The sequence below is a fragment of the Xenopus tropicalis genome, chromosome 1 (assembly GCF_000004195.4).
Source record: "Xenopus tropicalis strain Nigerian chromosome 1, UCB_Xtro_10.0, whole genome shotgun sequence".
In the NCBI taxonomy this organism is placed as follows: domain Eukaryota; kingdom Metazoa; phylum Chordata; class Amphibia; order Anura; family Pipidae; genus Xenopus; species Xenopus tropicalis.
Genome location: NC_030677.2, coordinates 214,306,396 through 214,366,339, shown reverse-complemented (window position 1 = coordinate 214,366,339; position 59,944 = coordinate 214,306,396). Strand labels below are relative to the sequence as shown.

At 43.9% G+C, this 59,944-nt stretch overlaps 2 protein-coding genes across 2 annotated transcripts; both read left to right on the top strand.

Annotated features, from left to right (window-relative positions):
- The first annotated feature begins 16,943 nt into the window (after nucleotides 1–16,943).
- LOC101734683 (E3 ubiquitin/ISG15 ligase TRIM25) lies at nucleotides 16,944–19,994 on the top strand. The gene has a single exon (XM_018090035.2). The coding sequence runs from the start codon at nucleotides 17,362–17,364 to the stop codon at nucleotides 19,006–19,008; it is 1,647 nt and encodes a 548-aa protein (XP_017945524.2). The 5' UTR covers nucleotides 16,944–17,361; the 3' UTR covers nucleotides 19,009–19,994.
- A 20,622-nt stretch (nucleotides 19,995–40,616) lies between these two features.
- Nucleotides 40,617–42,503, top strand: LOC100494780 (E3 ubiquitin/ISG15 ligase TRIM25-like). The gene is made up of 2 exons (XM_012966678.3): nucleotides 40,617–41,625; nucleotides 41,719–42,503. The coding sequence occupies exons 1-2, from the start codon at nucleotides 40,643–40,645 to the stop codon at nucleotides 42,401–42,403; spliced, it is 1,668 nt and encodes a 555-aa protein (XP_012822132.1). The 5' UTR covers nucleotides 40,617–40,642; the 3' UTR covers nucleotides 42,404–42,503.
- The last annotated feature ends 17,441 nt before the right edge of the window (nucleotides 42,504–59,944 follow it).

Sequence of the window (59,944 nt, the reverse complement as noted above, 5' to 3'; positions counted from 1 at the left end):
GGGGGCTACTGTGTATAGGGGGCTACTGTGTATAGGGGGCACTGTGTATGGGGGCACTGTGTATGGGGGGTACTGTGTATAGGGGGAACTGTGTATGGGGGACACTGTGTATAGGGGGCACTGTGTATGGGGGCACTGTGTATGGGGGGTACTGTGTATGGGAGACTACTGTGTATTGGGGGCTACTGTGTATAGGGGGACACTGTGTATAGGGGGCTACTGTGTATAGGGGGCTACTGTGTATAGGGGCACTGTGTATGGGGGACACTGTGTATAGGGGGCACTGTGTATGGGGGCACTGTGTATGGGGGGTACTGTGTATGGGAGACTACTGTGTATTGGGGGCTACTGTGTATTGGATGGAACTGTGTATGGGGGTACTGTGTATTGGGGGCTACTGTGTATGGGGGGGGCTACTGTGTATGGGGCGGGCTACTGTGTATGGGGCGGGCTACTGTGTATGGGGCGGGCTACTGTGTATGGGGCGGGCTACTGTGTATGGGGCGGGCTACTGTGTATGGGGCGGGCTACTGTGTATGTGGGGGCTACTGTGTATTGGGGCACTGTGTATTGGGGGAAAAACTGGTAGTTAGAACTCACTTATAACTGACTGCCTTCTCTCTATATTTGTATTTATATGTAGGAGTTGCTGTATTGTTTTCCTTAGGTCGTTCAGTATGAGGGTATAGCACATTTTCGTCTGCTCCCGCCATTTCATCTATATAAAAGGGGTATTTTTTTTTAAATGGGGTGTGGTAATTGGGGCGTGACCACAAAAGGGGGCGTGGTCAAAAAAAATTTGGAAAATCTCTCCCCACCGCTGCATTGCTTCCAGCCAAACAGTGTCATTTCCAGTTATTTTTAAGCTCAAAACAAGGAGCCATTTTTTGTTTAACCCTTTTACTGCCAGCTGTTTTGGTCAAAGTGGAACTTGTACTGCCAGACAGTTTTTGAACATTTTGCACTGTTTCACTTTAGGGGCCTTTCCTCGGGGGGACTAGTTTACACAGGAAAACAATATATCGTTTATATATATATATATATATATATGGTAGAATTTTTGTGTAATTCCAATTCTGTAACAATATATAGGCTTCTATTTTCTAAAAATGCAAAAAAAATCTAATTTTCCATAATATAAACACACATACTAGAAACAAAAATTATTTTATGCAGGAATATACAACTGATTTAGAAAGTCCCATGTCTTCTGAACGTGCCAATACCAAATATATATAGTTTTATGGAGATTTCTCACTTGTATAGGCCACAAACTCACAGCAGTACACTACCAAATTCCCAAAGCACTGCTCCAGAAAGCTGCATACTTTAGATTTCAAGGCCAAAAATTTCACTAACAGAAGGTTTATCCCAGAAAATTGTACATTTTTGGAAAGAACAGATTCTGGGGAATACAGAATAGGCACAACTGTCTGTCTGCTCCAAACTATCAAGTCACAATGCTTTCCTAAAGTTATTGGTTTTTATCAAAATTTGTGATTTTTTTTTAAAAATCGCTTCAAAGCTTCCAGTCTATAGTATCTTATCTCCTACAGGTCATAAAGTAACCAAATAAAACACCCTAAATATGAACACCAGGGGTCCCCTGAACAGTTTGATGCCCAATATGTATAGGTTTACCTAAGTATGTGGCATGTAGGGGCCCCAATGTGAACATGTGGGATAAAGCTAGTAAAAAGTACACTCACCCCAGAAAGTCATATATCTTTGGAAAGTACACATTCCCCCGAATCTAAAATGGGTACCCATGTCTTTCTACTCCAAAGTACCAAGCCGCACAGCTTTTCTAAATTTAGCAATTTTGATGACAATTCCAAAAATCCCCTCAAAGCTTCCACTTTGCAGCATCTTATCTTCTACATAGTGTTAGGTACCAAGATAAAACACCCTAAATTTGAACACCTGAACAGTTTGATGCCCAATATGTATAGGTTTAGCTAAGTATGTGGCATGTAGGGGCCCCAATGGGAACATACCCCCATATGATCTATCATTTCAGCTCCTGCAAAATCAACACATTTACATCCTTTATGTGGGATAAAGCTACAAAAATGTACACTCACCCCAGAAAGCCATATATTTTTGGAAAGTACACATCCCCTGAATCTATAATGGGTAAACATTTCTTTTTGCTCCAAAGTACCAAGCTGTAAAGCTTTCCTAAGTTTGCAGATTTATATGACATTTAGAAAATCGCATAAAAATGTTGCAATTTGCTGCATTTATCTCTCACAATTTCTTGATAAAGATCAGATAAAGACAAATCACCCCAAATAGGAACACCTATGGTCTACTGAACAGTTTGATGCCCAATGTGCATAGATATACCAAAGTCTGCGGTATGTACTGACCCCAAAATGAAAATAGCGCATAAGGATTTCTCGCCTGATAACTCAGCTTTTGCACACAGAGCCCCCTGTCAGCGTATTATGTGCCGTAACCCCCCCTAACTATACAGAGCCCCCTGTCAGCGTATTATGTGCCGTAACCCCCCCTAACTATACAGAGCCCCCTGTCAGCGTATTATGTGCCGTAACCCCCCCAACTATACAGAGCCCCCTGTCAGTGTATTATGTGCCGTAACCCCCCCTAACTATACAGAGCCCCCTGTCAGCGTATTATGTGCAGCAACCCCCCCTAACTATACAGAGCCCCCTGTCAGTGTATTATGTGCTGTAACCCCCCTAACTATACAGAGCCCCCTGTCAGTGTATTATGTGCCGTAACCCCCCCTAACTATACAGAGCCCCCTGTCAGTGTATTATGTGCCGTAACCCCCCCTAACTATACAGAGCCCCCTGTCAGCGTATTATGTGCAGCAACCCCCCCTAACTATACAGAGCCCCCTGTCAGTGTATTATGTGCCGTAACCCCCCTAACTATACAGAGCCCCCTGTTAGTGTATTATGTGCTGTAACCCCCCTAACTATACAGAGCCCCCTGTCAGCGTATTATGTGCCGTAACCCCCCCTAACTATACAGAGCCCCCTGTCAGCGTATTATGTGCCGTAACCCCCCCAACTATACAGAGCCCCCTGTCAGTGTATTATGTGCCGTAACCCCCCCTAACTATACAGAGCCCCCTGTCAGCGTATTATGTGCAGCAACCCCCCCTAACTATACAGAGCCCCCTGTCAGTGTATTATGTGCTGTAACCCCCCTAACTATACAGAGCCCCCTGTCAGTGTATTATGTGCCGTAACCCCCCCTAACTATACAGAGCCCCCTGTCAGTGTATTATGTGCCGTAACCCCCCCTAACTATACAGAGCCCCCTGTCAGCGTATTATGTGCAGCAACCCCCCCTAACTATACAGAGCCCCCTGTCAGTGTATTATGTGCCGTAACCCCCCTAACTATACAGAGCCCCCTGTTAGTGTATTATGTGCTGTAACCCCCCTAACTATACAGAGCCCCCTGTCAGTGTATTATGTGCCGTAACCCCCCCTAACTATACAGAGCCCCCTGTCAGTGTATTATGTGCCGTAACCCCCCTAACTATACAGAGCCCCCTGTCAGCGTATTATGTGCAGTAACCCCCCCAACTATACAGAGCCCCCTGTCAGTGTATTATGTGCAGTAACCCCCCTAACTATACAGAGCCCCCTGTCAGTGTATTATGTGCCGTAACCCCCCTAACTATACACAGACCCCCTGAAAACCATATATTTGTGGAAAGTACACGTTTTGATGAATTCAAAATAGGCAAAGTAATTTTTGTTATTTTACACCTGGCGAAGCTATGCTAAAAACAGATTAGGAGCACTTATACAGGGATAAAATGCGATAAAACCACAAAAATTGTGCAAATCAGCGAAACAACAAAATAAGTCACATGACAGTGTAATTAGTGGTCAGAATATCTGATCCAATAGTCATGCTGTAAAAATAAACAGTTTTTAGGTAAAAGAAACTAAACACAAAGTGGTAAAATGAAAAAACAAAAAAACAAAGTCTTTGTGTATACATGTGTGTACATGTGTAAAAGTTGTGTGATAGTGTGTGTGTATATGAGTGTAAATAAGTGTATAAAAGTGTGAAAAATGAAAAAAAAACCTGCTAAAATGTGTGCTGTAAGTGTGTGTAAATGTATGTAAGTGTGTGTGTAAATGTATGTAAGTGTGTATGTAAGTGTAATAAAAAGAAACTTACCAGCGCGGCAGGGACGCCCGCCGCGCCGTTCTCCCTCAGCGCCGGCTCCTTCCTAGGTGCACGCGCGCGCGCACTTTCGCAATTTAAAGGCGCATGCGCGCTGACGCATGGCGCGAAATTCAAACTATTTAAAGGGACTTTTCCACTTTTTCATTGCCCGTGATAGAATTTGATTCTGGTGCCTTCCTGAGCCTTGTTCCTGTTATATTTTCCTGTTTTTGACCCGGCCTGTTCCTGACTACTCTGATATTCGTGATCTGACCTTGGCTTGTACTCTGACTCCGATATTGCCTCATCCTGCTGTTTTGTTCATCCGGTTTTGACCCTTGCCTGTCTGACTATCCTTGATTTCTGCCTGCCTCGACCCAGCCTGCCTGACTAAGAACTTGCCTAATCCTTTTTGTACCGTGATCTTCGGCCTAACTGACTTTCTACAGTCGTGCCCCATTGCTAGCCAGAACTCCTGCCCTGCACCTCTCGTATAAGTCCAGGTGGCATCTGAGTAGCTGAGGGCTCCTCCCAAAGCCAAAGGCGGTCACACTACTGGTGAAGCACGAGCCGAGACCTGGGTGCTTGGCACTTGTTCTGGTATTGGATGCCGACCGTGACAGTAAGTTTGTAAATGCAAAAAAACCCAAACTCCTTACCTGTCCTGAAGACCCGATCCTCCTCCATTGGGCCGGCGCTAGGGGGGAAAGTAGGAAGCAGCAGACGCGATGCAATCGCAGCACATGCCGCCACTGCAGAGAGCAGCCTTTAAATGCCAACGACGTATGGGACACGTCGTTGGCATTTAAACCCTTTTACTGCCACAACATATCCCATATGTTGTTGGCAGTAAAAGAGTTAAAGAACCAGACTCTGCCTCTCACAAGATCATAATCAGATATATATATGCAGGACCTTGGAAAATAATATTAACCTGTGTGTGTATATAGCTGCTGCACTGGAGTTGTAGGCATATATATATATATACACTCCAAATAACTCCAGTACAATAGCTATATATACAGTTTAATATGTGTGTATGTATTTATGTGTATATAATATAATAATCATGTGATATACATTGTGCACACTGAGCACTGTAGTTTCTTCACTTAATAAGAACAACATTTTTTGTTTTCTTATGATTTAACAGAGCGAATCTTTACAAGTGCTTGGATGACAGTTAAATAAGGCTCTGAAAAAGACTACAGTTCCCAGAGTGCATTGTTTTTTTTTAAACAGCTTGGAAAACAGATCACATGACAATCACGCCCGATAGTAGTGCCTTCAGCAGAGTGGGATTTCAAGGAGTTTTCTGAGCAAAGAACAAGACAGATTGCGGCTCTCAAGCTGCTTGTGAATCTCAGCCCCAATCCCCCTCCCAAATCAGGCAGAATAGTACCTGAGGCTGCAGTAAGGTTACTAACGTGTATAAGGGGCACAGATTGTAAGATTGCTAGCTCTTCTCCTGCAGTAATTCTAATAGAAGCGATGCTGGAATCTACAGATCTGGGCAGGTTCAGCCAGACAGAGCAATAAATATGAGACAGAGACCTGTCCTGTTATTAATGGCTGCTCTGTTCCCCCCAACACAGTATGGAGCTCAGGGAAGTTGTGCTGCTCTACTTAATTACCCCTCATTGGCAGATTAACTGTAATTGATGAATGGTAAGCGTAATTTAGGGGTTTACCCTTAAAAGATAACCTGGTTAGGCAGCTTCAGGTTTGTGCATACATAACACAGACAGGTTACACAGGCCCTGCAAGCCATAGCTGAATCCAATAAGCTGTAACAGCCTGGAAGGTAAGTAGCCCCACAAGCCTCTCCCTGTAGCTGGGGCCTTTCCCTTAATGGATAGCAAAGCCAAATAGCTTCTCAGCTACTATAAGTATAGGAATTAGGTCCCAATGAAGCCATAATAGATTGCAATGTAAATACCCACTGTCATGATATAGGCCTGTAAGGGTTAATCAAGCAAGCCAAGGTATCACAAAAATCTTCCCCCATGTGACAGAAACAGATATATAACAGGCCTGACATCCTGGAATGCCCAACTCTAATCCCCGGCTGATAAGGGCCATGCCATGTGGGGGAGTGAAAGCCCACCTGGGGGTGAATTAGAGTTCACACTGACCCATCATAGGGGTGATGTGGAGGTCACACCATAACCCAAATGCACAAACATTTATTGTCCCAGAACCCATACCATTTATACTAGAGGTATCAAAACCTGAGTATATATACTACTATATATACTACAGCCGTTCATACAAGTCCAAACATGAGTAGATTTGGGCACTCGGTTTGGCAGATAGGAGTATCTGGGCAGGGGCAGGTCACACAGTAGTGATGTTTAGTCTGTATGGGACCGGGGGGGATCATTTAGAATTGATAAATGTGATTTCATCTTTCTATTATGTTCCCACAAGGAGTTATGGTCATTTTTATCATAGGTCCAGTCCCATACACTCAGGGGGCCATAAAACTCACACTGTGTCCTGCTAATGGTGACACCCCTTGTATTCCTGAGGGAGGGGGAGTGTCCAGTTACCTGATCCCCTGCAAACTGGGATAAATAGTCAGCTCTTCTGACTATACGCTGATATACTTGGAGGACCAATTTTCAATTGGAAGTTTATCCCGTGGTTTCCCCTTGCCTCCAGGACTAGAAGGACTTTGCTTGGTACAGTATAGGACTTCTATGTTTTTCCCTTTTATTTTAAACTGTTTGTACTTATTTTATCGTATGTCCTTTTTTGTAACATCTTGTTTTAACTTGCACTGTTATACTTTTTTATAATATTAAATATAAAATTTAATAAGTTTGTCCTTGATGCTCTAAAACGTACCTAAACTCCGAGTGTGTAACTGAGTTGTGTGCCTTAGCCCTCTGTATGCTGTGGATTAACCCTTTGACGGCTGGTAAGGAGAGTGTGTGTGTTGGTTCTTTACATTAACCCTTTCTCTACCAGTGTGCTTGGCATCTCTCATCGCCAGTGTAAGAAGTATGAGAGTGGTGGCAGCAAGTTGTGTATGAGTGTGTGAGCGTTGGTGGGTCTTTGGGGTGTTGTGATGCTAGTCTGACCTGTGTGTCAGGTGTGTGAGACTGAGCAGGGGACAGTAGAGTGAAGTGGGCGGGGCTAAGGGGGCAAACATTTCTTCAGAGACTGCAGATCTTGAAAGGGAAAAAAAACAGAGCTCTCTGCTGCGCACTGAGCATGTCTGTGTCCGGGACAATCTGTGCCAGTGAGACAGGAAGCTGCACAGGCTCAGAGCAGGTACTGCACTTACTGGCAAGACTTTTCCATGTCAGAGCCAGATTAAGCAACAGCGCGGTGAGTTCAGGAAATATGTTAAGGACTGTGTTAAGGCTAAGTTATTGAGCTCATGTTGTTTTTAGACTTTCCTTCCCCTTTAATCCCAAAATCGATGTCTATGATGGGAGATTACAGAGCATACTCTATAGATACTATAGGGTTGATTCACTAAAGGTCGATAAGTTTTATCACATGCTTTTTTGCGTTAAAATTGACGTGAAAAAAGTATTATCGCATGCGTTAAGTCGCATATCACGTGCATTAAATTTTGCGCGACCACATGCGTTAATTTGTGCGCTGAAATAATGAGAATTTCACTTACCTCTTATCGGAAATTCCATTTCTTCTAGTCCCGACATGTCAGTACGCATGGGCAGTATTGCCCCCACATGCTAAAAACAAATCAAGCATCACAAGAAAAAACTGACCATTCCCGGCTACAAGAATCCTCTCAGGGACCAGAGGGATTTCCACACTACGGTTGCCGTAAACACCCAAGCCCGGCTCGGGAGGATCCTCTGCCAACAAGAAGAAAATGGTCACAATCATAACTCTGGCACTGGGCAGCTCGCTGGTGTTACCAGCCCCGCAGCAACCGACCAGTTAACCACAACTCTGATGCATTATCCACTAGAGCTGCCTCTATGCCCCCGATCCTTAGCACTAACCTGGGGACCTAGAAAAATAATCCAAGCACAGATCTGAAGCAACGAACAGTGAAAGGGCACACTAGCCATCAAGCCCCCCTATGGCACAAACAAGCTAGGGACTCCAGCCTGTAACAGAGCATGACAGGCTGAAACCCAACTTCCTACCACTCACTGTAGCTACCAACCTTGAGAGGCTACCTAACCAGCAATGTTAGGGCCAGGTTCAGGAACTGTACACGACCTGCAGATGGAAGATCAGCTAACCAGTATAACATGACTGGAATCAACTGGAAATCATGCATGGAAGGACTGGTGCACAGCCAGCCCATACTCAATGCACCAGCTAGCCACCCTGCATGAAAGTCAGAAGCGCCATATACTATGCATGCTAAACAACCAGCGGACAAACCAACACCCTGCCAGAAAGCAGCGGTGGACATGTCAAGCAAAGCACTGGGGAACACGCCAGCTGCCATCCCTGCATGCAAGAGCCCAGAGTGAAAGACAGCTAACACACAAGCAATAGCAAAAAGCTCGCGCTGTGCTTGTAATACATGACTCTGCAACCACTGATGGACTGTTCAGATACTGTAACTGCAAAGAAACCGCTCCCCAAACTAGCCACTGCTAGTTTGCACAGAAGACATTAAAAACATCAAAGCTAGATGGTATAATAACCATGCCCCAGCCAAACCCTTTCAAAGAACTAAGATAGGGTGACAACAAGCACAGAAGACATTAAAAACATCAAAGCTAGATGGTATAATAACCATGCCCCAGCCAAACCCTTTCAAAGAACTCAGATAGGGTGACAAGCACAGAAGAGTAGAAGAGAGAAAAATTCAGGATTTACCTGTCCAAAAAGTTTGGCTTACAATTAAGCCAGTAGGATTTGCACCCTAGTTTGTACGGTGGTGGAGGAGGACGCTAAAGGACAGCTGTGTGTGGTGTCAAGCGGCGTGCAGAGAAGGACAGCTGCATGGGCAGTCAGAACAAGTCTTCCGGCGTGCAGTAACCCTCCGAGATCCATGCCTCATTCATTTTAATAAAGGTCAGGTAATCAACACTTTTGTGACCTAGGCGAGTTCTCTTCTCAGTTACAATCCCTCCTGCTGCACTAAAGGTCCTTTCTGAGAGGACACTTGAGGCAGGGCAAGACAACAGATTTATGGCAAATTGTGACAGCTCTGGCCACAGATCAAGCCTGCGCACCCAGTAGTCCAGGGGTTCATCGCTCCTCAGAGTGTCAATATCTGCAGTTAATGCCAGGTAGTCCGCTACCTGCCGGTCGAGGCGTTCTCTGAGGGTGGATCCAGAAGGGTCCTGGCGCTGCCTTGGACTGAAAAAACTTTGCATGTCTGACGTTACAGGCCAAAGTGCATTGTCCTTGCAGGTGTGCTCGTGGGAGGATTACCGGCACCTCTGCCCCTGGAATGTGGAGTGACATCACCCTTAAAAGAATTGTACAACATGTTTTGCAGGCTGGTTTGGAAATGCAGCATCCTTTCAGACTTGTGGTACGTTGGTAACATTTCTGCCACTTTATGCTTGTAACGAGGGTCTAGTAGCGTTGCCACCCAGTACAGGTCCTTCTCCTTAAGCCTCTTGATACGGGGGTCCTTCAACAGGCATGACAGCATGAAAGACCCCATTCTCACAAGGTTGGATGCAGAGGTATCCATCTCCCCTTCCTCGTTATCAAGGACTACGTCCTCATCCACCACCGTCTCCTCCCCCCAGCCACGTACAAGACCAGGGCTCCACAAAAGGTGACCACAAGCCCCCTGGGAAGCCTGCTCCTGTTGGTCTTCTGCCTCCACAAAGCCACCTTCCTCCTCTGACTCCGCTTCTGACACCTCTCCCTGCGTTGCAGCAGGTGCCTGGGAACGTTCTGGTGATTCCGCCCAGAAATCAGGCTCTTAGTCACGCTGGTCTACAGCGTCATCTGTCACTCGTCGCACGGCACGCTCAAGAAAAAAGCAAAGGGTATTAGGTCGCCGATGGTGCCTTCAGTGCGACTAACCATATTTGTGACCTCGTCAAAAGGGCACATCAGCCTGCAGGCGTCACGCATAAGCACCCAGTAACGGGGGAAAAAAATCCCCAGCTCTGCAGATCCAGTCCTACCACCCAGTTCAAATAGGTATTCATTGATGGCTCTTTGTTGTTGCAGCAGACGTTCAAACATCATTAGCGTGGAATTCCAGCGAGTCTGGCTGTCGCAAATTAAACGCCTGACTGGCAAGTTGTGCCGTCGCTGAATGTCAGCAAGGCGTGCCATGGCTGTGTAGGAACGTCTGAAATGGCCAGACACCTTCCTGGACTGCCTGAGAATGTCCTGCAATCCTGGGTACTTCGAGACAAACCGTTGGACTATCAAATTTAAAACATGTGCCATGCAGGGCACATGTGTTAAATTGCCCAGTCTCAGTGCTGCCAACAGATTGCTTCCGTTGTCACACACCACTTTTCCAATTTTCAGTTGGTGTGGGGTCAGCCACCGATCGGCCTGTGAGTGCAGAGATGACAGGAGTACAGATCCGGTATGGTTTCTACTTTCCAGGCACGTCATGCCCAAGACAGCATGACAACGGCGTACCTGGCACGTCGAATAGCCTATGTGGAGCTGGGGGTGCACAGGTGTGGAGGAGGACACAGCAGCAGAGAAGGAAGAAGCTGAGGAAGAAGCCAAGTTAGAAGACGACTTAGAAGACGAGTTAGAGAGCAAAGGAGGAGTAGAGGTGGTGGCAGACCCGCATGCAACCCGTGGCGGTGACACCAACTCCACTGTTGTTGAACCACGCATTCCCTGCTTCCCAGCCATCACCAGGTTCACCCAGTGGGCAGTGTAGGTGACACTGCCCTGACCATGCTTGGAGGACCATGTGTCAGTAGTCATATGGACCTTTGCCCCAACACTAAATGACAGAGATGCGGTGATTTGGCTCTGCACATGCTGGTACAGGTGTGGTATTCCCTTCTGTGAAAAAAAATTGCGGCTGGGTACCTTCCACTGTGGTGTCCCAATTGCTACAAATTGGTGGAAAGCCTCAGAGTCCACCAGCTGGTATGGTAAAAGCTGGCGGGCTAAGAGTGCAGACAATCCAGCTGTCAGACGCCGGGCAAGGGGATGACTTGGAGGCATTGGTTTCTTACGCTCAAACATGGCCCTCACAGAAACTTGGCTGGGGGCAGATGAGCAGGAACTGGAAGGCGGAGTGGAGGGTGGTTGAGACGGGTCAAGGACAGCAGAGGTAGAGCAGTAAGATGCTGGAGCAGAAGGAGGGTGGCTTAGCATTTGGCTGCTGCCTTTGAGGTGTTGCTCCCATAGTGCTTTGTGTTTGGCGTTCATGTGCCTTCGCATAGCAGTTGTACCTAAGTGGGTGTTGGGCTTCCCAAGACTCAGTTTCTGACTGCACTCATTGCAAATTACAGCGCTTTTGTCAGAGGCACACACATTAAAAAAATGCCACACTGCTGAGCCTTTTGATGTGGGCTTTCTAGCAGTAACAGTAGAAGTTGGCGGGTGCGTTGGCTGGCTGACCACAGGTGCCGATTCATGTTGTTGCCCTACTGTTCCCTGGGAGCTGTCCCTGCTTCTTCTAAGTCTTAATCTCCTCCTGACTCTCCGTCTCTCCATCTGAACTATCCTCCTCTTGCTCTCTTCTTGTGGGCACCCACAAAATATCACTCTCCTCATCATCATTCTCCTCAGATGCATCAATTTCTTCTGACAGCTCACAGAAGACAGCAGCAGCTGGGACCTCATCACACCTTATGTCCATCTCTGTTGTGTTGCCTGCCTGAATTATGATATCTGGTGTAACGTCCGCATCTCCTTCATCTTCTTCTGGCAATAATGGTTGCGCATCACTCAGTTCAACAAACTCATGAGTAAATAACTCCTCTGACTCCAGTGAAGAAGGGGCGGCGGTGGTGGAGGAAGTGGTACGAGGGGTGCCCATAGCAGAGGAGGATGAGGATGTTGTGGCAAAGTTAGAAACGGTAGAGGATGGGGTGTGCTGTGTAAGCCAGTCAACTACCTCTTCAGCATTTTGGGAGTTCAGGGTAAGTGCCTTCGGAAAACTGGGCAATTTCCTAGGGCCACAGGATATCATAGCAGCACGGCCCCTAGTGCCTCTGCGTGGCGGCCTGCCTTTGCCTGGCATTTTTTTTATTTTTACAAAACAACAACAACTTGGGTGATGTTTCTGGACACGGAATTATTATTGTTATTTAGACAGATTGTGAAAAAGCTCACACAGCTAGGTGGCACTTGGTTGCAGACACCGGGCAACAAGGCCTGCAAGGGCAACGTATACAGTAGTGGATACGGAATATATTATTGCTGGTGGAAAACCGTCACTCAGGTTGTGTTTCTGGACACGGAATTATTATTGTTATTTAGACAAATTGTTATTTAGACAAAATATACAGAGCAGTAGAAAGTAGATTACTAGCCAGAAAAACTACTTAAACTCTGCCTCAAAATAAATACACAGCTCCTCAGTCCTCTCCCCACACAAATACAGAGCAGTAGAAAGTAGATTACTAGCCAGAAAAACTACTTAAACTCTGCCTCAAATGAATACACAGCTCCTCTACCCACACAAATACAGAGCAGTAGAAAGTAGATTACTAGTCAGAAAACCTACTTAAACGATCCCTCAAATCAATACACAGCTCTCTCCCTACACTTTCTCTTCAAGCACACACAGGCAGAATGTAAAATGGCTGCTGGGCTTCGGTTTATGTATGGAAGGGAGTGGTCCAAGGGGGGGGTGGCCCAGGAGGGAGAGCTGCCTGATTGGCTGCCATGTATCTGCTGGTTTGGGGTGAGAGGTCAAAATTTCGCGCCAGCTAAGGCGAACCCAAATGGCGAACATACGCCGAAAGTTCGCGAACTTCCGCGTTCGCGAACACCCGATGTTCGCACGAATTAGTTCGCCGGCGAACAGTTCGCTACATCCCTAGCTAGCAGACAGAAATATACCTGTAAACACAGCAGAAAGAAAAAGGAGTTGTTGAACTACAACTCTGCTCATACCTGGTAGGAAAAAATTGTCTTTTAAGCCAAAGACCCAACCAGGGCCTGCAGAAATAAAATAAACAGGAAAAGGTACAACACTGCCACAGCAGAAACCCCAGTTACACCAGGAAGCCCCTGATGAAATAAGAGCTGCTATACCTGCTGTGTCTGCACAGTAGATTTGACTCACAAGGAATTCTCCATATATGAAATAGCAATAACAAGGAGCCCAAGAAGCATACAAGCACCTAACAAGATAACACTGGCTTGTAGGTAAAAGGCAAACTCCAGTCAGAACCCTGGAGAAAGACTGGTTATAAGGTGCAGACTCCCTGCGAGAAAAGGAGATACCATACTGCTACAGCAGCAACTCCCAGCCAGTCTGGATGTACCCAGTGTAATAATGAGCCCCAATACCTGCAGAGTCTGCATGGTAGACTCACAAAGAAAAGCTCACAATATGAAACAGCAATAGCAAGGAGGCCTAGAAGCACACAAACACCTTACAGGATAAAATTGGCTTGTAGGCAAAATGCAAACTCCAGTCAGAACCCTGGAGAAAGGCTGGTTATAAGGTGCAGACTCCCTGTAAGAAAAGGAGATACCATACTGCTACAGCAGTGCAACTCCCAGAATAGTCTTGGAAGCACCTGGTGTAAATGAGCACCCATACCTGCTGTGTCTGCACAGAGGACTCAGGCTTACAGTAAAAACACTAAAGATATCAATAGCAAAGTGCCCTAAAGGAGCACTTACACCTTATCAGATAGCAGTGAGTGTCAGCAGCATGGCAACTCCCACAAAAACCCAGACAGCATTCAGCTGAGGGACATAATTAGCTCATTAGTATCCAGGCTTCTCAGTGCCCTGAGCATTTCATACACACAGTGGGGACTGAAGATTCATACTCACCAGATTCAGGCTTAGTTATCACTAGCCCATATCCATACCCATGGCCCCTTAGTCCGATATCAGTCTTCAAAGGCTCAAAGCACCATAGGAAAAAGGAGACTCAATTGATCGCAGGCAGGAATATGGAAATACCCACGCCTGTATACTTTCCCACTAAGCAGCTGTTTGCATACTGAGCAGGGGGCTATTTTAGCACAAGGCTAGGGCCATGGGTATGCCCACACCTGCATTTCTTCCCAATAGGTGAAAGTTTGATTACTTTACTTATTGGGGCATCAGGTAAAATCTTCTCCATTACCTGGGAATCATCCCTCTATGTATACACAGAGGTAAAAAATAAAATAAATAAATAAAATGACAAAAACAAAAAAAAATCAAACTATGATATCACAAAATGGTGAGGAGGGAGATCCTACCTCCTGTTCAGTAGGACAAAAAATAACAGTGGTGAGGAGGAAGTCACATGGTCTTATAGGTAAGGGCTAATTTTGATTTGAACACTTAGGCGCGCTAAATATCGCATTAGTCTGTGTGAAAATTAACCCCTACTTGGGGCAGGCGGTAATCATAGAAAAGTACAGTTAATGAGCTTTTGGCAACAAAATATGTACTTTGCAGTGGGATTTATTCAGTCTGTGTTGGCCCCAGAGTGATGCAGCTGCCAGTTTGCAGGGGAATGGGCATTTGAAAAAAAGAGTAGTTTTACGAAAGTATTGGCGTGTATGGCTAACATGGCGTGCGTTTTTTCACACGTGGCGACTATTTGTGTGCGATGCGTTGATTAGCGCCCGTTCCGTCAAATACCGCATGAAAATAGTCTTCGCAACTTAAATAACACAAACAGCATCGCGTCTAAATTAACGCAAATATACTTTTAGTGAATCATGTGTTAAAACACGAAATATTAGACGCGATAACATTTTTACCGCATGCTATAAATAGCGCTTGTTTTAACGCACTTTAGTGAATCGGCTCTTATATGTCTCTGATGATCCAGTCTGTCCCCTATACCTTTTGCATTCCTTGAATGTTTTTAGCTCTGAGCAATATGTTTCTATAAAGGGCCTGTATCTGAAGCAAAAACTGCCTCTTCGCAATATATGGTATGGGGATATGGCTTTCCTGTTGGCCATCTGAAGTACTGGGATATGGGGCAAGTACAGTTACTGCAGATTTGGCAGCCACGAGCTCTAGTAAATGTATATGATAATGTTCTGTACTGGATACCAGAATCTGGTGTTGTGAGACTCCCCTAAACTGAATGATCCATTGGTTGGGACTACTAGGTCCAGGAGTTGTTCTATGATGGAAGAGAACTGTCGGGTATGTTTTTTGTTTTGTTTCATTTGTTTTTGGCTCCAGTATTTAGTTTCTATGAATTCTTTTTTGCGTTTCACTCCTTCAGTAGAAAGTTCAGGGATAAATTGAAAGTCTCTGCACAGAAGTGACGCTTTGTGGGAGACTGGAGCTAGCCCCCGGAGATAGACAATGATTGCCCCCAGTCAGAGTGATTTGCTCCTCGAATATTAAAACTATTTTATAAGATTATCTATGTGGGTGTCTTAAGAGTTAAGGTGAACAGGTTATAATTAAACCTTATTAATGCCCGTTGTTGGTCTGAGTCTAGTACTGATTTGATTTGAGCATAAAATACTACATCTGCTAATGGGCAAAGTATCTGATCTTCTACAGTTATCAAGAACCATCTAGTGAGATCTACTACTGACAGATCATCCAAGTAACACAGACAAGACATGCCCAGCGGTGTAGGGGATTCACAGCTACTTTCATAATTCTTGAGAAACATAAGGTACTTGAGATGCTAAATACTATGACATACCATCTGTAAAGAAATGTACTCCAATCAGGGGCAGCCATCCCTGCTTTCGCATGCATGTGCAGTTCGGGGGGGTGCGATGCGATGGTTCATTGCCCCCACTGGTAATGACAAGGGGGGCAATGACAAAGGAGGAGGACTATGGGTAGGCAGAAGAGGCTCTTGCCTGGCCCCCCCAATCATTGCACCTTAGGGAGCTGCCTATTCTGCCTATCCCTAGTTCTGGCCCTGACTCCAATAGAAGCTTAGTAGCTCCCTGTGGGAAGAGTCACCTAAGGACCTAATGGCAAGTGTCCTCTAAGTTTATCTATATTGCCTATCGGTCAGCGTGAAGAATAGTTGGAAGAATTAGGCGACACTTCACTACATGTTGTACTTGTATTTGTATGTGCAAATAAAATGAACTGTCTACTATCTACAGGGCCCTTATTAATGAGCAATGTTAGTATATCTTGCAGAATGTATCAACTTACCAATGTCTGTGGCCCTAATATGAAGTCGCTATGGGGCCCTGTAACAACTAGTTGCTCCACTGCCGCATTCAGTTACCATTTTGGGTAATCAAGCCTAATAAAACAAATATATTGGTTCAGTTCAATATGGCCAATGCTATTGGTGTGTCTCCACTTTTAGTCACATTTTTGCCTATAGAGACAGAGCTCTTACAGGGTGCAGGGTTCCCACTAGAGCAACCCAAACAGGACTCTTTACTGAGAGTGGAACCATGAGATACTCCAAGAGATATCTTTACATTTAAAGGGACAATAAAGCCTGCGGCACAGCGCGGCTTAACCAAACGTTACTCAGCTGTTGCTGGACTATAAATCCCAGAATAATGTAACATATAATGAAGGGTGAGGCATGCTGGGAGCTGTAGTCCAGCAACATCAGGATTGTATTCCTAAAGCAATATTGCACAATAAAACTTTTCAGACTATTCAGTACCCAAAGCAGCATTGAAATGCAAAAAAATCCTCCAGTGAGGATTCTGCAGCTTATCTGCCCATGTAGGGGCACAAACTACAGACCTCTCCGACTGACATCTGGCCTGAAGTTTCCCAGATCTTGATTGGGCAGGTGTGATTTTTCCTGCAGGTTGAAAGTGCCCATACTCTCCATCCTAATTCAATTGTTGTGTAAAACAACTGATTTAGCCTGATATCACCTTCCCATATGTGCGGATATCAGGAGAAGATTGGCTCCCTTGATGACTTTGCCAAGTACCAGAAAGGGTGTTAATATTGTTGTAAACTGATAAGGTAAAATACCCACATTCATTTCCAGTTGTAGTTCCTTAAATGGGAATAAAATAATGGGAACTGAAAGAGTTAACAGGAAGGTTATACCTGCACAATACATTTGCCCCACCCTTTGTGACCTTTGTGATTTAAAAAGTTCCACTGGTTATAGAGAGAGAGGAACGTTCAGTTTCATTTCTTGTTCCTGATTCCAGCGATGGCGGCTGCTGATCTGAGAGACGAGCTGAGCTGCTCCATCTGCCTGAGCATTTATACTGATCCGGTATCCCTGCCCTGTGGCCATAACTTCTGCCGGGGCTGCATTGGGGGGGTGCTGGGTACCCAGGAGGGGTCTGGGGCTTATTCCTGCCCTGAATGCAGAGCTGAGTATCAGGAGCGCCCTGCCCTGCCCAGGAACAGAGCTCTGGGGAACATAGCAGAGAGGTTCCGTCCGACTGAGACAGAGCCGGGGGAGACTGGGATCTTCTGCACTTACTGTCTCCTCTCTCCTGTACCTGCTGCTAAATCCTGTCTCCTGTGTGAGGCTTCTCTGTGTGATACCCACCTGAGGGGGCACTGCCAGTCAGCAGAACATGTACTCACTGAGCCCACCGCTTCCTTTATGGGGAGAAAATGTTCTGTACATCACAAGGTTCTGGAGTATCACTGCTGTGAGGACTCTGCCTGTATCTGTGTGTATTGCTGGGTGGATGAGAAGCACCGGGGCCACAGGGTAGAGCTGCTGAGTGAGGCCTCTGAGAAGAAGAAAGAGAAACTGAGGAAAGTTCTGGAGAAACTGAGCCCAGAGAGAGAGGAGACTGAGAGAGGAGCCCAGAGGCTGCAGGAGCGCAGGAGAGAAGTGACAGAAGCGGCAGCCGGTGAGACAGAGAGAGTCACTGCCCTGTTTAGGGGCATCAGGGAAGAGCTGGAAGCCCTAGAGAAGCGACTTCTGAGTGACATCTCCAGGCAGAAAGAGGAGCTCTCACTCCCACTCACTGAGCTGATCCAACAGCTGGAAATAAAGAAGGATGAGCTGTCCAGGAAGATCCGGCACATTGAGGAGCTGTGCAACATGGCAGATCCACTCACTGTCCTACAGGAACAATGGGAATCCCAGGGAGCTGCATTTTGTGGGGCTGAGGGGGCAGATACTGAGGGCAGAGAGAGAGAGGGTGCTGAGGGGGCAGATACTGAGGGCAGAGAGAGAGAGGGTACTGAGGGGGCAGATACTGAGGACCCAGCTGTAGGGGATCTGGATGTGGGTCGGATCTCAGAGACATTACTCACAGGCTTAGCTGGGATTGTGACTGGGGTAGAGGGAAGGATCTATGGGCAGGGGGCTACAGAGCTGGTACTGGATATAAACATGGCTGGGAATCATGTATCTGTATCAGGGGATGGGAAATCTGCTTCCTACTCACATACAGACCAGCGTCGCCCACAAACCCCACAGAGATTTCAGGTTCCTCAGGTTTTAAGCACCAGGAGTTTTCCCTCAGGGCGACATTACTGGGAAGTGGAGGGCAGTGAATCAGGGGGCTGGGGGGTAGGGGTGGCCTATCCCAGTATAGAGAGGGGAGGGGGTCAGTCCTACATTGGGAATAATAACAAGTCCTGGTGTTTGTGCAGATGCAATAATAACTATACAGTGATACATGACAGTAAAGTCACACAGTTACCCCACGTCCCTTCCTGCAGGAGAATCAGGATCTCATTGGACTATGAGGCCGGACGCCTGTCCTTTTATGAGCTGAGTGAGCCAATCAGGTACTTACACACCTTCACTGCCTCCTTCACTGAGCCCCTTCATGCTGCATTCTGGGTAGGGTGGTATGGTAATGCCTGTGTGAGAATCATTAGTTAGGGCCCCGCCCACTGCCCAGCAGGAACCCCATTCCCAGAGCTGCCCTTAGTCCTGTGATGCCAGGAAAGGAAGGGGGTGCAAGAGCCATATTTACATTGGACGCTCCTCTAGCCGTGACTGGGCAGCCATATTAACTAATAAAGTTGTCTAAATTCCATTTTATACTGCTAGAAGAATATTAATTGCTTTTGACTCCTTAGTTTCAGCCCTCATTGCTTTCCCTGTACCGCCCCTTTCTCTCTCAGCCAATGAGTGATGTCCCGCCTCCTGTACATGGGCCAGTGTTTGGGCAACTTTTCCCAGTGATCATTTGCCAGTTGGCTCACGTGTGACTGAGTGTTTTATTGTGTAAGCAAAAGAACTTTGCACTTTGCACTTTGCACTAGTGCAGTTTTGGGAGCACAATGTGTGTAAGTACACATCCAAATATTACAAGCAACACATATTTAATGGCACACCTATAACAAAAATTCAACCTTTATTTAAACTCCCATAAAATCATTGTATTACAATCAGGGATGAGGGAAAGTTAAAAAGATATGACCCGGGAACCTATCAGAAATCCCAATATGCCAGTGAATAACAATTAGCATGTAATCCTCACTGCTGTTACTCGGGTAGCGGGGTTGGGGGACTGTCCTTTTTAGTGGGTTAAATCAATCTGTTAGCGCTATTTCCAACCTGATTATCCCCACACTGCATCTAAACCTTCTTTATTATTATTCTTTTATTACTTCATTGTAGCGGCTTCTAATTATTTATCATTTAGTTGGGAATTATGGTTGTAAAAATGTATTCCAATAGCCGAGAGTGCTCCCTCGAGTAGCTTGTGGCTGAGGGGAAAGTGATATCCGTGTATATGAAAGTTATGCTCACGTATGGGAAATTGTTACTCCCAGTATATAAGTTGGGGCTGGGTTTGCCACTAAATTACCTTTCCATTCCCAAAGCCCCTATAATACCTGTATCAATCTGCCTCCTGTGCTTTGTTTTCTGGAGCCGAGTTAGAGACCCCGGTACTCATTCCGACACGAATGGCTTGACATGAGCACGGATCAATATGAAGCAAAAATAATTCAGCAACATCCAAACGATGCAGGCAGATAAGTACAAAGAGTTATTGTTATTTACAGCCTACAACCCCCTAATACAAACAATGACTGTATATTAATCACACACGTGTCACATAGGAAAGAAATCCTTAGGAGTATATAGCTGGGAGGCCACATGGAGGCCTAAGAGTTGCCTGGGGTTGTTCCTAACTGCTGTAAAGATGCGAGTATATGGGCGGAAAGCCCATTTATACCAAGGAACCTACACAACATACTGTACTTATATCCGGCTCAGTGACTTTCATTCTCAATATCTGCTGCACCAAAACTCTGCTAATTGATGTACATGACTGGTTATACACTGCACTTAGGAATTGCTCCATCAGGGTCAGTGCAACTGCTGCAACATCTGATCAATAAGGTGTATACAATTATATCAGATTAACTGTGTGGATTAGACACACTAAACTGTGTTGGATGTCACCCTACTGTATCTATGTGGAGTAAACTATGCATTTGGAATACATATACACTGGATTTCGGTTAAGAAATTGCCATATAAGAGTCCGTGGAATTAAATACATGATTATGAAAATTCAGAGTGAGGGGCCCCTCCTATACTGCTGCTGCTGTTTTATTGGTTAGGGTGTGTTTTTAACCATTTTTGCTTCTTTATTTTGGTTAATGTTAACAATAAAAATACTTTTTTCTTTTTAAATGGCTTTGATTGATAGATATAGGCTAATCAGGGGCTTAGTTCATATAGATTGAAGTTTGTTTGTGTAACATTTATATATGTACATCCTGCAAAGCTAAGAAAACAAACATAGATTTAGGTTCTAACTCTTTAAAATGTGGGTTGTGCATGGACATAAGGACTGACAAGGAACTGATTAGCTTTATCCACTAATTTATTATGTCATTTGGCACTGAAATCCACTGGTAGTGGCGAATTAATGGGATATGTGGCCCCTAGGCTACATTTCCAGAGGCCCCTCCTCTTCTCCTTGTATATTATTGTAGCCCAGCTGGTTTCCTTGAAAATAAGCTTATTTTCCTGCTTAATGTGGATTTCCACAGTTGATATAAGGACTGCAGCAGTATTTATAGTAATAGGAATGAAGGGACTATAGATCCCAGAAGGCCATGCTCTGGAGAGGATGTGCTCCAAAAAGGATGAGGAAGAAGTTGATCTGAGGACCTGAGGAGTGGAGAGCAGCTAGAGATCTCTGCTAAGGGCCACAGTATGTGTGGGGGCTGCATGGAAGTCCTACTCACCAGCTCAGCACTGAAGGGAGACCTGCGGCCCCAAACAAATATCCCGTCCCACATCTCAGTAGTAAGTGTGCCACAGTACTGACATACAGGTAACTAACATATATATCTATTTGTGCAGCAGCAGTAACACTGGGACAGCCTGTACAATATAGTTCCCTCACACAGACTCTACAGGAGGAACAATCTGGGCCAGTTGCCACAGGAGATACAGACTGCACCCAGCCCCTGTGGGACTATTATTACTGACCAACACAAGTGCATTACAGTGAAAACACTACTTAGAATCACAGATAATTGTGACCGTATACATTTGAAGCTATAATAAAAAAGTTCAAGCATCCTGGATGCAAATTGTTGTTTAAGGGCCCCAACACTGCCGGCTTATAGGACATTAGGGGGCTCCCAATTTTAGGTGTTTATTTACTTTGTTGTTAGAAATTAACTGCTAGTGCGGTTTGCATCGCATTGCACTGTAATTGCCATTTCTGCCTGTTCATACTCTCTGCATTTATCTGCATTTAATTTTCAGCCCAGTTCCTGTGTAACAAATCTGGGTTTACTTCCTGTTTGTGTTGGTATTTACTGGGAATCTTTGGGGTGTCACCATAGTCACAAGTACAGTACATCAAGCCATACCCTAGGGTGGGCTACATTATTATTATTATTATTGTTAGTAAGACATATTTATAAAATGCCAACATGTTCCGCAGCACTATACAACAAATGGGTGTATACATTGGGAATACAGATTTATCTACAGAAACAGGAGAAACCAATACAAGAAGTAAAGCTTTTACAATCTACAGCACAACTGATTCAAGACAATCTGTGGCCAAAGGGGGTAAATGAACTATATGGGGCCCAATCCCCTGCAGTAATTTCATATGCACCTACTCACTCACAGGCACTGCCCTATACACACAGGAACAGATTCTTTCCATGAAAGAATAGAAAAACCTATCCGCCTCTCACAAGCTGAGTTTCATTCCTGCAATTTTGTATCTGTTGTAAAACATTTTAAAACTAAACTAATTTCATCAAACAAGTCATCCCCCTTTATATCTAATAGATCTGACTTACTCTTACTCTACTGCACACCCTGCTCAATGGATTGCCTCAGGTACATTGTTTAGTAAAACTCACTCAGTTGTATCAATGTGATCACAATGAACACATAAAGCATGTAAGTAGGGATGTAGCGAACCTCACAAAAAAAGTTCGCGAACCCGTTTGCGAACTTCTGCCAAAAAGTGCGAACTTTTGCGAACTTTGCAAACCCCATAGACTTCAATGGGAAGGCGAACTTTAAACCTAGAAAAGCCATTTCTGGCCAGAAAACTGATTTTAAAGTTGTTTAAAGGGTGCCACGACCTGGACAGTGGCATGCAGGAGGGGGATCAAGGGCAAAAATTTCTCTGAAAAATACGTTGTTGTAATCAGTAATCAGAAAATAAAAGCAGTCCTTACAAGGACTATTGGGTTACAGCAGATGAGATCAGAAGGACAGCTGTGCACAGCAGCTACATACAGAGCAGTAGAAAGTAGATCACTAGTCAGCAAAGCTACCTAAACTGTCCCTCAAACCCCTGCACAGCTCTCTCCCTATGCTAACTCATCAAGCACACACAGGCAGAATGTAAAATGGCTGCTGGGCTTCGGTTTATATATGGAAGGGAGTGGTCCGGGGGTGGTCCAGGAGGGAGAGCTGCCTGATTGGCTGCCATGTATCTGCTGGCTCTGGGGTGAGAGGTCAAAATTTGGCTCCAGCTAAGGCGAACCCAAAATTGCGAACATCGCTAAAAGTTCACGAACTTGCGAACACCCGATTTTCGTGCGAATTAGTTCTCCGGCGAACAGTTCGCTACATCTCTACATGTAAGTACTCTATGCCAGTATTGTAAAAGTCAGTAGAAATACTAAGTTAGTCAGCGTTGCTATACAAGCCATCTTCTTCAAGGCAAGTCAGTGTGGCTTTAACCACAGATGGGATAAAACTCTCATCCATTCTAGTAGTTATACTTTAAAACTAATTAATTTACAATGAAGTCTCAACAGCAGTTCCTTCTTGTGTTTCAACCTTCTTAATAATATCATGAAAAATAGGAATGGTTGCATTAGAAAACTCTAGCCAAAGCTGGGTGCAAGGATCAGAGAACCATCTCTATAAGACCACTGGGCTTTTGTCTTCAGATAGGAAAAAAGATTTTAATGCTGGGTAAAGGCCAAGAATCCTTCCCAAGGCTGGCAACAAAGATAACCAGCTGACATTGCTAGAGCTAAGAACCTCCTTCCACTCTTGGCCAACAAAATCACAACATTTTTTGAGGCGTTCAACTCTAGCTGTGAAGATATGAAAATAACCCAACATCTTTGTAACTACACCATGAATATCTAGAGGGATCATCCCAACACAGGCTGCACAGTTATGCACAATGTGGGCCGCACAGCCTAGTGCCACAACGTTTCATTAAGAGCTGCTCTTTAAAAAAAACATTATTGCCCCATTTTCTTTTCAAGTCGCCCCAATTAGTATTAGTGTTTTCAGCAGATATGCCAATTACTTTGTTTTCTTAATGCAGCCTACTAATAACATGGAGGGTTTTCTTAGACAAAATTGCAGCAATTTCACCTTCAAGCTCAAAAAAGTCAGCCAATTTACTGTGTATCTGCACTTGCTCCCCCGACTCACTATCAACAAGAACATTCCTTCATAGTACAGGACAGCGTTTATATGGCTATGGTTTGAAGCACCAATCAGTAAGGTAACAAAGGAAGTTTTCTGTAAATCTCAAGTAACTGTTCCAGCTGCCCCCCTAGTCATTACATTAGTTACATTTAGTGCACATTTGGGTCTTGAAAAACTAAACATGCTCTTATAGAATTTCTTAATTCAATTTGAAGAACAGTCCATTGACCTAAAACTATGATGATGCTTTATTATATGAAATGCATATGTCCCTTCTTGTAGCGCTAAGCGTAACTCATTTTTATCAGGTAACTATTTTGTTAATAAGGTGAATACTTTTAAAGACAGCTGTGCTTTTTTATGCCTGTTACAAGCTATATGGGCTGGCACGGATACTCGCCCACCCACTTGTGATAGTAAAAGATATTTTGCACATTGAACAGAAAGCAGAGGTTTCATTCACTCCTGGTCTGAGAAATGGAAATGTTTTTGAATAGAGTCAGTCAGTACCTACTTGTGATTCCTCGATTGTTTCAGCAGCCTGTTGGTCTTCAAGAACTTGGCTGTGAAAAATCCTACAAAAATGAAAAGCTTGTTAGAATCACACATTGCTGCATTTGCAACCACTCTCCTATCAGTAACCTACCTCTTCCCAGGCTTTTTATCATTCAAGATAATACTTGTAAGAATGAATGACTCAACTTGATTTGAAGAAGAAATCCAATGGTAAAGAAATACAGCAAAGATATCCTGCAAATAAAGACACACATTAGTATTACATAGCAACACTCTGACAGGTCAGACTCCTAACACTGTTTTTCAGACTAAAGGTCCCCATACACGGGCTGACTATAGCTGCCGATTCGGCAGCTAATCGGGCCGTGTATGGGGAGAGCAGAGCGGCCTGGCTGACCGATATCTGGCCTGAAATTGGCCAGATCTCCATCGGCCAGGTTAGAAAATCCGGTCGGATCGGGGACCACATCGGCTCGTTGATGCGGTCCCCGATCCGACTGCCCCATTGCCGCCCACATAATCCGATCGTTTGGCCCCAGGGCCAAACGATCGGATTATTTTTTTTTTAACCTAAATGCTCCCTGATATCGCCCACCCGTAGGTGGGGATATCAGGGGAAGATCCGCTCCCTTGGCAACATCGCCAAGCGAGCGGATCTGCTCGTGTATGGCCACCTTTACCCAAAAATGTTATCCTGGCTTGTAAATATCCAACAGCAAAAAAACCCAGTAGCATACTGAAGTTGCAAGCCATGTAAAAAAGTGTTTCATTTGCCCAAGTACATATAAAAAACAACATTTTTTTGTATGTACTTGGGCAAATAAAACACTTTTTTTACACGGCTTGCAACTTTAGTATGCTACTGGATTTTTTTGCTGTTGGATTTTGACCCCCATGCAAGGTGAGTGTAATCCTTTCTTGGCACTGATACCCAGGGCCACACTGGGGCGCAAACAGGAATCTCAAGCCTCTGCTAAGCGGGAGATTTGCAGGGTTTGGAAAGTTTATGTGCCCCCCCCAGGGCTAAACCATGTACCAGTGGGCAACAACTCCCTGGGAACTGACACAGCAGTGATTAATATACCAAATGTAATGGAAATAAACCACACAATTGATAGATATGAAATAAATTGTAATATATATGCAAGATGCAATGAAATGAAAACAGTGAATAACAGTTTCAACATAACACATATAATATTTGACAATATTCCCCTTTGTGTAAGAAATGTCCACTGTCACTTTAAGAACCTTGAGTGTGCACACTATTTGTCTGCGCAGGTTAACTCCTTGTATGAAGGTAGTGGTAGCAGAGTTATGTGTTGCAACACCAGATTGTAGCCCCCCGGGGTGTGTAACTGTAAAACCTCACCAAACTCCTGGTGGCAGTAAAAGGGGAATAGACCCTGTGGGGCCGAGAAGAGGCAGGGGGGGCAGTCTGGCAGCTTTAATCTTCACTGAGCTTGAGATGCTGGGGGTGAGAAAGGGGAATAGACCCTGTGGGGCAGAGCAGGGGCAGGGGGGGCAGTCTGGCAGCTTTAACCCTCACTAAACTTTAGATGCCAGGGGAGAGAAAGGGCAATAGATCCTGTGGGGCAGAGGGAGGGCAGTCTGGCAGCTTTAATCCTCACTGAGCTTGAGATGCTGGGGGAGAGAAAGGGCAATAGATCCTGTGGGGCAGAGCAGATGCAGGGAAGCAGTCTGGCAGCTTTAACCCTCACTGAGCTTGAGATGCTTGGCTAGAGAAAGGCTTCCTGGTGGAGATTCACTGCAGGTGTCACGGAGGCTGATGGGTAATCCCACATCCAGATCCAGTGTACACGCTGGTAACTCACTACAGGGCCCTAACTATCCTACTGGGATTACTCCCCCAGCAATAGCTCAGGCAGCTGCAGTAATCCCAGTCACTAAATGGCTGAATGGGAAGGGTAACTAACTCCCTATGCTCTGATTATGGGGGTCCCTATATGGGTAGTTGTTCTACAGGTGGAACCCTATCTCCCTACTTGTACAGACCCACAGGAACTCCCACAGGGGAGATGGGGGAATCTCAGGCAGCTCTCAGTAATACTGTGCAGAGTCCCTGCTTTCCTTCTCCTCTCTCCCTGGGAAATATCTGCTTCACTTTCATATCTTTTTGGCTCCAAACCTCTTTCAGCAGGGTCACATGGCCAGAAGCAAATCCCTCCTGCTGATTGGCCCAGGCTGTGACTGGGAACTATCCCTTTGCAGTACGGGCAGCCGCCATGTTTTTGGTTGTCCCAGATTTAAAGTCACAGGGTTGTGAGTTCAGGGTAAGTGTAAATTAGCCCTTCCCTACATGAGGTTTTTCCAGTATTTGCACCTGATACCCATTTGGGTATATTAACAGAGAGTTGAGCTCCCCAATACTGTTATTGGCTTGTAAATATCCAACATGGCAATTGTGAGAAGAAAGAATAACCAGCCTTGAATGCGTGAAGGAGTCTGACTCAAGAAGTTCAGCAAAAAAGTCCTGAAAATATTTTCAACCTTCAATAAATATGCAACACAGTGTAATATATCTGGATTTATACTTTTTAATGTATTTCCAATATTCACTTATATTGTTGTCATTTGTTTTTGCTCCATCACTTGGAGTGTTGCACAGCGCGGCTTAACCAAACTTTACTCAGTTGTTGCTGGACTATAAATCCCAGAATAATGTAATATATAATAGTACCTGAGGCTGCAGTAAGGTTACTGACATGTGTAGGGGATCAGAGAACCCTGCCCCCTGTTTCTCAGTCTGTGATCTCATCCAGCCTAGCTACAGCCTGGGGAGGGATCCAATTGGCTGGATGCCCCAGTGCACGTCTGGGAGAGGTGTGCCTAAGCTTTGGAGCCAAAAATCTAGGGGCGGGCCCAGCAGCTTATAAAGGGAGCCCCTGCTGTTGTTTGCCAGTGCAGAGATAGAGACCCAGAGTGAGCAGTTAGCACAAACAGTGTGTGTTCAGACTGGAAAGGATAAAAATCTGCTGGGCTGCCTGGGAATATAAAGTCCTCTGTGGAACTCTGTGTGTGTGTCCCCTGGAGGAACAGGTATTGCAATTACCTGCTACATGGGAGCAGCCACCCCTTTCAACAGGGAAGGTACTCTGGGGCAGGTAGCGCTACCTGGGGGGGGACTAAAGAGCTCTTGGGGAAGGGACTGAACTGATTTATGGGTTGGGGGTCTATCCAGATCTAAAGTGGGCTGGGCAAGTACAGAGACTGTGCCAGTGTGGATAGCCCTCCCAAGTTTCCTCAGGAAAGGATTATCAATCACCCAAAAGCTGTTCTACTGTTTATATCTGAAAGTTATATAAAGTTTAATATTGCTGCAAACCGTGTGTGATTATTTCCTAGTGGAAATCCCCTAGAGGTGTGTTCCTCAGTGTCCACTAGGTGGAGGCACTGCGCTGTTCCCAGTTCCCAGTATCAATATTCTTTGAGAACACACATCTCCTGTGAAAATACAGCCCATATTAAGTGAATGTGCCAAGAAAGGGTTACATTTTGGAGGCACTGCTGAGAGTCTATTGGGAAGCTGGGAATGTTGGATGGAAGCATGGCTGCACATGAAACCCCACAAACTGTTCACCAGTGGTGCAATGCTTTGGGACTTAACCCCCGGAAGGTTGCTGTTGTGGGGCCCATGATGCCAAGAGTAAAAGAAGATTCTATTTATGAAATCCTTGATGGGGAGCCCATATTTTTCCGCCCAAGGGTGGCTGCGTCACGGCGAGATTGTGCCGGGGTTCTGCTGAATGTCCTTATAGACAGCCCCAGAGAGCTAGACCGTGAGAGGGTTCCCCCTGATATTGATGCGGGAGATGAAGGGCCATGGAGGGTTGTTCTGCCAGATCTGTCTGATGACGCAGATGATTTAACTACCCATGTTGACACCCTTGTTTCCCAGTTTGCAGTTACAGCACCAGGAGGTGTGCTGCCCAGTAAGAGACTGTCTGATTCGCCAGCTGAACAGAGTCAAGTAAAGCAATGTCCATCCAGTGAGAGCGTGGTCTCCAAGGGGAGTCGGCCTAGCTCGGGAGGCCAGCTGGATACCCCTGATATTGTGAGTGCGCTGGGACTACTGACTGACCAACTGACTCAGCTGGCGTGGAATGGTAATTTTAAAAGACTTAAAGTGTTTTCAGGTGCAGATCCGGTACCCTCGGGTGAGGACTCATTTGAGAGTTGGAGAGACTCCACTGTGGTGTCCGTGAGAGATTGGACCGGCCCTGAGGCGACCATGAGAAGGAAGATCCTTGAGAGCCTTCGCTGCCCTGCTGTGGATGTGGTAAAATCCTACCTAGTTAGTCACCCTGATGCTACTTCAGGCGACCTGATTGAAGTCCTAGAGGTGACGTTCGGCCCTGTAGCAAGTACTACAGAGATGCTCCACAACTTCCACTCTACCTTCCAGAAAGAGAAGGAAGCCCTGTCTGCCTATCTGGTGCGGGTGGAGCAAGGCCTGAGACTGCTGGTGACTCGTGGGGTAATCCAAAGTTCTGAAATGGATTCCCTGAGGATTCGCCAAAAGAGGAGAGGGACTTTAAATAGTGACCCCATTGCCGTGACAATTAGAGCTTACTACCAGGATACACTAACCCCTGGCTATGTTGTTCTGATGGAGAGAGTTCGGCGGGAGGAGGCTGATGCCTATGTGAGGGTGAGGAGGAGTTCCACCCAAGGGCATGCAGAGAGATCCCCTGCTGATGCAAAGCTGCTGGAGGAAAATAAGAGACTTCGCAAAGAGTTGGAAGAGTTTAAAGCTCAACTGTCTGAGAGCCAAAACCCCAACTGAGACGAGGAAACCTCCAAAGTGCTACCGGTGTGGCAGGATAGGCCACATACAGCCAAACTGCCCTGTTCCTGATGAGGTTCAGGTCCAGTCTGCACTGTGTAAAGAACGCTGGCGGCATAAGAGACTTCCAGGAAAATGTTACAAGTGCCATGTGATGGGTCATCAGGCCCGGAACTGTAAGACTTACAAAGGCCCAACAGTACAGAAGTCCTACTATGAGCCTTCCATATCTGAAAGTGACTCCCCTAAAGGAGATGAGGGGTTGAGTCAAAGGGAGACCGCTGTGGAGAACCCTGTGGAGTGTTGTACTGTTTCTGCGTGTAAGGAGGTAAGGCAAGCGAGGCCGTTGCCGGTTTTTCCAAGGGGAGAATGTAGGGGATCAGAGAACCCTGTCCCCTGTTTCTCAGTCTGTGATCTCATCCAGCCTAGCTACAGCCTGGGGAGGGATCCGGTTGGCTGGCTGCCCCAGTGCATGTCTGGGAGAGGTGTGCCTAAGCTTTGGAGCCAAAAATCTAGGGGCGGGCCCAGCAGCTTATAAAGGGAGCCCCTGCTATTGTTTGCCAGTTCAGAGATAGAGACCCAGAGTGAGCAGTTAGCACAAACAGTGTGTGTTCAGACTGGAGAGGATAAAAGTCTGCTGGACTGCCTGGGAATATAAAATCCTCTGTGGAACTCTGTGTGTGTGTCCCCTGGAGGAACAGTTATTGCAATTGCCTGCTACGTGGGAGCAGCCACCCCTTTCAACAGGGAAGGTACTCTGGGGCAGGTAGAGCTACCTGGGGGGACTAAAGAGCTCTTGGGGAAGGGACTGAACTGATTTAAGGGTTGGGGGTCTATCCGGATCTAAAGTGGGCTGGGCAAGTACAGAGACTGTGCCAGTGTGGATAGCCCTCCCAAGTTTCCTCAGGAAAGGATTATCAGTCACCCAAAAGCTGTTCTACTGTTTATGTCCAAAAGTTATATAAAGTTTAATATTGCTGCAAACCATGTGTGATTATTCCTAGTGGAAATCCCCTAGAGGTGTGTTCCTCAGTGTCCACTAGGTGGAGGCACTGCGCTGTTCCCAGTTCCCAGTATCAATATTCTTTGAAAACACACATCTCCTGTGAAAATACAGCCCATATTAAGTGAATGTGCCAAGAAAGTGTTACACATGTATAAGGGGCACAGATTGTAAGATTGCTAGCTCTTCTCCTGCAGTAATTCTAATAGAAGCGATGCTGGAATCTACAGATCCGGGCAGGTTCAGCCAGACAGAGCAATTAATATGAGACAGAGACCTGTCCTGTTATTAATGGCTGCTCTGTTCTCCCCCAACACAGTACGGAGCTCAGGGAAGTTACCCCTCATTGGCAGGTTAATTAAGAGCAGCAGCGCAACTTTACTGAGCTCCGTACTGTGTGACGCCTGTGTCTGTAAAGCAAGTTGTGTTGCTGCGTAACTGCCGCCCCCCTGCCCTGTGTGAGTGGGAAATAAGTTGCTCTGATGCTCAGGTTGGAACGTTGGATTTAAAACAGTCCCAGGATAAAGTCTGTCCTTTTGATTGTTTGGAATCCAACATTCCAATCCCAATTGCCTTCCCCTTGTACTCTCACCCGGCTGCGCAACAGCGCCCTCTTCTGTAACTGCACCTTTAGGGGACAGACAACTATATATTGCTAATCTCCACCCAGCCCCATTCTCCTTAGGCACAAGTATGCTGCGTCTATTGATACTGGGTGTGAAGGGAACCCTGGGGCTACTGCCTGGTCAGGAGGTGGTGGAACCTCAAGGGGTCCATATATACATACTATATTGGTGCAATAGAGTTTGCCCTAAGTTTAACCCCTTCCCATCTACCTGCCCCTGCTGGATGGATGTTACGCAAGTTTTTGCATCAGTTACATAAACTGCGTAAGTTTAGGGGCCCCAATGATCTTGCTGTGGGGCCCAATAACAAGTCAGTAGTAGTTCATAAGAATGGTAAAATAACGTGCTAATAAGTCAGTATTTTGAATGGGGGGTGAGTGCAGTTTGTACGCAAGTTACCTAACTTTATAGGCAAGTTACGTCAGTTTCTAGGCAACTTTTGCAAGTTATGTAAATTGCATAAGTTTTAATGTAACCTTATTGGTAACTTACACGATGAGCCCGGGCCCCCTTCCAAAGAAGATTTTCATGGGGCCCTGCATAACAGTACCCCCTTTCCCCCCCTGATGGCGGCCCTGGGTATGACAGAAAGGTGGGTTACACAAAGCAATCAGATAATTTTTAAATCTTTATATCCATTTTATCCAACTGTGTCCAGCAGGCGCAAAAATGCAGGTTACTCGCTGTTAGCAAGAACCAGACAATGAATGTGATGCAAAATGTTGATCCTCATCACCAGTAGTGAATTATTACTCCCCCCTACACAGAAGGATTTGGTTTTAGAATTATTTAAAAAGAAATACAACTGCCAGCTCTGCCCCACAATGCTGTCTCAACCCTAGTGCCCAGGATACTCACTGAGCCACAGTCAAATGTAAAAAAGACTTGAAGAGCAACACAAGCACCATAAAAGTTAATGGAGGAGCCAAATAAGGGCTGTGATTGGCTATTAGGGGCCTCTATGCACCCAATCAGCATACAGGGGGCTTTATTTGGTAGTAAATCTTGTTTTTATTAAACCAAAACTTGCCCCCAAGTCATGAATTCAAAAATAACTCCCTGGTTTGGGGGCACTGAGAGCAACATCCAAGGGGTTGGGGAGCAGCATGTTGCCCCTGAGACACTGGTTGGGGATCACTGGTGTAGAGGGCACCCTCTAATGTCAGCAGCTCTGCATAACAACAACAGAGCTGGTACTGGATATAAACACGGCTGGGAATGAAGTATCTGTATCAGGGGACGGGAAATCTGCTTCCTACTCACATACAGACCAGCGTCGCCCACAAACCCCAAAGGGATTTCAGGTTTCTCAGGCTTTAAGCAGCAGGAGTTTCCCCTCAGGGCGACATTACTGGGAAGTGGAGGGCAGTAAATCAGGGCGCTGGAGGGTAGGGGCGGCCTATCCCAGTATAGAGAGGGGAGGGGATCAGTCCTGGATTGGGTATAATAACAAGTCCTGGTGTTTGTACAGATGGGGAAATAACTATACAGTGACACATGACAGTAAAGACACACAGTTACCCCGCGTCCCTTCCTGCAGGAGAATCAGGATCTCATTGGACTATGAGGCCGGACGCCTGTCCTTTTATGAGCTGAGTGAGCCAATCAGGCACTTACACACCTTCACTGCCTCCTTCACTGAGCCCCTTCATGCTGCATTCTGGGTAAGGAGGGATGGTGCCTGGGTGAGAATCATTAGTTAGGGCCCCGCCCACTGCCCAGCAGGAACCCCATTCCCAGAGCTGCCCTTAGCCCTGTGATGCCAGGAAAGGAAGGACATTGGCCATTGTATTTATGGAACATAAATTCCATCCAGCTAAATTTTTTGAGAAGACATAAATCGACATACCCGACACTGCCTGCATATCCCACTCAGCACTATTCCTGAGACACTTACAGTATATGGAGCACATGTGGGTCACAGTTTGACCTAATGAAATAGGAAACACTATGGACACTTATTTTTTAGACTGATTCTGGGGTTGGTATATGGACATTCCCAATTGACTTTGTGTTGTATATATCACCATGTGGATACTTGTCTCATCATGAGAATATATGTGGTGATTACATCACGTAGGAAGGGGCGTGTCTTATGTCCCCTCCCCTCACTTATCCTTTTTATACCACTCTCTGTGTAACACTAGGCTTGATAAAGGGCCCAGGTAGGGCCGAAACGTTGCCCTTTGTACCTGTGTATGGGCTAAATAAACACCCCTTTGTCACTTTGCAACTTGTTGGTTTGCTACTGGATTTTCTACTATATTACTGACCGCTCTGCAGGAGAGGGATCTACTGGATCAACACCCAACACTTCCACAGGCGCATTACACTGACAGGGTTGCGCTCTCCCCCATATGATAATAATCTTCAGATGCATAATATTTTATACAAAAATACAGAATATTTATTGCTGTGTCCAATGAACAAGGTGCAACCAAAAAAAACAATTTACATTCTACATTAAACACAATTAATCTGTTTGCAATACAATTACTATTTGTTCTCTTGTGTAGACTTTGTCATTTAACCAACATTTTCTATATTAAATGCCTGTAAGATTGCTAATAAACACAATACAGGTTTTGCCCCACATGCTCCCTTCAACAATAACTGTAGATAAATACAGAACCAATGTGCCCCGTCCCCCTGCAATCACAATGCCGCTGGGAATCTTGGGAAAATGCTGGGTTGGGGGGGAAATGGCAATAGCACTCGGAATTGCACTTTGCTCATTGCATTCGCTGATGTAAATGAGCCCCAATGTCTCTTTCCTGCTGCAAAATTAAACTGCTCTTTGGCATCTGTTTTATTGTTTATATGGGGGGGCATTTATTTATATGTTATATACCTTTATATTCAACTCTAATAAATAATAAAAGAATGATTTTTGTTCTATACTGCATTTTTCTATATCTCTGGTTTTATAGAGTTACCGTCTCACCCCTATAATGTAGGGCACTTATTGAATACACACACTGTATATATGTTAGGTGCCTGACTGCTCATAAACCCTTGGTCCCTGCATCCAACTGGCACCGTGTGTATTCAGTAAGGGGCCTCCTTTAAAGGGGTGAGAGGGTAACTGTACGGTAATAACTCTAATGGCGACTAATCCCACAAACAGCCGCGTAGCAGAGTCTTCTGAGCTCCTCCCCTGATCCTCACTTCCCAGGGATACAGTGATCGAGATTTTCATAGAGCTCTTCCTCTCTCTCTGAGAATATTTTCTTATTTTCCCATTTATCATCCTGGAGAAAGTAACATAAATGGATATTAGAAGCCACCGAGGAACTGTGAGTATCACTCATGCATGATAAGGGATAATATACCCCCTACTGTAAATGATAAGGATATTAGCAGTCACTGAGGGGTTCTGTGCCCCCCATATAAAGGCACAAGGCTGCAGGCTGAGTTATACAGGGAACTCTGAGTATCACTCATGTATTATAAGGGATAATGTACCCCCTACTGTAAATGATAAGGATATTAGCAGTCACTGAGGGGTTCTGTGCCCATATAAAGGCACAAGGCTGCAGGCTGAGTTATACAGGGAACTCTGAGTATCACTCATGTATTATAAGGGATAATGTACCCCTACTGTAAATGATAAGGATATTAGCAGTCACTGAGGGGTTCTGTGACCATATAAAGGCACAAGGCTGCAGGCTGAGTTATACAGGGAACTCTGAGTATCACTCATGTATTATAAGGGATAATGTACCCCCTACTGTAAATGATAAGGATATTAGCAGTCACTGAGGGGTTCTGTGCCCATATAAAGGCACAAGGCTGCAGGCTGAGTTATACAGGGAACTCTGAGTATCACTCATGTATTATAAGGGATAATGTACCCCCTACTGTAAATGATAAGGATATTAGAAGTCACTGAGGGGTTCTGTGACCATATAAAGGCACAAGGCTGCAGGCTGAGTTATACAGGGAACTCTGAGTATCACTCATGTATTATAAGGGATAATGTACCCCCTACTGTAAATGATAAGGATATTAGCAGTCACTGAGGGGTTCTGTGCCCATATAAAGGCACAAGGCTGCAGGCTGAGTTATACAGGGAACTCTGAGTATCACTCATGTATTATAAGGGATAATGTACCCCCTACTGTAAATGATAAGGATATTAGCAGTCACTGAGGGGTTCTGTGACCATAAAAAGGCTCAAGGCTGCAGGCTGAGTTATACAGGGAACTCTGAGTATCACTCATGTATTATAAGGGATAATGTACCCCCTACTGTAAATGATAAGGATATTAGCAGTCACTGAGGGGTTCTGTGCCCCCATATAAAGGCACAAGGCTGCAGGCTGAGTTATACAGGGAACTCTGAGTATCACTCATGTATTATAGGGGATAATGTACCCCCTACTGTAAATGATAAGGATATAGCAGTCACTGAGGGGTTCTGTGCCCCCCATATAAAGGCACAAGGCTGCAGGCTGAGTTATACAGGGAACTCTGAGTATCACTCATGTATTATAGGGGATAATGTACCCCCTACTGTAAATGATAAGGATATTAGCAGTCACTGAGGGGTTCTGTGCCCCCCATATAAAGGCACAAGGCTGCAGGCTGAGTTATACAGGGAACTCTGAGTATCACTCATGTATTATAGGGGATAATGTACCCCCTACTGTAAATGATAAGGATATTAGCAGTCACTGTGGGGTTCTTGCCCATATAAAGGCACAATTGTCACTTTCACCTAAGAAATATCTCAAAAATCCGATCATTTATCACCCAAGATGCTGCCAAAATTCTTATTCACTCTCTTATAATATCTCGCCTGGACTACTGTAACTCCCTATTAATTGGCCTTCCCCTCCAAAGACTGTCCCCTCTCCAGTCCATAATGAATACTGCTGCCAGACTCATACACCTCTCCAACCGCTCCTCCTCTGCCGTGCCACTCTGCCAGTCCCTGCACTGGCTTCCCCTACCATCCAGGATAAAATTCAAACTCATGACTCTCACATTCAAAGCAGTTCATAACTCTGCCCCACCCTATATCTCTGAACTCATCTCTAGGTACCACCCAACCCACTTGTTACCCCCCTACTGACCTGCTCCCCAACTCCTCTCTCATTCCCTCCTCACACGCTCGCATTCAAGACTTTGCAAGGGCTGCCCCCCTTCTCTGGAATTCGCTCCCACAAACTGTCAGACTTTCTCCCAATCTCTCTGCCTTCAAGAGATCTCTAAAAACACATTTATTCAGAGAAGCTTACCCTAATCTAGTTCAGCAACACCCTGTGCCCCACCACTCTGGTCATGCCCATTCCCACACCTTGTGTCTCAACCCTTTCTCCTTGTAGATAGTAAGCTCTTTTGGGCAGGGCCCTCTTCACCTCTTGTATCGGTTATTGATTGCTTTGTATGTTACTCCTTGTAGAGTGTAAGCTCTTTTGGGCAGGGCTCCCTTCCCCTCTTGTATCGGTTATTGATTGCTTTATATGTTACTCTGTATGTCCAATGTATGTAACCCACTTATTGTACAGCGCTGCGGAATATGTTGGCGCTTTATAAATAAATGTTAATGTAATGTAATGTAATACTGTAAATGATAAGGATATTAGCAGTCACTGAGGGGTTCTGTGCCCATATAAAGGCACAAGGCTGCAGGCTGAGTTATACAGGGAACTCTGAGTATCACTCATGTATTATAAGGGATAATGTACCCCCTACTGTAAATGATAAGGATATTAGCAGTCACTGAGGGGTTCTGTGCCCCCCATATAAAGGCACAAGGCTGCAGGCTGAGTTATACAGGGAACTCTGAGTATCACTCATGTATTATAAGGGATAATGTACCCCCTACTGTAAATGATAAGGATATTAGCAGTCACTGAGGGGTTCTGTGCCCCCCATATAAAGGCACAAGGCTGCAGGCTGAGTTATACAGGGAACTCTGAGTATCACTCATGTATTATATGGGATAATGTACTCCCTACTGTAAATGATAAGGATATTAGCAGTCACTGAGGGGTTCTGTGCCCCCCATATAAAGGCACAAGGCTGCAGGCTGAGTTATACAGGGAACTCTGAGTATCACTCATGTATTATAAGGGATAATGTACCCCCTACTGTAAATGATAAGGATATAGCAGTCACTGAGGGGTTCTGTGCCCATATAAAGGCACAAGGCTGCAGGCTGAGTTATACAGGGAACTCTGAGTATCACTCATGTATTATAAGGGATAATGTACCCCCTACTGTAAATGATAAGGATATTAGCAGTCACTGAGGGGTTCTGTGCCCCCCATATAAAGGCACAAGGCTGCAGGCTGAGTTATACAGGGAACTCTGAGTATCACTCATGTATTATAAGGGATAATGTACCCCCTACTGTAAATGATAAGGATATAGCAGTCACTGAGGGGTTCTGTGCCCATATAAAGGCACAAGGCTGCAGGCTGAGTTATACAGGGAACTCTGAGTATCACTCATGTATTATAAGGGATAATGTACCCCCTACTGTAAATGATAAGGATATTAGCAGTCACTGAGGGGTTCTGTGCCCATATAAAGGCACAAGGCTGCAGGCTGAGTTATACAGGGAACTCTGAGTATCACTCATGTATTATAAGGAATAATGTACCCCCCAATGTAAATGATAAGGATATTAGAAAGCCATATATTCTTATTCTCTAATATTATATGTGACCTATTTCTAAAATTACAAATTTTTAAATTAATTTTGTGTTTGCATATTTTTATGTCTTTTAGAGAAATAGAATATATAAGCAGCTAGATGCTGATCTGGAAATAGAAACTACTCTTTAAACAGTAGAATGTTTGTAAAATCCAATTACTGAACCCAAAATGTTGCATGGGAAGTTTATTACGATTATAACAAACATGAGTGACCCTGAAATGACTGGACCCTGGGGCAGATACCCCCTCACCATGCAGTTCTGCCAGTTCCCTGCTCTGTAAGATCCTGTCTGTGGGGAGAAGTTCTGCTCCTGTTTTGCTGGAGACTTAAGGCTCATAAACAGCGGAATAACCACAATACAAGGGAACCCGGGTCAAGGGGCCCATAGAGCCAATATACTGACCAGGAGTGTAACATATAAGTGTATGTTTTACTGTTTATTAGCTTCTAATTAAGTTATAAATAGTTTCTGACAGACCAGCTAACTTCTGTGTAAGAATCACAGCCAAACACTGAGCAGAATCTTTGCCAGACTATAGTCCCTAATGGACTTTCCCAAACCCCCCTGTATGTTCTGCCATTTGGTCTGGCCCCCTCAGTGTATCAGCCCCACAGAAGAGCTAAGATGGCTGCCACTGTTCTAATCCCCTCACAAGTTTTATAGTTGATTTTATAACTTGATTATAAAGGTTATTTCTTTCCTGCAGCAGCCTGTTTGCCTTTAGCTATAGCAATGTCAGGCTTTTAGCAGTTCTTGCAGTGTGTGTAGCATATTCCCAAGCGTTTGTATTGAAGGCAGGCAGAGCCCTTGTATCCAAAATGGCTGCTGTGGGAAATCCTGTAGGATTTAATCCTCACACTGTCACCTGATTGCTGTGAGCTGCCTGTTGTACTGAGCTGGGATTGTTATATGGGAATGTGCCGTGTATTCCAGCTGTGCTGCATTCCCTCCCAGTTGTATAAACCCTGTAATATGTTACTGGGGATCTGCTGAATGAACTGCCTGTTGTAATGTCGCTGGGCCGGGGCCTTGTGATTTACCTGAAAGTGTCAGAGTTCTCCCTACTGTTCTACAGGCCCCAGACAGGGGCACATCAATACAATGGTATAAATATCTAGTATAAATAAATTTAAAGCAACTGGACTTGTTAGGTAATCATTGAAGACGTTTCACTTCTCATCCGAGCAGCTTCTTCAGTTCAACTGACTGGTATGGGAAGTCCTCAGCATATATACTCTTCCACTCATCCAATCCCAATGGCACTATGTAACTCTTCCACTAATCCAATCACAATGGCACTGTGTAACTCTTCCACTAATCCAATCACAATGGCACTTTGTAACTCTTCAGAAAGGTGACATCTGAAACTCACAGAGGTGTGAATGCTGTGGAGTTACTTTGAAAGGATTACCAAAGTATCATGCAACTCTTCAAACAGGTGTTACTTGTTAGAGTTGCATGAATGGATGTGTGAAGAGGTGTAAAAGAGGCCATTCATGTCAAAGTGGAGAAACCATCCCTAAACAGAGGCGGGGGATTTCGACACCATCTGTCTGCTACATACAATGCTGTTCTAACATCTGTACCCCGGCAGTTTCAGAACTCTTCACACATCCATTCATGCAACTCTAACAAGTAACACCTGTTTGAAGAGTTGCATGATACTTTGGTAATCCTTTCAAAGTAACTCCACAGCATTCACACCTCTGTGAGTTTCAGATGTCACCTTTCTGAAGAGTTACAAAGTGCCATTGTGATTGGATTAGTGGAAGAGTACATATGCTGAGGACTTCCCATACCAGTCAGTTGAACTGAAGAAGCTGCTCGGATGAGTAGTGAAACGTCTTCAATAATTACCTAACAAGTCCAGTTGCTTTAAATTTATTTATACTAGATATACCATGACCTGGATGAATGAAAATCTTCATAGACACAATGGTATAAAGTTACAGTATCTCTGCCTGATGTGTTCAAGCCCCCCTGCCTGCTGCTGTGACTGCCCCTAGGCTGAGTGTGGGGGCCAGATGATCACGTTGGTTGGTGAGATGAGGGCGGCCATCAGATACTCTGGGGCCCTGCACAGGTTATTTATATGGGGCCCCCCATGAACACAAGCGCACAGTACCCAAATTTTGGCCACGCCCCTTGTGTGTGAAATATAAACAGCTGATGTTATACTATAATAAGCAGTTTATATAAAGAGTTCCCCTGATTTATGTGCTAATAAGTCATTCAGTTTATTGGGGGTCAATAGAGTTTGCCCTAAGTTTAACCCCTTCCCATCTACCTGCCCCTGCTGGATGGATGTTACGCAAGTTTTTCCATCAGTTACATAAACTGCGTACGTTTAGGGGCCCCAATGATCTTGCTGTGGGGCCCAATAACAAGTCAGTAGTAGTTCATAAAAATAGCAAAAATAATGAATGTGCTAATAAGTCAGTATTTTAAATGGGGGGTGAGTGCAGTTTTTATGCAAGTTACCTAACTTTCTAGGCAAGTTACGTCAGTTTCTAGGCAACTTTTGCAAAAGTTATGTAAATTGCATACGTTTTAATGTAACCTTATTGGTAACTTGATGAGCCCGGGCCCCCTTCCAAAGAAGATTTTCATGGGGCTCTGCATAACAGTACCCCCTTTCCCCCCCTGATGGCAGCCCTGGTCCTGTGCCAATAGATAAGTGCCACACGAGGAGTGTAACACTGTCAGAAGTGCCAGAAATGGTGTTAATAGCATTGTAAACTGATATATAAAATATATATAAATATTGTATAAATTTTTCCTCTGAAACTCCAACTTCATATTTTGAATTAGTTTCCCACTTAAGGTAAAATACCCACATTCATTTCCAGTGGGAATAAAATCATGGGAACTGAAAGAGTTAACAGGAAGGTTATATCTACACAATACATTTGCCCAACCCTTTGTGATTTATAAAGTTCCACTGGTTATAGAGAGAGAGGAACTTTCAGTTTCATTTCTTATTTCTGATTCCAGCGATGGCGGCTGCTGATCTGAGAGACGAGCTGAGCTGCTCCATCTGCCTGAGCATTTATACTGATCCGGTATCCCTGCCCTGTGGCCATAACTTCTGCCGGGGCTGCATTGGGGGGGTGCTGAGTATCCAAGAGGGGTCTGGGCGTTATTCCTGCCCTGAATGCAGAGCTGAGTATCAGGAGCGCCCTGCCCTGTACAGGAACAGAGCTCTGGGGAACATAGCAGAGAGGTTCCGTCCGACTGAGACAGAGCCGGGGGAGACTGGGATCTTCTGCACTTACTGTCTCCTCTCTCCTGTACCTGCTGCTAAATCCTGTCTGCACTGTGAGGCTTCTCTGTGTGATACCCACCTGAGGGGGCACTGCCAGTCAGCAGAACATGTACTCACTGAGCCCACCGCTTCCTTTATGGGGAGAAAATGTTCTGTACACAATGAGCCCCTAAAGTATCACTGCTGTGAGGACTCTGCCTGTATCTGTGCATCCTGCTGCCTGGCCGGGGGGCACCGGGGCCACAGGGTAGAGCTGCTGAGTGAGGCCTCTGAGAAGAAGAAAGAGAAACTGAGGAAAGTTCTGGAGAAACTGAGCCCAGAGAGAGAGGAGACTGAGCGAGGAGCCCAGAGGCTGCAGGAGTGCAGGAGAGAAGTGGCAGAAGTGGCAGCTGGTGAGACAGAGAGAGTCACTGCCCTGTTTAGGGGCATCAGGGAAGAGCTGGAAGCCCTAGAGAAGCGACTCCTGAGTGACATCTCCAGGCAGAAAGAGGAGCTTTGCCTCCAACTCACTGAGCTGATCCAACAGCTGGAAATAAAGAAGGATGAGCTGTCCAGGAAGATCCGGCACATTGAGGAGCTGTGCAACATGGCAGATCCACTCACTGTCCTACAGGAACAATGGGAATCCTATGGAGCTGCCGCTTGTGAGGCTGAGGGGGCAGATACTGAGGGCAGAGAGAAAGACGGTACTGAGGGAGCAGATACAGAGGGCAGAGAGGAAGATAATACATTATTTTCATTCTTTTCTGCTTTTATGCCTTGGACAAAGAATCAAAAGAAGACACAGATCTATACAGACACAATACAAGAGAGAGAGGATACTGAGGGGGCAGGTAATGAGGTTAGAGAGAAAGAGGGTATAAAGGTCCCGGCTGTAGGGGATCTGGATGTGGGTCGGATCTCAGAGACATTACTCACAGGCTTAGCTGGGATTGTGACTGGGGTAGAGGGAAGGATCCATTGGCAGGAGGCTACAGAGCTGGTACTGGATATAAACACGGCTGGGAATGATGTATCTGTATCAGGGGATGGGAAAATTGCTTCCTACTCACATACAGACCGGTGTCGCCCACAAACCCCAGAGAGATTTCAGTATCCTCAGGCTTTAAGCACCAGGAGTTTCCCCTCAGGGCGACATTACTGGGAAGTGGAGGTCAGTGAATCAGGGGACTGGGGGGTAGGGGCGGCCTATCCCAGTATAGAGAGGGGAGGGGGTCAGTCCTGCATTGGGAATAATAACAAGTCCTGGGGTTTGTGGAGATGCAATAATAACTATACAGTGACACATGACTGGAAAGACACACAGTTACCCCATGTCCCTTCCTGCAGGAGAATCAGGATCTCATTGGACTATGAGGCCCGACGTCTGTCTTTTTATGAGCTGAGTGAGCCAATCAGGCACTTACACACCTTCACTGCCTCCTTCACTGAGCCCCTTCATGCCGCATTCTGGGTAGGGTGGGATGGTGACTGGGTGAGGATCATTAGTTAGGGCCCCGCCCACTGCCCAGCAGAAAGCTGTTAAGACACTCACTTATGATGGGTAAGTTCTGTATAAAGGGACACATAAAATCCCCCAGTGCCCCCTATAAAGACAACCCAAGGCAGGTGAGGTAGGAGATAAAGGTATATAAATATAACTATATATGCAAGGTATAAAGTAGAATATAAAAGTCAAATATACCATCTTATAAAATCACAAGGGCCAGACATGATAGTGCTGACTAGTAAAGCCCCTACGTGCACTTTGCTATTTGTACAGCTGGAACCACAGAGCCCACAGACAGTTGTAAAAGGGGTATCATATACTTATTAGATAAGGTATGTATCCTCTATAAAAGGCTGAGACTTTCAGGGTCTCATTGGAAGCTGTCTGTGACACATTTCAGCTATTGTTCTGTGTTACTGAAAGCTTCCACAAGACTCTGTCTTTCATTACTGAATAAAGCATCAGTTATGTGAGAGCCTTGTCTCAGGGTCTTGTTCTATAATAAGGTTCTTGGTTAAAATTACCAACAAAAACCATTCCCAGAGCTGCCCTTAGCCCTGTGATGCCAGGAAAGGAAGGAGGTGCAAGAGCCATATTTACATTGGACACTCCTCTAGCCGTGACTGGGCAGCCATATTAACTAATAGTTGTCTAAATTCAATTTCTATACTGCCAGAATAATATTAATTGCTTTTGACTCCTTAGTTTCAACCCTCATTGCTTTCCCTGTATCTCTCTGTACCGCCCCTTTCTCTCTCAGCCAATGAGTGATGTCCCGCCTCCTGTACATGGGCCAGTGTTGGGCAACTTTTCCCAGTGATCATTTGCCAGTTGGCTCACGTGTGAGTGAGTGTTTTATTGTGTAAGTAAAAGAACCTTGCACTATAGTGCAGTTTCGGGAGCACAATGTGTGTAAGTACACATCCAAATATTACAAGCAACACATATTTAATGGCACACCTATAACTAAAATTCAACCTTTATTAAAACTCCCATAAAATCATTGTATTACAATCAGGGATGAGGGGAAAGTTAAAAAGATATGCCCCGGGAACCTATCAGAAATCCCAATAGGCCAGTGAATAACAATTAGTATGTAATCCTCACTGCTGTTACTCGGGTAGCGGGGTTGGGGGACTGTCCTTTTTAGTGGGTAAAATCAATCTGTTAGCGCTATTTCCAACCTGATTATCCCCACACTGCATCTAAACCTTCTTTACCACTCCGCAGTTTCCTTTATAAACTTTATTATTATTCCTTTATTGCTTCAATATAGCGGCTTCTAATTTTTTATTATTTATGTAGCCCTCTTCTGCAACTGCTGAACTTCTAGCATGCAATTGTATGCGTGTGGCGCTACAGGAGCCCTGTGTCCCTGCTTATATGGGGGAGCAGGTACACTATTTACTGCTGTTCTGCCACCCAGGGCAGGGATAGGTTGAACTGTAACTCCCCTCCCTGGGACACTTCTCTGGGTTAATCTGTTCAGTCCTCCTTGGGGTGGTTGCCCACCAGGCAGTTGAGGATCCACTCTTTGAGGAATTGACCAGGAGACTGGAAGTGCTGATTAACCAAATAAACTTCTTTATTGCATCCACACAGTATCCAGTATTATGACATGCAGGTTCAGGTACTTTCTCCTTACTTCCTCTAGGAGACCCTCCCTTAGGCCTATTCCCCAGTACTCCCCCCAAGAGACCCTCTCAAGGGGATTTCCACTAGGAAATAATCACACACAGTTTGCAGCAAATATTAACTTTATATAATGAAGTGAAAATGAAATAGCATTAACATGCAAACAGTAATAACCCTGCTTTGGGAACCTGTATGGGTTTAGCCACTACTAGCTCAGTCTCTCTGGGGACTCAGTCCCACCCTCCCCTCATGAAGGAAATACCCTTTCCCAGTTCAGTCCTGGCAAAGTCCCTTCCCCAGAGCTCTTTCAGTTTCCCCAGGTAGCGCTACCTGCCCCAAAGTACCTCTCCCTTTGGAATGGCAGTTGCACCCATGTAGCAGCCCCAAGAAACACCGGCCCTCACACAGGGACACACACAGGAGACTCTATACCTTCCCTCAGATGGATCCCTCACTTGGGATTCACACAGGGACACACACAGGAGAATCTATACCTTCCCTCAGATGGATCCCTCACTGGGGACTCACACAGGGACACACACAGGAGACTCTATACCTTCCCTCAGATGGATCCCTCACTGGGGACTCACACAGGAGACTCTATACCTTCCCTCAGATGGATCCCTCACTGGGGACTCACACAGGGACACACACAGGAGACTCTGTACCTTCCCTCAGATGGATCCCTCACTGGGGACTCACACAGGGACACACACAGGCGACTCTATACCTTCCCTCAGATGGATCCCTCACTGGGAACTCACACAGGGACACACACAGGAGACTCTATACCTTCCCTCAGATGGATCCCTCACTGAGGACTCACACAGGGACACACACAGGAGACTCTGTACCTTCCCTCAGATGGATCCCTCACTGGGGACTCACACAGGGACACACACAGGAGACTCTATACTTTCCCTCAGATGGATCCCTCACTGAGGACTCACACAGGGACACACACAGGAGACTTTGTACCTTCCCTCAGATGGATCCCTCACTGGGGACTCACACAGGGACACACACAGGAGACTCTATACCTTCCCTCAGATGGATCCCTCACTCTGGGGACTCACACAGGGACACACACAGGAGACTCTGTACCTTCCCTCAGATGGATCCCTCACTGGGGACTCACACAGGGACACACACAGGAGACTCTGTACCTTCCCTCAGATGGATCCCTCACTGGGGACTCACACAGGGACACACATGAGACTCTATACCTTCCCTCAGATGGATCCCTCACTGGGAACTCACACAGTGACACACACAGGAGACTCTATACCTTCCCTCAGATGGATCCCTCACTGGGGACTCACACAGAGACACACACAGGAGACTCTATACCTTCCCTCAGATGGATCCCTCACTCTGGGGACTCACACAGGGACACACACAGGAGACTCTATACCTTCCCTCAGATGGATCCCTCACTATGGGGACTCACACAGGGACACACACAGGAGACTCTATACCTTCCCTCAGATGGATCCCTCACTCTGGGGACTCACACAGGGACACACACAGGAGACTCTATACCTTCCCTCAGATGGATCCCTCACTCTGGGGACTCACACAGGGACACACACAGGAGACTCTGTACCTTCCCTCAGATGGATCCCTCACTCTGGGGACTCACACAGGGAGACACACAGGAGACTCTGTACCTTCCCTCAGATGGATCCCTCACTGGGAACTCACACAGGGACACACACAGGAGACTCTATACCTTCCCTCAGATGGATCCCACACTGGGGACTCACACAGGGGACACACACAGGAGACTCTGTACCTTCCCTCAGATGGATCCCTCACTGAGGACTCACACAAGGACACACACAGGAGACTCTATACCTTCCCTCAGATGGATCCCTCACTGAGGACTCACACAGGGACACACACAGGAGACTCTGTACCTTCCCTCAGATGGATCCCTCACTGGGGACTCACACAGGGACACACACAGGAGACTCTATACCTTCCCTCAGAGGGATCACTCACTGGGGATCCACAGGGGGTAAAGACATCTTACCCAGTGTAGCAGATCTCTCTTACAGCTACACAGTATTACAGTCACTGCTTACTGGATCTCTCAGATCTCAGACTTAGCCTTTCCTTCTTCTTTAAATCAAGATCACCATAAGACTTAGGAAAGTTCAATTTGTTCAATGCTATTTTGTGAGTTTTGCCTTTCCAGAGGAATTCTAAGAGGGCTGATTTTAGCTTATTGATATCATTGTGTTTGATTAGGAGAGGTAAATTTATGATAGTATAAATACATTTTGGAAAGATCATTTTGTAGAAAACTATTTTTCCTTTTAAGTTCAATGGTAAATTCTTCAATTTTTGACTTAAAGAAATTATATTTTTTATCATAGATACATAGTTTAAGGAATAGAGCCTTTGGAGATCAGTCAGTAAATATATTCCAAAATATTTCATACTTGAAAGGCTTTTGCCAATTCCTAGTTTCTTTAGAATGCTTGGTGATGTTTGACCATATACATCCATAAGTTCAGATTTGTTTAAGTTTATTTTAAATCCAGAGATAACTTCATAATGCTGGATAATGAAAAATATGTTGGTAAGGTTTTTATTAGGGTCTTTGACAATAAGAATTAAATCATCAACAAAAGCAGTTAATTGAACTCTTATTTTATTTTTTGATAATCCTGGCAATGAATCAGCAACTTTTAGTGATCTAATTAATGGTTCCAAGGATAGGTCAAATAATAGGGGTGATAAAGGACAACCTTGTCTGGTTCCTCTTTTCAAATAGATTAGTTTTGTGATTTCTCCTGCTGCCGATATCTGAGTAGTTGGGACTGAATATAATAAATTAATTAAATCAATGAAAGGGCCATGAAAACCAAAAGCTTCTAAAGTGTCTAGCAGATGGTCCCAGCAATTGTTGTCTAAAGCTTTCTCTGCATCTATTCCCACCAATGAGATTTTATTAGTTTTTGCTGAGTATATGACTTTAATTAAGGTTCTCAAATTTTTAGTTCCTGATCTCCCCTTGACGAAACCACATTGTTCTGGGGAGATGAGTTTTGGGAGAATTATAGATAAACGATTTGCAATAATTTTTGACAATATCTTCACATCCTGGAAGTGCGATGGGTCTGTACGAGGATGTAATGGTTGGATCTCTTCCTTGTTTGAGCAGTACTGAAGTGTATGAATTGAGACTGGAGGGTAAAGGTTGTTTTTAATTAATGATAAAATTATACAATTCTGTAAGAAAGGGTGAAATTTCATTGATTAGGCACTTATAGAAAGGTCCGGATAATCCATCGGGACCTCTAGCTTTGTATTTCTTCAGGGATGAAATCGTGAATCTTACTTCTTCTTCAGTAATAGGAGAGTTTAAATTTTCCAAATCTGATTGGGGAATCTTGGGAAAAGTTATGTTGTTAAAAAATGATCTTCTCAACTTGCTATTAGAGTTGGTAGAAGAGTTTAAGGTCTCATAATATTTTCAAAAGGTCTCAGCAATCTCCAGTGGGTTATGTGTGATTTTATCATCGATGGACTAAATAGCGCATATCTTGTGAGGCTTGGACCAATTTTTTGTCATATTGGCTAATAATTTGTAGGCTTTGTTACCTAAATTTAATTATTTGGATTTTACATAACTCTGGTTAATAGAATCTTTAATGGATAACCAGGATTTGAGTTTTTTTTATGGATTTTTCAAATTTCTCACGGTTGACTTGAGAAGGAGTTGATTTAAAGGCTATATAGGCTTTGTTTTGTTTGTTACTAAGATCCAATACTTTTGAGTTTATTTTTTTAGTGAATTTTGATCTGAATGAAGTGATTTCTCTTCTGATGAATGCTTTCCATGTGTCCCAGAAGAGAGTTGGATTATTGGAGGGAATTGCATTATCAAATAGGAAGATTTTCCACTTATCTTTGAGCATTTGTTGAAAATCAGACCTAGAAGCTAAGAATACTGGAAATTTCCAAGGAATGTAGGATTTGGAAATATAATTAGCTGTAACTGTAATGCTGATCGGAGTGTGATCTGAGTAAGTAAAGTTCCCAATCGTGGCATCCGAAATATGGGATAGTAAGTTGGTGGATGTGAGTATATAGTCTATTCTTGTCCCCGTTCCATGGGAATGTGAGTAAAAGGTGAATTCTTTGATAGAGGGATTCAAAATTCTCCAGACATCTTTCAAGTTTGTATGATCCAGTAGGTCAGAAAATAATTTTGATTTGCTATAAGAGGGATTAGTGTATATACCACATTTATCCAAAAACCATAAATGTGATTAAAAAATCGCCTCCCACTATCACATTAAAGGAATTCAAAGATTTAATTCTGTGAACTAAATCTCGGTAAAAATCAGGTTTATTATTGTTTGGGGCATAAATTGAGCAGATATTCCATGACTGGTTTTGAAGGAGAATTTCTGCATGAATAAACCTGCCAGTGTTGTCCCTGGATATATTTATAAGATGGAAACTTTTTTGCTAAATAAAATTGAAACACCACCTTTTTTGTTTATTGCAGGGGAATAAATATTATCAGTGACCCATGAAGAGCATAGTTTCTGGTTTTTATCTTCATTTAAGCGTGTTTCTTGGAGCAGTGCAATATCCGTATCAAGTTCTTTTAGTTCTTGTAGAATGCTGTAACACTTGTTTGGCTATGATATGGCACAACCCAGGCTAGAAATAAGTATAGAGCATGTGTTACATGCGACCTTAATACACAGGAGTGGGCCTCGCTATATGGGAGGTACTAATGGAGCTGAGGGTGTAGTTGAACTACAACTATATAGAGCTTGTGTGGTGCAGATAGAATAATGGATGCCAGAAAGGTTCTTGCTGATTAACTATAGTACAGGTTTATTGGACAAGGCACAACTTAATAGTGCAGCAGGGATTATACTCACAGACACAGCAGTATAGGATTTTATCACAATGGATTACATCAGATGTGACACTTTAGGCACAGAATACCCCACGTGGAGGATGCACAGAGGATTAGTTACTACCCGAGGTGAAGACCTTTCAGAAGGGAGTGTTCCGGCCGACTGTGGTCCAGGGGAGAGCTCCTAACACTGGTACCTGGCGTCTAATAAAACCGGTCCCTAAAGAACGACAACAGAGCCGGGGTAGGCTAAACCCTTTTACAACTCCTGGTTGGGGCTATTAACTGCCCTTTCTAGATAAGCTGACTGTTCTCACCACTTCTAGAGGGTGCTATTATATAAATCTGACTGTGCTGGCTTGTTCTCATTCACGGGGCCCTGTCCCCAACTTACAAAATGGCTGGTTCTCTTTACTGTTTTCTCTTTACTAATTGCCTCAGGCTCAATGACGTGAAGCCTTGAGACAACAGCAGCCAGAGAGGAAGACACTCACTTGTGCAAGACACTATATAGTCTGCCAAGGGGAGTGGTCAACCTGGGCTAAACCTATAGGGGGCAGCCTAATAACTGTAACCTGAGTACAGATAAGATTTAGATAAGGGATAACACCATAGGGAGCTTAACCCTATGGGTCCCTACATTGCTTTTGCGTTTTATTGGTGAATTAATACCATTCACATTCCATGAAATAATTTTGATGTTATCCATAGATAAAAGATACAGTATACATAACATAAGACATTAGACTAGCCTTAAATAGATGGTTATCTGTAATAGCAGTAGGATGAAGATAACAAACAATTTAATAGGAAAAGAATGTTAAATAACAACATTGTGAAAAAGATATAATGACAGAACACCACTACACTATACATAACAAATTAAGTGGGTGTAAATAATAATGGATGACAATTTAAGTAAGTGAATCACATGACCGCTTTTTTCCTTAAGTGGATTAGAAGCCAAATAAACTCTTTATAAAGAATCTAACCTGTGAAACACTGCACCGTACCCCCCTCAGGTGTGTATAATAGACCTTTATAGTACAGTAAATGAAATTAATGTAGTCTCCAAACCTAGCAAAGGTTAAGTCTCCATCAGTGAATGATCCAGTGAGGAGATATTTTTGTCAATAGGAGATCTGGACCTGGGTTGAGAGTTAGGATTTTTTCTATCTCTCTTTATAAATGGACTGACTTTTCTGCCAATGAGAGAGGAGTGAGCTCCTGAGGTGTCTCTCTGTTCAGCTGTTAATTGCCCTTTTGAGTTGAGAGACTTTGTCCCATGAGAAGTGGATTTACCCCGATGTGAAGTAAAATCATGTACAAATCTCTCAGTTCTTTATAATCCTCAAAAGAATGCACTCCCGAATCTAGGAAATTTTTTAAATGGCGGGATATAGTGATGCAAACTTTACCTCATGGTGAAAAAGCATTTGACAGACATTTGTAAAGTTTTGCCGCTTTTTTGAGAGAGTAGCAGAGAAATCTTGAAACATTAGGATTTTGTCTTTTTCTAAATAAAGGTTTTTGAATTTCTTATATGTCTGGAGTATTAGTGTTTTATCTGAATAATCCAGGAATTTTACCAGAACTGTTGTCGGTTTCTGATGTGGCAAATCTTTCCCAGGCCCCACTCTGTGAGCTCTTTCTATTTGTAGGGATATAATGTCATTTTGTAGCCCCAGAGATTTAGGGAGCCATTGTGATATTAGTTTAATGAGAGAATCCTGTTTGTAATGCTCGGGTATGCCTACAAAGCGCACATTATTCCTTCTGGACCTATTTTTAAGCTCTTCAGTTTTATTTTCTAAGTCGGGGATTTTTTTTTCCAAAAACTGTATTTTTGACTTAGCTGAGGGAGAATAATTTTACTTCTTCTTCAGTAATAGGAAAGTTTAAATTTTCCAAATCTGATAGGGAAATCTTGGGAAAAGTTATTGTAGGGACCCATAGGGTTAAGCTCCCTATGGTATTATCCCTTATCTTTATCTAATCTGTGCTGTTATAGGGCAGAGCCCTCTGCACTCCTATTTCAGTTATTAGGCTGCCCCCTATAGGTTTAGCCCAGGTTGGCCACTCCCCTTGGCAGACTATATAGTGTCTTGCACAAGGAAGTGGCTTCCTCTTTTGGCTGCATGCTGTGTTCTGGACAGATCCCAACTGAGCCTGGACCAGAACATAGGCCCAGAAGCCATTTGTACCCTAGGGGACCACCTACCCTAGTGATAAGTCGGGGACAGGGCCCCGTGAACGAGGTAAAGCCAGCACAGACAGATTCATTTATAGCACCCTCTAGGAGAGGTGATTGTAGTCAGACTATTTAGCAAGGGCAGTTAATAGCCCCAACCAGGAGTTGTAACAAAGGGTTTAGTCCACCCCGGCTCTGTAGTCGTTCTTTAGGGACCGGTTTTATTAGACGCCAGGTACCAGTGTTAGGAGCTCTCCCCTGGACCACAGTCGGCCGGAACACTCCCTTCTGAAAGGTCTATATCTCAGGTGTCAACTAATCCTCTGTGCATCCTCCAAGTGGGTTATTCTGTGCCTAAAGTGTCACATCTGCTGTACTATCTGTGACATCATATACTGCTGTGTCTGTGAGTATAACCCTGCTGCACTATTAAGCTGTGCCTTTGTCCAATAAATTGTACTATAGTTCATGAGCAAGAACCTTTCTGGCGTCCATTATTCCATCTGCACCACACAAGCTCTTACCTAGTTGTAGTTCAACTACACCCTCAGCTCCATTGATACCTCCCATATAGCGGAGGCCCACTCCTGTGTATTAAGGTCGCATGTAACACATGCTCTATACCTATCACTAGCCTGGGTTTTGCCATATCATAGCCAAACAAGTGTTACATTATGTTGTCAAAATAATGATCTTCTCAACTTGCTATTAGAGTTGGTAGAAGAGTATAAGGTCTCATAATATTTTCGAAAGGTCTCAGCAATCTCCAGTGGGTTATGGGTGATTTTATCATTGATGGACTTAATAGCGCATATCTTGTGAGGCTTGGACCAATGTTTTGTCATATTGGCTAGTAATTTGTAGGCTTTGTTACCTAAATTGAATTATTTGGATTTTACATAACTCTGGTTAATAGAATCTTTAATGGATAAACAGGATTTGAGTTCTTTTATGGATTTTTCAAATTTCTCACGGCTGACTTGAGAAGGAGTTGATTTAAAGGCTATATAGGCTTCGTTTTATTTGTTACTAAGATCCAATACTTTTGAGTTTATTTTTTAAGTGAATTGTGATCTGAATGAAGTGATTTCTCCTCTGATGAATGCTTTCCATGTGTCCCAGAAGAGAGAAAAGGAGAAGAAATACAAGGAGACACCCAAACAGGTGGTCCCTGTCTAGACTTCAGAATTGCTGCACCGTTAACCCCAAAAAAGAAAGAGAAAAAAGGTGAAAATTATAATAGGCAATTCACTTGATCAAGTGTCATGGGACATTAAAACTTAACCTTTATTGGTAAAAATTAAAAGAGTAAAGTATATCTAGAAATAATCCCCATTAAAAATCGCCTGGGGTGATATTCAATTAAAGTACAAACTATGAGGTATTATAAGGCTGCTCAGAGTTAACCTGCCTCATTCAATTCATTAAATGTATCAGCTTAAAAAATAACTATTGTATCAAACACTCTCCACAATTCAAAAGCCCCGTAGAGGCAGCCAAGGAGAGATTGCAAAAACACCTGCAACAATTGTTGCAAAATTGTTGCCAAATAAGGAGAGCTCGAGTCCCGTTTCCTTATGAGCTATATTAACTGCTGAAACAGGGTAGGGGATTCAGACCTCGTGGTAGCTGTGTTAAAGTACAGAACTCTTTCAGCTACAGGCTACAAATTCGGCCGTTTTCTGTGCCCCCCACCCCACCATGAAATGAGTGCAGGTAGCTCAAAATTGCAGCTTAACCTCCCGTTTTTTTTTTTTTATAACATTGAGGCACCCCTGCTTACTAAAATGCACATCAGTCGTGCAGACAAGTCAGCCCACCCTTCCAAACCCAGAGCCCCGCATCAACACCCACTCCACCCCCCTTCAAGCCCGACGCGCGTTTCGCCCCTTCACGAGGAGCTTTGCCAAGGACAGTCCTTGACAAAGCTCCTCGTGAAGGGGCGAAACGCGCGTCGGGCTTGAAGGGGGGTGGAGTGGGTGTTGATGCGGGGCTCTGGGTTTGGAAGGGTGGGCTGACTTGTCTGCACGACTGATGTGCATTTTAGTAAGCAGGGGTGCCTCAATGTTATAAAAAAAAAAAAACGGGAGGTTAAGCTGCAATTTTGAGCTACCTGCACTCATTTCATGGTGGGGTGGGGGGCACAGAAAACGGCCGAATTTGTAGCCTGTAGCTGAAAGAGTTCTGTACTTTAACACAGCTACCACGAGGTCTGAATCCCCTACCCTGTTTCAGCAGTTAATATAGCTCATAAGGAAACGGGACTCGAGCTCTCCTTATTTGGCAACAATTTTGCAACAATTGTTGCAGGTGTTTTTGCAATCTCTCCTTGGCTGCCTCTACGGGGCTTTTGAATTGTGGAGAGTGTTTGATACAATAGTTATTTTTTAAGCTGATACATTTAATGAATTGAATGAGGCAGGTTAACTCTGAGCAGCCTTATAATACCTCATAGTTTGTACTTTAATTGAATATCACCCCAGGCAATTTTTAATGGGGATTATTTCTAGATATACTTTACTCTTTTAATTTTTACCAATAAAGGTTAAGTTTTAATGTCCCATGACACTTGATCAAGTGAATTGCCTATTATAATTTTCACCTTTTTTCTCTTTCTTTTTTGGGGTTAACGGTGCAGCAATTCTGAAGTCTAGACAGGGACCACCTGTTTGGGTGTCTCCTTGTATTTCTTCTCCTTTTCTTTTTTTGTACAATTTTACTTCAGTTGCACGTTACCTCAGTGTTCTTACTCCATTTCATACAATCTTAACATAGGAGTGTAGACAGTTACAAGTTGAAAGTGCATAGTTAGTGAGGACGGTGCTAGCTTTTTCCATTTCTATATTGTCCCAGAAGAGAGTTGGATAATTTAACGAGAGAGTCCTGTTTGTAATGCTCGGGTATGCCTACAAAGCGCAAGTTATTCCTTCTGGGCCTATTTTCAAGGTCTTCAGTTTTATTTTCTAAGTCAGAGATTTTTTTTTCCAGAAACTGTATTTTTGACTTAGCTAAGGGAGAATAATCTTCCAGAGAAGAAATCCTTTCCTCCATTTCTGATATAGAAGTATAATGTGAGGTAACTTGTTCTACTATCTTATTAATCTCTGATTGTAGGTTTTTAACTACTATTTCAATTGATTTTTCTATTGTAGGATTTGCTACCTCGAGTGCCATTTGCTTGTAATTCATAGTTTCATCAGAGCAGCCTCCTGATACTGCGTGGTTTTGAGAGATCTCGTCGGCCATCTTGGAAATTTGATGTGCGTCTCTCACCCCTGCAGGATTCGGCGAGTTTTTAGGTCTCTTCTTCTGTTTCTGAGGGGTCCCCGCCATGTAAGAGACAGGTTAAGGGGGTCTATTTCTGCTGAAAAGGTTGTTGATATGGGGGCACACACTCTATCACTGTGCGACCGCTCCCTCAGGCGACCATCCCGGAAATCCCAGGGTGTGTTTTTAACCATTTTTGCTTCTTTATTTTGGTTTATGTTAACAATAAAAAAAACTTTCTTTCTTTTTAAATGGGTTTGATTGATAGATATAGGCTAATCAGGGGCTTAGTTCATATAGACTGAAGTTTGTTTGTGTAACATTTATATATGTACACCCTGCAAAGCTAAGAAAACAAACATAGATTTAGGCTCTAACTCTTTACACTTCGGGTTGTACATGGACATAAGGACTGGCAAGGAACTGATGAGCTTTATCCACTAATTTATTATGTCATTTGGCACTGAAATCCACTGGTAGTGGCAAATTAATGGCATATGAGGCCCCTAGGCTACATTTCCAGAGGCCCCTCTTCTTCTCCTTGTATATTATTATTATTATTATTATTGTTGTTAAGACATATTTATAAAATGGCAACATGTTCCGCAGCACTATACAAGAAATGGGTGTATACATCGGGAATACAGATTTATCTACAGAGACAGGAGAAACCAATACAAGAAGTAAAGCTTTTCCAATCTACAGCACAACTGATTCAAGACAATCTGTGGCCAAAGGGGGTAAATGAACTATATGGGGCCCAATCCCCTGCAGTAATTTCATATGCACCTACTCACTCACAGGTACTGCCCTATACACACAGGAACAGATTCTTTCCATGAAAGAATAGAAAAACCTATTTTGAAAGAAAAAAAATGGGGGATTTCTGTGATTTTGAAATGACAAAAGAAATGTTGTTTCCCTAAAATGGAGAAAAACTTATATTGCTCTACTATGGAAAGCCTTGAAATTGCAGGGAACTATTTCTGGGTGACCCGATGGGCAGCGCCATCATTTATTACATTTATATAATATACAGTTGGGTCATTTCCCTATGGGACCAAACTGTAAATTATATCCTTATAAACGGTGCTTAGTGATGTCATCAGTTATATTTGGAGCTTAGTGATGTCATTTCTGTCACATGACTCACTAAAACGTGTATATTATAATAAATAAAGTCCCCCCCATGTAAAATATGAGAATATTAGAAGTCACCAAAGAGTTCCATGACCTGTATAAAAGCATAAAATGAGCATAAAATATGGTCATGGACCTCCTCATAATATCCTTATATTTTACAATAGGGTGTACTTTATTTACTATATATGCATTTATATATATATATATATATATATATATATATAAAATCACATCTCAGTGCTGGAGGCTGATGGTATCAGATATGAATGATATGGGTGAATAGATTATTATCACAAGTGTCGGGGTGTTTCAGGTTCATTACTGAGCTGATTCCCAAAAAGTTGGGACACCTGCTATAATAATTTCTTATTTACCCAATAAAGGGGTCACTTTCCACCACTTTGTTTATTTGACCCATTACCCTATAGCTTTCTGACTGGTTAACATGGTGCTGCACCAAAACACTAGGGTAACCAGTAGTATTAGTAGCCCCAGATAAAGCTGTTCCCTCTGGGGGACTCTCTCCGGACACAGCTCAGGGCATTAATAAGCAGGATAAACCCCCTCATCCCGAGCGGAACCTGCACTCCATCTTTATTATATGTGGAAGAAGCCGCTAAAAGCTGTGCCCAACAGCGCCACATTGTGGCCACATGTGAATTTTTGCTACGGCAACAGAATACTAGTGAATTGTCGCCAGTGAGTACTTTCTCTAGTGCCACTATCTTTCAGAAAAGATTCGCTAGTGTATGTGAGTGTTAATTGAAATCAGTGGCTATGTACAGGACAGATATGTGTATTTATTAAGGATGTTGCTGAACTTGGTGAAAGTGCCCAGATGCAGAAAAAAATATTATTGTTACAGTTCAACAACAACATTAACAAGCTAATTCTAACAAATTGAAACACGGGGGAGGGGGATTTGTGAGTGCATTAATACCTGGACAATTGGTATATACATGTTAATAACTTTAATTAACCACAAACAATTAACAGGTTAAGAATTTATTTATTTGGAATCATTTGATCATTTAATTAAAAAAAACAAATCTTTGTGGGAGGTGGCCAGCCAGCATGTGTGAGATGCACAGTCAGGAACAATACAGTGTCAGTAACGGTACAGTGTCAGGAACAATAGAGTCAGGAACAATACCGTCAGGAACAATACAGTGTCAGAAACAATACAGTCAATAACGATAACGATACAGTCAGAAACAATACAGTCAGTAACAATATAGTCAGGAACAATACAGTGTCAGGAACAATACAGTCAATAATGATACAGTCAGGAACAATACAGTCTGTAACAATACAGTCTGTAACAATACAATCAGAAACAATACAGTCAATAATGATAGTCAGGAACAATACAGTCTGTAACAATACAGTCTGTAACAATACAGTCTGTAACAATACAGTCAATAATGATAGTCAGGAACAATACAGTCTGTAACAATACAATCAGAAACAATACAGTCAATAATGATACAGTCAGGAACAATACAGTCAGGAACAATACAGTCTGTAACAATACAATCAGGAACAATACAATCAATAATGATACAGTCAGGAACAAACCAGTGTCAGGAACAATACAGTCAGGAACAATATAGTGTCAGGAACGATACAGTCGGGAAAAATACAGTCAGGAACAATATGGTGTCAGTAACAATACAGTCAGTAACAATACCATCAGGAACAATACAGTGTCAGTAACAATACAGTCAATAATGATAACAATACAGTCAGAAACAATACAGTCAATAATGATACAGTCAGGAACAATACAGTCAGGAACAATACAGTCTGTAACAATACAATCAGGAACAATACAATCAATAATGATACAGTCAGGAACAAACCAGTGTCAGGAACAATACAGTCAGGAACAATATAGTGTCAGGAACGATACAGTCGGGAAAAATACAGTCAGGAACAATATGGTGTCAGTAACAATACAGTCAGTAACAATACCATCAGGAACAATACAGTGTCAGTAACAATACAGTCAATAATGATAACAATACAGTCAGAAACAATACAGTCAGTAACAATATAGTCAGGAACAATAAAGTGTCAGGAACAATACAGTCAAGAACGATACAGTCAGGAACAATACTGTCTGGAACAATACAATCAGGAACAATACAGTCAATAATGATACAGTCAGGAACAATACCGTCTGTAACAATACAATCAGGAACAATACAGTCAATAATGATACAGTCAGGAACAATACAATCAGGAACAATACAGTCAATAATGATACAGTCAGGAACAATACAATCAGGAACAATACAGTCAATAATGATACAGTCAGGAACAATACAGTCTGTAACAATACAGTCAATAATGATACAGTCAGGAACAATACAGTCTGTAACAATACAGTCAATAATGATACAGTCAGGAACAATACAATCAGGGACAATACAGGAGTTAAAAAAAATTGGTGGAAAATAGGTTTTACATTAACACCTTATATACAGAATAATACTTTAATAGTAGTAAAAATGCATGCTTTGTGACACCGGATATGCCATTTTTGGGGGAAAGCAGGATTTCCTTTCATTAATACAGTTACTTTGCAGATCTAAGTTAATCACTTCGCTAGAAGCTGGCAAAATGGATTTGAGCAAAATGGGGGAGGAAGAGAAAAGTTCGCCCTTTAGAAAATACAGAATTTGTACTTCTTCGCCAGTGAGTAGTCGCCAGCGCCTGTTAGTAGGTAAATGTGCAGCGAATATTCACCAGAAAAAGACAATTTGCCCTTTAGTAAATGTGCCCCTATGGGCAGGAACCGAGTGCCCGTCCTTATGTCACACGGAGGAAGTCACAATGAAACCATGTTTCCCACTCCCAGAATGCAGTTCTGCAGGAAGCCCTTGGTGGGTCTGGCCTGGGACTACAACCACCTCATAAAGGTTTGATTCCTGAAATAAGCACAGTAATTACATTAATCATTACTCTTATCCAATCAGGTGCCCTGTCTGTTATACCCATGTATGAACTCAAACACTCCGGTGCTATTCACAAAAGGCACTTGCACCCGTGCTGTCTCCTAGCAACCAGGAGGTTGCTTTTAGTAAAGGTAACTTTTAGTAGGTTATAGAATGTTCAGTTGTTAGTAACTTTTCAATTGGTCTTCATTATTTTTTTAAATATTTTTTAACATATTTGCTTCTTCTTTTGCCTTTTCCCCTATGAAATGGGGGTCACTGCCAAACAGCTATTGCTCTATGAAGCTACAATCAGTGGCCTAAGTACCTATATAGCAGACCCCGCCCTCACAGGGGGCCCGGCCCACGGGGTCTGCTGTATTGTATTATCTTTCTATTCTGTCCCTCTCTTAATCCTATTCCAGTCTCTCATTCACACCACTACCTGGTTGCTAGGGTAACTTGAACCCTAGCAACCAGATAGCTGGAGAGCTGCTAATCAAAAAAGCTCATTTATAAATCACAAATTCTAAAAAAAATAAAAACCAGCTGCAAATTGTCTGAGAATATCACCGACTGCATCATACTTAGGGTTAATTTAAAGGTGAACTAACCGTTTAGCGTCAGTTCCTACATCTGTGTTTCATTTATCGGCTGCATTTTGGAGTCAGCGCCTGCAGTTTTGATTGGCTGCTGTTTGCTCATGTGACCATGGCAGTTTCCCACAATGGGAAGGATTATTACAAAGAGCAAGTGATTAATCTGCACACATGTACGGTCTGTATATAAATATATATATATATATATCTGTAACCATTTATGCACTGCAACAAGATGTAGATTATTGTTATATATTACATATATATTAACTATATCACAACCTGTGAATAAAATAAATTTACATTCAGATATGAGGAGATGATGATAATATCCAAAAAGTGACTTTCCCAGGAAAAAACTCACCTGCTCTGTAGAAGGTCCTGTAAGCCCAGCAGCGCCATCTTGTGGTTCTGTGAATAAACATTAAGGATGAAGATTTTCCCTTTCATTTCATGTCTATAGATCCCCCAGGACCCGGTAGCTGTAGGGTGATTTGTGAAGTAAAATTGCCTCCCAATCTCTCCACCTGATTGGTCGGTAAGGTACCGGATCCCAAGTGCTCTTCCCCATATGCCACAAGCAATGAAGTATAACGTGGGGTAGAATGTGCCCCCACAAACTGGTTCTGCCCCCTCTGCGGGACACTATCTCCACTGATTGTGTGGGTTCCCTCCCACAGCCCAGTAACTTATAGATGGGTAAGTTAGTTCCTGAAGAAACTGACAGTTAGATTGTAAGCTCCTCTGGCAGGAAATGATATGACTAATGGGCAATTACTGGAATGTGCTGCATGCTACTTAGCATATAGCAATATAAGCTAATAATAATGTTATAATATACAGTTGGGTCATTTCCCTATGGGTCCAAACTGTAAATTATAT

Coding starts and splice junctions, on each gene's coding strand:
- LOC100494780 (XM_012966678.3), top strand. CDS start 40,643: ATGGCGGCTGCTGATCTGAGAGACGAGCTGAGCTGCTCCATCTGCCTG. Junction 41,626..41,718: donor GGAGCAGATACAGAGGGCAG/AGAGGAAGATAA, acceptor AGACACAATACA/AGAGAGAGAGGATACTGAGG.
- LOC101734683 (XM_018090035.2), top strand. CDS start 17,362: ATGGCGGCTGCTGATCTGAGAGACGAGCTGAGCTGCTCCATCTGCCTG.